The sequence below is a fragment of the Mytilus edulis genome, chromosome 11 (assembly GCF_963676685.1).
Source record: "Mytilus edulis chromosome 11, xbMytEdul2.2, whole genome shotgun sequence".
Lineage (NCBI taxonomy): Eukaryota > Metazoa > Mollusca > Bivalvia > Mytilida > Mytilidae > Mytilus > Mytilus edulis.
In genome coordinates, this window is record NC_092354.1 from 39,660,086 (window position 1) to 39,732,174 (window position 72,089).

Consider the following 72,089-nt stretch of genomic DNA (forward strand, 5'->3'; position numbering starts at 1 on the left):
TATTAAATAAAACAGTAATAAAATTCGTGTTTTCATGATCATTGCTAAAAACATGTAATTATAAATATTTAATGCTTCTTTTTGTAACTTCATAGCGTTGTAAAAGCGTTGACCGTGCGCACATTTTTAGTATGAAGCGCTTCTGCGCTTCATACAAAATGTACTAGGTCAACGCTTTTACACCTCAATGAAGTTACAAAAAGAAGCATTCAATTCTTAATTGGTAAAATTTGTACATCCATCATTCACAAATCATATGTTAAAGAATGACGACTACATCCGCTATTACAAAGATAACTTTTTAAAACGATATTTTAGCCTGGTCACTAACCAGGCAGGACTCAACTGGAAACCTTGTCACTCTGTACGGACATTATAGTATACAATTTTAGATATATACAAATGAAATTATTTGTGTGAAGTAAAACATAACAAAATGAATGATTATCGAGTATGTGATAAGTTTATGTCAAGTATATACTCCCTAAAGTGTCGATCGAAAAAGCAAGAACTTTTCCTTTCATATATCATTTATATTATTTTTTCCAATGAATAAACATGTAATATCCTTCGATTTCAAATCATATTGATGCATTGAGATGAAAGAGAACTTAACTAAATTATTTATAATTTAAAAGGACAGAAAAGGCAAATCATCACCAAAGCGAATTGAGATATCGACAAAACCTATATTTGCTAACTTTATACAATATGGAAATACAAGTTCATATATTATTAATTTTTTTTTTCATGAAATTCTCTTTTATTTTGGATTTTTCCGTTTATAGTTAAAAACAACTGTTCTGAATATTTCTAGTTTTGAAGCTATTGCAATATAGTCGAGTAATTTATGTGACGTATTACACTGTAGCGTGATGCACCCAAAGAAATAGATAGATATGAAGGAAGTGACGTCATTGTTGCTTTTACAAAGTGTGATGTTAACATGTTCTTGGTCGTTATATGATGTTTGTGACGCAGATGATAGCAAATGTCAAAATCCGCAAATCCTAACACCAGGGGAGATAACTTATGGACAATGTTATCACCACGCTGCACTTCGTAGATTACTGAAAGTTAGTTTTCTAGCTTGTCTCAAAGAATGTATGAAAACGTCGACTTGTTCTAACGTTAGTTACAGGCGTGACTGGAAAATGTGCGATATCAATGGAAATATAAACTCGGAAGTGGAACTTGTTCAAAAACATGGATGCTTTTCGTCCAACATATCTTCGTGGTCAAAGGTAAGTCTGTTCACTGATTATGTAATATTATTAAAAAGTAACATCATGAATTTAATAAAACCCCGCGGGAAATTTAAAACGGAAAGTCCCTTGTCAAATGGCAAAATTAAACGTTCAAACACATCAAACGAATATATAACAACCGTTAAGTTCCTGACATGGTTGAGATATTTTCTGAAGAAAATGGTGGATTATATATACCTGGTTTTATAGCTAGCTAAACCTCTTTTTTTTTTCTTTTTTTAACAACAAATATATTCTTTAATCTAACGATTGTTTGTTACAACTATACTTCACTGTCCCAGAGCCAGGGGAATTTTCCTGGAAATAATCAGAATATAATATACAAAATTGCATAAACTTTGACTATATATCAAGTATTCTTTTAAATCAATTTATTCAAATGTATGAAAATACATTTTGAGAAATTATTTTGCTTTCGTTCATAGCCCTTCTTACTTCCTTTATAAACAATTCATACACATCTAATCATTTCAGTTTTTGCTTTGAAACATAGTACACATGTATGACATAAAAATGCTAAAACCTAAAACTGTCAAAAAAATTTTAAAACCATAAAAACTCTGATCTGATATTTTGTATCAAAATACAATATGTTCACCATGTTTACCTGACATCTTATTTTTAAAATAGAGTTGTACAAGAATTTGTTCCATTTCATCCGAAAAATCTTTTAAAAAGAACATGTATGAATGGTTTTACGCTAGTTATGTTTTGGGGCCCTTTTCTTCCTTTGTTATAGAAAAATGTAAGTAATAGTCTTCTTCTAGATCTGTTTTGCATTGCAAATGACATTTACTTTTATTATAAATGTTTCTTTTAAATAACAACTGCTATGTTGGAATTACATAGTTAAACAGTTTCAATCTAAACATTTTCACCTTTTTCTCTCTAAATTGAGGTATAACTGTTTAGCTATACAGTAAATTTTGGTGTCAATTAACATATAGAATCTTACTTATAGTCAGTATGAATTTTCGGCCTAATTTCTACATTTTCAAAACGTTTTTTGATAGTTGTTATTCAAAGTTATAACATTTCAAAAACATTTAAAAGGATTTATGTTATTCAGAACTTAGTTGGCAAATGTTCTACGCATACTTGTGCAGAGGGATACAAATGTGTTTTGAAAGGAGAAGTAATAACATGTGTAATAGCGTGTAAGTATCAGGTAGAAGAGATACATTTCATGGGTTAGAACCCAAATATTTTGTTGTTAGGCCTTATTTAGAGTATTTTTTAATTGTTTTATTTACTCGGCTATATATGGATGTATTTTGGTGAGGTTTTGTGTCAGATGTTCCTGCTCCATGTGTTTTTACCATACGATACAAGGACAAATTTTCTGCCACATAAAAGACTAAAATGCTCATAAAAGGTCATTTTCCAAATTATTAAGCAGATTTTTTTTTTTTTTATTTAATTTGAGAACCAAATAATACCAATGCAAATATAAGGGAAAAGTCCGAGTCAGCCTTTTCCCGCCATATTTAAAAATAAAATATCTCGAAAAGAAGCTCCATGACCTATCAGTATTTAAAGCTTGTTTTGTTCCGTAACTAATGCTCTTCTAAAAATTGTGTATTATTGATTTTTTTTAATTTCTTGAATAAGTACATCCTTACGCGTATTTACAGTTTACAGAAACAACTTTTTCTTTGTATATGTTGTAACCTACTATTAGGAAACTAATATAATGTAGATGCTTAACAAACTGTTAAATGAGTCATGGTAATGAAACATATTTAATTGTATATTAAAAGTTGTAATGTTTAAATAGGAACGCACAATCCATAGTTTTTATTGAGGATGTTCAAAAAATAGGAAATAAATTTATCATTTAAGATCAATATAACGCCTTAATGAAATAATTGAATACCAAAAAAAAAAAAATACGTTGTAAAACATTGTAATTTTTTTTAGATTGTACTGGAAGACCATTTGCTGTAAATGCTGAACTGGACGAACCATTTGGACTTTCGAGAGACGTAGGACACGGCATGAAGTATATGTGTACAAAAAGGATAAAAATGATTGGAACACCTTTTGCTGTCTGTCTCAAAACTGGACAATGGAAATCTATGTTTATTTGTGGTAAGGCATATCCTACAGACGTGTACATTTTATCTTTCTTCCAACTGAGCCATAGCAACACCTGCATTAATTGATAACAATTATTTTTCACTGTCCGATATTTGTTAATGTGTCATATCTTTCTTTAAAGTTTTTTGTTTGTGCCGTAAATGTTATAAAATCAAAAGCTTTTTATACCACTTTGCATACACGTACTGTTACTGATATTGGACAATCTTGCTATGGATGCGACATTCATACAAGTGAGAGGTTTATTCAGCTATAAAACCAGGCTCAATCAACTATTTTCAGCATTAAAAAATGCCTGTACTATGTCAGGAATATGACAGTTTTTATTCATTCGTTTAATGTGTTTGAGCTTTTAATTTTGATTTTTTCCCTTTTGGTGCCTATAAAGTGCGAAACGAAGTAGAGAAGAAACGAAACGAAACGAAACGAAACGAAACGAAACGAAACGAAAAGAAAAGAAACGAAACGAAATCAAATTACGGATCATTTGAATTCTTTTGTTTTATCTTTCTAAATATTATCCTCTTTTTAACCAATACTAAAATTAAAGGTTAATAACTGTAACTAAACTGCGCAATGATAATATAACAGGAGATAGTATGATTGCGACTGAGGCAGCTATATCCAACATTGATCAAAACGACGCGGATGTGAGCAGCCATGTCACCGTACGGTCTTCAACAATGTGAAGCTATAGGTAGTCAAGTATAGAGAAGTACAGGGGTAATATATCCGATACTCCGAAAGATGTAGAGAACACACAGGGGTAATATATCCGATACTCCGAAAGATATAGAGAACACACAGGGGTTATATATCCGATACTCCGAAAGATATAGAGAACACACAGGGGTAATATATCCGATACTCCGAAAGATATAGAGAAGACACAGGGGTAATATATCCGATATTTCGAAAGATATAAAGAAGCCACAGGGGTAATATATCCGATACTCCGAAAGACATAGAGAACACATATATAAAACAATATAACAATGTATAGATCAATCTGAATTCGATATGAAAACAAAACAACCAACAAATAAATTTCATAAAGTATCGATTAAAGCTTAATATGTAAATTTCTGAAAGCTATTTCAAAGAGAATTACAACTACAATATGCAGTTTTCAGCTGATTTATACACGTCCAACAGATTATTCTACAGTCAGACAAATAGAGAAAGCTTTACCTGTTTATGCAAAAAAGTATTAGTATCGAAGATATTTAGAGGTTTCTGATTAATATTATCATTTATTATTTTACAGCGCGGCATAGTTCATAGGTAGAACTATGATATCATCGAATACCAAATTTATCTTGAGCACTTTAATTGCACTGCATTCTTCTATATCTTGAAAAGATAACAGAAATGAGAAGGGGGGGGGGGGGGGTCTGGTCTTTTCATGTTGACCGGGTGTCTTTTTTTAACGCTACGCGGACAGATTATTGTGTTCATGTACAATGTAGACAAATTATTTTAGATTTTTTTAATTTTTTTTATTTGAAAAATGTTGGCAAGATTTTTATTTCTTTTAATCCAAGTGCTGGATATTTTTTTCTAAAAAAGACCCCCCCCCCCCCCCTTATAAAGTCAAATGGTCCGTGCCTAATCGTGTCTGTCTAGTAAAACATATAGAGTTCATAATCAAATATTATATATTGTGTTTAAGCCGTTCCTAAACCACAGCTTGTTAACGTTTACGCTGAATTTCACGGGTTATTTTCTCAACTTTACAAGAATTTGTATCAAACTAGACAATAAATAATATTTACAATTATAATCGGCTTAATATTCAATTTGATTTCAATTTTATTCCTATTTCGTTTCATTTCGCTTCGTTTCGTTTCTTTTCGTTTTGTTTCTTTTCGCTTCGTTTCGTTTCTATTTCGTTTCGTTCCCTTTCTTTTCGTTTCTATTTTGGTTCGCACTTTATATGCACCTTCTCGTTTTAAATATTCACATGGATAAAACCAAAATCCAAGATAAAAAAAGCTGACAAAAATCCAAAAACATGACAAGTGAACTTCCTTGAGTAAAGATTCATTAAGTACAAAAAGTAATAAGATTAAGATTATTCTAATTGCAGTTTTATTATATGTATTTTATATCAATAAAGAAGAAGGATCTCTAGTTTCTCATCACAAGCCAACTGGTCAGAGCTCTATTTTCTGTGCTGAGGGATACCTATGCGAACCAGAAGCAGGGGTGGACGGAATTAAACAGCTCACCAACATCTTCCATACAAAACGGGAACTGGAACCTTTTTGGTGGGTCAATCTCGGACAGGTGTATACGGTACTAAAGGTGGTCAGTACGAATCGGATGCATAGCTGTTGTGGTAAGTAATATACTATGTTATAAGACAGGTTTATGTATATTGATTATACTTTGATCCACCAGGAGCGCATAGAACGATCAATCCACCAGGAGCGCATACAGCGCATAACCACATAGAACCAATACAAAGTAGCAAAGTCAATGCAATATGAAGTTGTCATCTTAAATTTATCAGCGGTGTATAAAAGGAACGTAAAACGTTAATTATATGCTGAAAATCCTTCTAGGATCGAATTCTGACTATGAAGCGGATAGACGTTGTTACCTAAGGTATTTCAAATTTCTAAATTTAGCATCTGTGTATGCTTAAAAAGCGCATCAAGATCGAATCACCGACTATTAAGATAGTTTACTTAGCAATTTACCAGCATTTTTATCATTAGAAATGAGAATCGAAATAGGAAATGTGTCAAAGAGACAACAACCCGACCATAGAACAGACAACAGCAGAAGGTCACCAACAGGTCTTCAATACAGTGAGAAATTCCCGCACTCGAATGCGTCCTTCAGCTGGCCCCTAATCAAATATTTATACTAATTTAGAGATATTCGCGCCATACTCAAGTCCAAATTGTACACAAGAAACTGAAATTTAAAATAATACAAGACTAACAAAGGTTATAGGCTCCTGACTTGGGACAGGCGCAAAATGCGGCGGGGTTAACATGTTTATAAGATCTCAACCCTCCCCCTATACATATAGCCAATGTAGAAAAGAAAACGCATAACAATACGCAAATTTAAATTCAGTTCAAGAGAAGTCCGAGTCTGATGTCAAAGAAAATAAACAAATTGAAAATAATACATAAATGACAACAGACTACTATAAAACTATTTAAAAACTTAATGTTTATTATATCTGTAAGATCATGACATATGCTATACATAGTTTAATAGATAGACTTTATTGAATACTTCCTTTAGGTATTCAAGAACTAATTTAAGGGATACTTAATAAAAGATGTAGGTTGAATACATTGTTAACAGCAAATGTGCATTAAAAGTTGATTGATTAAAAAACATCGGAATGTTGTTGTTGTTGTGTTTTGTTTCGTTATCATATTTGACACTTTCTTTAACTCTGTATGTAATATATCTAAAATATTCATTCTTCAAAGATATTTTATTCTCTTATTTTAAAAGTTAAGTTTGATATTGGGACTCGAGAGGGTTAACAAATGTAGTTTCATTACAAATTGTGCCTGAAACCCCTTCTTTTCTTTTCACAATGTTCATATACTTTCAGATTATATCAGTGTTATTTTGAACCTGCATTAACATTTTTAACCAAGTCTCTTATTGTAGTCCTCTTCAATGTAGTATGTGCTCTCTCTCCATCAATTCATTTAAAATCCCACGGTGTATGTCAAGATGAAATGCAAATTGAATTTAAGCATACTTTATATTAGGGATGTTAACGAGTACTCGAGTATTCGAGTGACACTCGATGGTACCGAGTAAATTTTACCAAAACGATACTCAACTAATCGGTTTCCTGTTAGAATAAATCAGAACGAACATAGGTTATGAACAAGAGCATCTTTCCAAGATTTGCACTTTAGCCTAAAAATTTTAGTCAGTTTACCACCTCTGTATCGTTAGAGCATATATTTTCCTAGCACCTAAGGCTATAAGTTACCTTTGAAAGTTGAGAAATCGCCTCGTTCCTACAAAGCGGAAAATTATATATTTTAGAATAAGAACAAAGCAGTTGCATCATTTATCGACCCTCAGAAATTGATTAAATTTGAGTCAACAGTAAAACTCTAATCAACACTCCTTTCATGATTATTTAATTTGAATTTTGAAGGTTCCATAATACTGTTGTTTGAGTAAACCTTTTTTCTAAAACTACAATTTTTAATTACTTGATTAGATTATTGCTAGTTTACACAATTAGCACAAATGGTAAATATTTAAATGAGATATCAATTATGGTGTAACATTCCTTTTACTATTATCTAGTCATACGTAAAACTGTTGAAGGTTTAAAACCAAAGACACCCGCCCCCAATAAATTAAATGGATAATAATGTTTTTTTGGGGCCTTTACAGCTTGCTGTTCGGTGTGAGCCAAGGCTTTGTTTTGAGACTGTACCTTGATTTTTAATAGTATACCTTTAAAATCTGTGCCTTGGATAGAACGTTGTCCTATTGGCACTTATACCACATCTTCCTTTATCTATAAAATTGTGTGTTCCATTTTGTAAATGTTTCACCGAGCGAGTACTCACGAATCGCCCGTAAAATCCGACGAGTACTCGATTAGCAAATCTTCAATGAGTTGACATCCCTTCTTTATGGAGATAATTGAGATAAATGGCAGTAGAAACTTTATAAACATATTATGTTAAATCAATACCATTTAAGTTTCTTTATTGTAGGTAGTCGTCTCAGAAAAATGTTGATTCATGTCGGAGAAAACTTAGACACCTCTAACATGGAGCTATGTGGTCAGTTCATTGGTCCAGCCGTAAGTGGACAGGTCATAGTTACACAGTGTAACACATTACCAAAAGGACAAAAAGTAAAATTAACGAGTGTAAATACCGAACCAAAGGCATTTCATCTTACTGAAGTTGAAGTGTATGGTGTTGATGGATATTCTTCATATTAATCGATATACATGTATATATTTTTTTGTTCAATTAAAGATATTCATGATATATATTAGAATTATCAATCGTGTAGTAATGTTAAAAAGTACAGTTGTGTTCATCTTTAAGGATTTTCGCTTGTTATGTTTTGGAATTTTTGTCAGATTTTCGGAATCCTCTGGTTTGCAGCATTTGACACCTTTTACATGTATAATTATCAGCCATCTGTAAAAGTCTTATAGAATCTTTGTTATCTTTATATAGTTTTTTTTAGAACTTTGACCTCTCATTGGAAAAGCTATACAAAATCAAGAGAGAACATTTTCCCGCCAACATTTCAATGGCTAATATCTCGAAAACAAGCACATTGATTTATATATACCAACGGCATTTCACCTCACAGAAGTTTAAGTGTATGGTGTGGAGTGAATTCTTTATGATCATAATATATTGTATTTTAGTTTAATTAAAGATAATCATGATAATGCATTAGACCTTATAGTGATGGTAACAAGGAGTAAAATTGAGACTGGGAATGGGCAATGAGACAAAGAGCAGACAACAGCCGAAGGCCACCAATGGGTCGTTAAAATGAACTTAGCAACATAACAATGATGTAAAAAATTAACAAAGGACTAATATCAGTTACTGACATACTAGCTCAATGTATCAATTAAACTGATAGAAATATTATGTTTTCGTCATATAAAAATCAAGTACAATCCCTCCCTTTAGGGGTAGTATCATACCATCATACAATATATAAGAAGACTAATATCCCGTATCTAACCCGTATCTAGTATACAGCTGTGTTCTTCGTTAAAGCGAAAACAACACCATAAACAATTAAAAAAAAGGCCATAGTAAATAATGTGATAAACCTCCTATCACTCCTCCTTTTCGATAAAAGAATGATCTGTGTTTTCTAAAAAAAATCAGAATGTCCGATGATCTTGATTTCACTTCGATATTCATATACAATTTAATAAGAACAATTTAGAGTAAAAAGCAGTGGAATTACCAGATTTTAAAATAATAACTAAAATGTTGCACGAAATGATTAAGGGGTTAGGTTGAATATCATATAGAAATCAATTAAATTCAGTATTTCAAGATATAAGTTTTGAGGCAAGTACAAATGAAATACAAACGGCAAAACTGATGCCATCCATTTTTGTCACAGCCGAGATATAGGTAGAAAGATTTTGATTTAGATGTTTTGCAGACATATTTTCTACCTCACCTTTACAATTTTCACCTGTAAAAGAGGGACGAAAGATACCAAAGGGACAGTCAAACTCATAAATCTAAAACAAAATGACAACGCCATGGCTTAAAATGAAAAAGACAAACAGACAAACAATAGAACACATGACACAACATAAAAAACCAAAGAATAAACAACACGAACCCCACCAAAAACTAGGGGCGATCTCAGGTGCTCCAGAGGGGTAAGCAGATCCTGCTCTACATGTTGCACCCGTCGTGTTGCTCATATAATATTAAATACGGTAAATAGTCTAATCTGGTAAGTCACATTCATGAACGGGAAGGGAATCTTAGTTACGACGTAAGGAAATATATCCGATATCAAAATGTATCATTTGTGAAACAGTGATTCCATAACGGTCAACCAACTCGTGATGGCGTCCGTAATAAAATTAACGGTACCAATTTTCTTGCACCAGATGCACATTTCGAAAATACATGTCTCTTCAGTGATGCTCGTAGCCGAAATATTTGAAATCCAAAGCGTATATAAAAGATGAAGAGCTATAATCCAAAAGGTCCAAAAAGTATAGCCAAATCCGTGAAAGGAATCAGAGCTTTGCATGAGGGAGATACATTCCTTAATTTATAATAATTTCTAATATTTTGTAACAGCAAATTTTAATAACACAAACAATCCGTATTTTCATGCCAGTACCGAAGTACTGGCTACTGGGCTGGTGATACCCTCGGGGACTAATAGTCCACCAGCAGAGGCATCGACCCAGTGGTAGTTATAAAATTAACGGTACCAATTGTCTTGCACCAGATGCGCATTTCGACAATACATGTCTCTTCAGTGATGCTCGTGGCCAAAATATTTGAAATCCAAAGCTTATATAAAAGATGAAGAGCTATAATCCAAAAGGTCCAAAAAGTATAGCCAAATCCGTGAAAGGAATCAGAGCTTTGCATGAGGGAGATACATTCCTTAATTTATAATAATATACAATTACTGTCTTTTGATGAGGTAAATGTGTAGTTTTATTGACTTTTGAAAAACTGATATTCACTGAGGCCAACGGCCGAAGTGAATATCAGTTTTTCAAAAGTCAATTAAACCACATATTTACCGAAACAAAAGACAGTAATTGTTTTATTCCATATTCCGAGAGAAATGTATATAATGGCAATTATTAACCAAAACCAATTGTACATCAATCGTTTTTTACCAAAATAGTGCAGGTAAAAGCACGCGACGTTATGCGCGGTGAATATCCTTTTTTCGCAGGTGAATATGCTTATTTATTCAAAATCCCATTCATATAGAAAAACCTACTAAAGTTTTATCAATATGGAATAATTTCTAATATTTTGTAACAGCAAATTTTAATAACACAAACAATCCGTATTTTTAAAATATACGAAGGGATGATTCCAACTTCACCATTTGAAACTCTTGATTACAATAGCTTCCTTGTGAGCAGCCACCCTCTATCAAGAAAATCATGATAGGAAATGCAAGCACGTTGCTACTTAGAAACGGAAAATTTACATTGGAAAGACTGTTTTTGAGGACTCTCGGCTGTAAAAAAAAGGATAGCAACAAATATGAACCGTAAACACTGAAAAGCTTCATGTGAAGTGTAAATAGGTACATGCACCTTCGCCAGAAAATTTTACATCACGTATAACAAAAACTCTTACTTTGACTAATTTGTTATATTTAATATAAAAAAGAAGATGTGGTATGATTGCCAATGAGACAACTATCCACAAAAGACTAAAATGACACAGACATTAACAACTATAGGTCACCGTACGGCCTTCAACAATAAGCAAACCCATACCGCATAGTCAGCTATAAAAGGCCCCGATTAGACAATGTAAAACAATTCAAACGAGAAAACTAACGGCCTTATTTATGTAAAAGAAATGAACGAAAAACAAATATGTAACACATAAACAAACGACAACCATTGAATTACAGGTTTCTGACTTGGGACAGGCACATACATAAATAATGTGGCGGGGTCTAACAGGTTACCGGGATCCCAACCCTCCCCCTAACCTGGGACAGTGGTATAACAGTACAAAATAAAAACGAACTATAAAAAATAGTTGAAAAAGGTTTAACTCGTCAGATGGACAAAAATACAAGTGGACGTGGCCGGGGACTTATACATTCCGACACAAAAAGACACAATGAACAGATCTGAGAGTACTCGCAGTTATCTGACAGCTAGTTCAAAGCCACTAACAACTAATAATAAAATCATGCACCTAAGACCAAACTATCAATCCGTACACATCAAAAATCCAATGGATTTAGTGTAAAGACGTAATGAACATGATAAACAGCCAGAGAAAGACACGATCTTGTGCAATGTCAAGTTACAGGTATCGACAGATTGTAGATAACATACTAGTAATATTTAGTAAGCTTTTAATCTACTGATAACAAAAACAATATGTTTACCAATAAAAACAATATTCAATGATCTTATAACAGTGTTAAATACGTAACCTTTTAGAATAAGTTTATTTAAAGGAGCGACAAGTAAACATGGATCATTTCTAAATTTCCGGGCACGGTTAACAACATTTACGTAAAAATGAGGATGTGATATTCCGTTTGAAATAAGTTTTCTACATGCACAACCAAACTTCAAAACCAAATCTTTATATCTATGGAAAAAATTAGTAAAGGTTGAGAGTAATTTATGGTAATGATATCCCTGGTTTAATAATTTAGCAGTAATACATATGTTACGTTCGTTAAAATCAAAAACATCACAACAGACACGGACATAGCGAACAAGTTGTAAAATATAAACACCGTAAGATGGTGCCAAAGGAACATCGGCATCTAAAAATGGAAAATTAACAATAGGGAACGAAAAATCGTCTCTTTTGTCGTAAATTTTAGTGTGAAGTTTTCCGTTTAAAACTGAAATATCTAAATCCAGGAAAGTACAGTTATTACCGAATAAATTTGATGTATTTAAAGTAAGTTCCTTAGGGTAAATTTCAGCAGTATATTGAGAATACTCCTGATCATTTAATGAAAAAGAAAATGATAACGGTAAGTGTTGTTGAATTTATCAATAAAATGCAATTTCGACGGGTCTTTACTGAGTTTAATCATAAACTGTGACTCGTAACAGTACAAAAATAAGTCTGCCATTAAAGGGGCACAAATAGTGCCCATGGGGATACCTACAACATGTCGATAAACTTTGTTGCCGAAACGTACATAAATATTATCCAGGAGAAAATTAACAGCTTCAGTCATCTCATCACACCTCCAGTAAGTATATCTAGCATATTTAACTTTTTCATTAGAGAAGAAGGCTTTAAATGAGTTACAGCAAATATATTTACATTCAGCTTTACCAAACGACCATTCATTTAGATAGGAAAACTTTTGTTTAATATGATAGTGGGGAAGTGTAGTGTAAGGAGTAGAAAAACCTAAACTATTAACAGAATCAAAAGGACCATCAAAAGCCCGTAATTTACCTAAAACATCTAAAGAATTTTTCACACTCCAAAAATGGTTTATACCACTATGTTCATATATTTTATTACAATAGTTAACTCTTGTTCTTTAGATGAAAAGTGGCAAAGGGCTCTTAAATTTATAGATATATGTATGCGAGTAGACTCCCAAGGTTAGGAATATCCCTGTCCATGCACTGAACCTTAAGCCAAGACTAGAGGAAAAAATAAACTTAAATACACGACGTAAATCACAACAAAAGCTTGAACCCGTCCTTACAAAACCTACTGCCCTGTAAATGCATTCTGCCTTTTCCAAAGTAAAAGACAAACAAAATTAACCAAAGGTGGATCACCTTATTTTCTTGCTCGTGTGCATGTCGTCAATATTATCATGCTTGGTTTAAGGAATCGCCGATTGGAAGTAACAATATGTATAGCCTTCCTTCTAAAATGGTGATTGTTTGTCCCACAAAAATATGTGAGATGAAACTAACTAATCATAGTGCCCTCGCACATCTTATTAAGTGACTCTTTGTAAATGCTTAAAATATGCGCATAAGTGGTCAAACGTCTTATCTAATAACTACAAACTAATTACAAAGGGGTTTAAATGCCCCAATTATGCACTGAAGTCATCATACAAACGTTGTAAGTGTCAAAAATTATTCGAGATTGAATGAGGACAATTAAAGAATTAAAGAAAAATTTAGATGTTATAAATGATACTTCTGAAGTAAGAAAACCTCAATACAAGCCAGCAATGTATACAACATGTGATAGCAATACTCTGGAGCACCAAATGCTGTTTTAAGTACAGAATTGTATATCTAGTGGTCAAACATTTTTACCAGTCTCCATTCAGATAAACTCCGATAATAGAATGTCATGTTACTTCCGAGGAAATAAATACATTCATTGTGTAATACTCAACATTTTTGGATTCTCAGAAAATTAGAAAATTAGAAAAGACAGCATGAAATTAAGTATCCTCCAAAACTGGCACCATATATGAAATTTAATAGAATTCTTCTTCAACCTTTAGTGAGTCTGACTCTGATTAATGCTTTACATCCTGTTTATGGATTTCTTAACTAAATGTCAATAGTCAATACAATGTTATACGCCACTTTGAACAATAACATATTGTGCATTGAAATAGTTACCAAAGGTACCAGGATTATAAGTCAGTACGCCAGACGCGCGTTTTGTCTAAATAAGACTCATCATTGACGCTCATATCAAAATATTTATAAAGCCAAACAAGTACAAAGTTAAACAGAAACTGAGGGTCCAAAATTCCAAAAAGTTGTGCCAAATACGGTTAAGGTGATCTAACAGTTTATACCATTAGAAAACAAATTTCATTTTTATAGGGAATATGTGAGTGTCAAGGTAGCAATCAGATGACATAAATAACCAGCAGGAATTTAGAGGGTAACATCATACATATACACATGGAAAAAAGTATTGCAACACCAAATTGAAATTCAAATTATAAAAAAACTTTTGATGTTTTTGGTAAAAAATTTGTTGAAATAGAACTGGTTAAACATTATTTAAACATCAACTGAGTTTAAACAATAAATATCGACTCTATCAGTTCTTAGCTGCACATGCAGCTACTGTACTCGTAAACACTAAAACAGATGTTTTTATCCCTTTTGTTTTCAACACTTAAAATAACCAAGTTTATAAATGTATGTTATTGAGACCTTGTAATTGGTCATCTACAACTTATAACTGCAGCAAGATGGCAGATATCCAGCATCAGGGAAGCATGTATGTCGCTGTGATTATTGCACGTATTGTTGGTCATCACCATTCCACTATAAGTCATTTTGGATAAAAAAAAATCAGGCAATAAACGATGTTAAAGACCTTCCGAGGTCAACAAGACTCCTATAACATCTGCTAGGGAAAATAAAATGTTATGAAGGTTGGTCAGAAGGAAACCCATTGCAAACAATACAATCCTAAAAACAGAATGATGGCCATACAGGAGCCTTTAAACAAGAACTGTTCGAGATCTGCTCGTCGCTTCTGGTTATCGTGCGATAATACCATTTCGGGGACCCTTGCCTACGAACAGTCGACTTATGGCAGGATCAGAAGACGTTAAGATGCGGTCATCCGTTTGAATGGCGGCTGCGCACAAAGTACTAATTCTTTGGCGTATAACGATCAACCATGTGGTGAACAATCATCTAAAAATTAATTTTGAAACATCTGACATTGTAAAGTTCGACTACAGTCAAAGTTGTAAAATGCATTATTTGTACCAAAAAATACTGTTTTTTGTTATAAAGCTCAAAGCCGAATTTTTGCGCACCAAGAATGTATATTAACTAAACAGATGAGGACTTATATATGTTTGTTTTGTTCATACGTTTAACGACAAAATTATTTTTATGTCTACCTGTACGAATTTCAAACGCGCATTTTTACACCAGCAATGAAAACCTTCTTTCCTTGACGGGTAGACTTTATATACATAAATTAAGTGGTACAAGAAAAGCAAAATAAGTATGTTAATTTTGATGTATGCCTTTTTGTGATTCTTCGTTACATTTGTTGTTTTTATAGTGATATTAAGATGATAACACAATAATGACTGCTGTACCCCTATTTTTGACATTTTTACTCTTTGAGTATGTTTGTTTTGTTCATACATCGTTGACAATGTAATGGAATTTGATGCGACTGTCATACAAGTGAGAGGTTTAGCTAGCTATAAAACCAGGTTCAATCCACCATTTTCTACATTAGAAAATGCCTGTACCACGTCAGGAATATGACAGTTGTTATCCATTCGTTTGATGTGTTTGGACTTTTGATTTTGCCTTTTGATTTTGGATTTTCCTTTTGAATTTTCCTCGGAGTTCGGTATTTTTGTGTTTTTACTTTTTTTTATATAACCACAATGAAACTAAAAATATTTTTATATAAAATCTAATTACTGTGGATTCATTTATTTTCGTGGGTACCAATTTTCGTGGATTAAAGAAAACTTGCATGTTCGTGGATATTTAATTTCGTTGTTTTGCCGAAGTCTGCATACAAGCCTTCAGAAAATTTGTTATTCGTTGAACATTTAATTTCGTGGTTAGACTCTACCCACGAAAGCCACGAAAATTGGTATCCAACGAATAATTATGAATCCACAGTATACTTTAATTTAAGCGCTAGCAAGACAACTGTATTCCGATGAAGAAGATGACAGTGTTTGGCTGTTTGAAATACTTGAAAGTATTGGGGCAAATGATGATTATAGAAAAACTATTCAACGTGAAAGCATAAAACAGGAGATTCTTCGAACTTTTGGAGAAATATTTACCTGTTATTACATGGGAGGAGCAGCTGAAGGTACAATAACACCAGGTACTTATATATTTTGTTAGATATTCTTCAGCTTTGTATCGATCTGATGAATAAAGCAACTTTATAACCGATTGTATAGTATGTTCCAATTTTGAACTGTTAAACCATTGTCCAAGATTATAGGGAAGATAGGCCCCCAAAACTAGTTTCAACCCCCCCTAATTTGCATGTGCTTTTCCAAGGTCTGGAGCAGCAATGCAGTGATTGTCTAGTGTTGTCGTGTATCGTATTTGCTATTCGTTCATTTTTTTGTACATTAATCAAGCATTTAGTTTTCTCGTTTGAATTGTTTTCCATTTGTCTTTTCGGAAAATATATAAGTACCTGGTGTTACTGTCCTTTATATCAGGATACATGTTCGGTGTTGCAGACAGTACGTTGACCTAAATTTTCTAATTTCGCAGTTTCATGGTATCTTGTTGAGAGTTGTTTCTTCGGCTATTATCTTTTTTGTTTTACCAACATGATATCATTCTCTTACTTTTTGAATAAATGCAGTACATGTGATGAAATATCCCATTTATAATGTTTCAGATATCCTTAGAATTTGACAATAAGGTGATCTGCATAGAAATTCTTTATTTTCTCTTTCGGATAAAAATTAGACAGAATGTAATCATATCGGCACCTTAACATCATACCAGCTCTTGTTTTATTTCCGGCAAACATCATCCTACAAAACTTATAAAAGTAGTGTTTTATAGCCCAACACACTGCATTTGGGTTTGTGACGTGAACTGTTTATCATTATCTTATAATTCTACATTACAATATGTGGACAGATCACGACTTGACAGACGAATACGGGAATACCTGCATAAAATGGTTTGCTTTTATAGATTGTTATTTGGATGGAGAGTTGTCTCATTGGCACTCACACCATATCTTCCTTTATCTATAATATCACTTCATAAAAATAAGAACGTTTATCTCGCTAACATGTCTTGTATTTATTACGTTCTTAGCATACACTTATGCAAAAAGAAAGTTCTGTGTGCCTTGATTGTTTCATATCCTCCACTGATAAGATGGCATTTCCATTGTCTAGTGGTCATGTTACGAACTTGAACTAACATGACATATCAATTTGGAAATGGCGGCACCAATTTTGGCAAATTTATATATAGTATATATATAAGGGCTTGACAAACGAATTAGTGAAATACTAAATAATATCATGTCATACAAATAGGTACGATTATCTGGCTAACCCTTGGAAACATTCCAGATGCCCTTCTTTAAGTAAACAATTTAATTTAATTGCAGTTAGAAAAGAGTATGTTTTTATTTTGATTATTATGTGAAAGGTTCATCTATCATGCTATAACATGTAAAACATCTAATTCTTAAATTTACAGATGAACCAAATGACATTCATATCATGAAATGTGACAAAAGAATTCCTGTTATCGAAGACATATCAAAATCTGAAGGTTTTACGTTATTGATCGTACGAGAACTGGATACGCCTGCTGGGTACGTTAAACTCCAACTCGTATATAACACTGTACCGTGTACGTCTACAGACTGGCTTCTATTAAGTTCTATTGGTATACACAAATGTTTCAAAATTGATAAATTTGAAAGGATTGTTTTATTTGATTTTCTAATGGAACCAAGTACACGTCACTTATTTTCAAGACCAAACAACAAGCCTGCTGTTAAATATGAGAAGTATTATGGTGTTAACATGGATACTGTTATATCTTATCAGCGCAAAATGTGGCCGACAATTGCGAATAAATGGCTTTCTCGTCAAAGACGTCACGGCTGGCCTTCATCAGATATGATTCAAGAGCTGAACTCACTGGGATTCTTTGCTGTTAGAAAAGGTCATCCTTTTTCATCAGACATAGATTTGGAATGGAGAATATGTCTTTCATTACAAGAGCGAAAGCTTATGTTTAATTTGAAAGATGTGCAACATAAATGTTACATTGTTCTTAAAATGCTGAATCGAGATGTTATAAACTTGGACTGCATTACTACATACCATTGGAAGACTTGTTTATTCTATGTAATAGAGGAGAGTAAAAGCAATGTTTGGGAAAAAATAAACCTATTTCATTGCATTAAGCTTTGTATTAAGCAAATGTTAAGGTGGATTCAATGCGGGGTTTGTCCTAACTATTTTATTCCCAGAGATAATTTATTTGATGGAAAGTTAAAGGAGAGTTGGAGACTTCTATCAGAAAACATACTTGAGGAACTTTTAAATATAGGAATTGAATGCTTGTTGCTAGTAAAAAGAAACAATATATGTGACTTTGTCAGATCACGAGGATCATCAAAATGGTATCAAGTGCTTCAGGCAAACAGTAAACAAGTGCTCAATGAAGCCTTATACAACGTAAACGCAATTACTATTCAAATTACTTCACATGTTTTTAATACCGTAATACTAGAACAACCGTTTTACCTGGCCAATGGAAATGTTGCAATTTTCATAAAATTTCTTTGGTATACCCTAGGTCGCATTCAGAATGCGTGTAGTAGCACTATTACTGAACATACACACTACGAAACCAAACAATCTTTTTCGTTACTGTTACCATACGTCTACACATGTTTGGCTAGTAATGTATCTGCAATGGCTATTCACCATCAAAATCCTCAAGTCCGAGTTTTCCTTTTATTTGGATCTTTTATATACTTCAAAAAAGGTTATTTACCTGGACGTTTGAAGTTTATTTCATTATTATATGCTCTTGGGTTGTATAAAGATTGTGAATGGTGGTTAGATCAACTAGACGAGGAATTTATAAAATTCAGTCCATGTTTCTGTTATTGTAGATACATTAAAAATGATTTAACAATGACATATGCGTATATTATCCAAACTTCAAATTTAACGGTGTTGACATGCATTTCGTTTCTTCCAAGCGAAATTCAAATTATTCCTGATACATTGACATTTGAAATGTTCAGATATTTTGGTATCTCTTTAACAAAAACTGACAAAACGTTCGAGTATTGTCTTTGGCATTACAGAGCAGTTGTTGACTGCAATATATACTTTTACCTACTAAAATATGTAACGAAAAAGAAACTCGGAAATATTTCTGATTATAAAGACGATATTGATAATATATATACCTTGCTACATGTATTTGGGAGAAATATCAGACATCGTGATGTAGCCAACAATGTGTTGGCTTGGATATTTTGCTCTGAACAATTACTTCCTTTAGCGATAATCTGCTTAAGCTTCTCTTGAAAAGTGATGAATTCCTCGGACTTATGTTTCATGATATTCACAAAAGAAAGGCAACGGAAACAATACCATTTTAATGCAGGAAAAATACACATGTTAGTTATTGTATACCACATATGGTTTGCAAGGAGGCCAACCGCTATTGATTTCTGCTTTCAATGCTTTACTTTTAGCGAAAATAAACTACTTAAATGTAGCAAATGCAAAATATCAACATACTGTTCAAAAAAATGTCAAAAAATAAACTGAAAGATTCATAAGGCTATTTGTAAAATTGTAAGACAGTATCATAAAATTCGATATTTTACTGTCCAATAACTATATACACAAGTTTAAAGATGTTGTTTAAACTTTATTGTTAAAATTGATAGAATAAAAAAGTATCATGATAACACATTCCCGATTTCATGTATAACAGTTAGTTTGAGACAAATACTGGTTAACTAATATTAATATTCCATAAAACTATTTAGAAATAAGGAATACATATTTTTCCCATAAACATGATAAAGGAAACTCAAGTAGTAAATATAATGAGTGCTTGGCAGTTTGCATTTGTACTTTAAGGTGAATAGAGAATCCTAATTAAAATTCATAGAATGTTTTGAAAATTTTTCAAAATGTAGTTTATGTCATGCTTTTTTCCATTGTAAAATAAAAAGTATGGGTCACCGAACATTTTCACGATACAGGTTCTGCAAAATTGTCAGATTGATTATAGATTACGCATGGCTAATCGAATTTTGTGTGATAAAAAGAAAACGACACCATTAATTTTTTTTTTATAAAATGTTAGAAGATAGCTCATAGAACATGCTTTCAAATAATAAAAAAGAAAAACAATTAGTCAACGATCTTGTTTTCTAGCAACATATGAAAAAAAGGTAAATTATCACCTCATTATTTTTTAAGTTTATTTGTCCGAATGATCTCCACTACTATCTGATAAAGCTCCCCGTAGGTTGCAAAATTCAGAAAAAATAGAAAATACTGACGTAACGATGATAAAACACATAATTTCTATATCAATATGAAACGTCTTGCTAATTAATTACATCCTACTCTGAAAATTTGCAATTTTCATTGAAGATCTAGACAAATTGTCATCGGCTACTTCACAATCCAAGATGAAGAAAGACACCATAGCTACCTTTAAATTTATAGTCCATCATGCAAGTCTACACACGTTTAAAAGTGCTTTGGGAATAGAGCATTTCAGCTTTACTGCAATCTAAATATAGTGTTAACCTGAACTGTCTTATTGATGTATATTCTATTAACTTGATAAATTGTTTTACCATTTTGAAAAGAGGCAAAATATATCAGAGGGACTGTCAAACTCATAGATCGAAAATACATTGTCAACGCCATAGCTAAAAACTAAAAAGGCAAACATGTATGCGTCTGTCTCAAGTCAGGAGTCTGTAATTCCATTGTTTTATATAAATAATGCCGTTAGTTTTCTCGTTTGAATTATTTTACATTGTCTTTCGGGGCCTTTTATAACTGACATAAACACAAACAGTTACCGTTATTTTTTTCTAAATTGACATTTTGGGTATATGACATTTTAAAGATATTAAGTTGATTATAATGGTTGAAACTGGGTTTTTTTCTCATTCGATTCAACCCAATTTTACAGTTTTCGAAAGCCCAACTATAATATGTGTTTCACATTATTGGCATTTGTTAACAAAACAATCATAATGGTGTGTTAATAAAAACTATTGTAAAGAAACCATAGGGTTCGATCAACAGTGAACCAATGCAAATTATCGTGATAAAATTTGAAGGTAAAATATAGTATAGATTGATAACACATATTATTAGATACACATATTAATCGTTGCTTTAATGAGTTGTAAACTATATTAAAAAAATGACACAAACAACAGTATAGTAAAGCAATATTTCGGATTACAGGCTTAGTTCAGAAATAAATCAGTGTGAAATGTACCAATTATTTAAACAGAAAAATATTGAAACGAAACATGTGAACAAAGGTAACCATAGATTAAAAGTGGAAACATTGGGGATTGTTTCCCTTCGTAATAACTGAACTCTCATACTTGAAAACAGAACGTTTCTGTATTTTTTCACAAGTGACAGATTAATGAAATTCTAAACTTGACTTGATCATTATCTGTTTCATTTAAATTTTTGAAATGGGTTAAGCCAGTGTAATTAATAGAGGGTTTGAACATGTCAAATGAAATAAAGAAAGTCGTATCATATAAAAAGTATCGTTTTAAAAAAAAGAAGTAAATACTGTTTATATTTTTAAGACATAATTTATACACGAGCATAGTCAAACCATGTAATCAAATGGGCATACCATTTCAAATGACTATTGGTAACATTTGAAAATCTATTGTTTTTTTTTAAAGAATAACATGCATAATTTTGTAGCATATTCATCAAAAAAACGGCCATATAATCAACTTGTCTCTGTTTTCTTTATGTTTTAACATGTTTGCATCCTTCTGTTTTAGTAGATATTTTAATCGTAAAAAGAAAAATCATAAAAATACTGAGCTCTGAGGAAAATGGTGGATTAAACCTGGTTAATTCGATTGATAAACAAACTAGTTGTAAATTTGTTATACATTTTAACATATAAAAAGCTCGCATACTTGTTTGACTTCATGTTAAGTTCACTCATTCTTTACTTACTTACTCTACTTACCTGCAAGACATTCCTTCTGCATGCGACAATACATTATCTTTTTTTGTAGTTCCTGAATATCATTTGATCCCTAAAATAATGTTCACTCAATATTGATGGACTGTCCTTTTTGCTGTAGACGTTGATCCAGAATGACGTCATGTCTTCAATAAACATTCATGAAGTAGGGACCGCAGATAAAAGATTTTGCACGAAATACATCTTTTAGGGTAACGGAAAATAGACATTGATTGTATACACTTATCAAGACGCGTTTCTGCAAGATTTTGAAATTAAAATTGATGTATCTACTTCCCAGTAATGCATTGAGGTTTTGAATCATGTTGAATAACTGTTTCAGTAATATTCAAAAGGGGTACCAACAACACCATTCGAAGAAAAACAGAAGAAATTACCAAAAAGGGAAAACATTTAAAAAACCATAAAACTAGACACCACTTACAAAATAGAAATAAAAAATGATACAGCAAAAAGATTGTTTTCACAAAATAACAAAGATGATAGTTTATGTGGTCAGATATTGTGTCACTGGTGGAAAGTAGAATATTGTCTTCTTGATTATGTTAATTGTTATACGGTGGCTTTGAATGTATTTTTCAATCAAATATAATTAATGTTATCAAAATATTTTTTAAATAAAATAATTTGAGTGTTTCGTTTTAATTATTGATATTTGATATAAGACCTCTACTTTGTCTCATTTTCAATCATACCACATCTCCTGGATTTAGGTGTGGTGACATAAATTGAACATAAGGCAAAAAAAAGGTTATAATTATTATATCAGTATGCTATAAGGTCACACAAAACAAATCAGACCAAGTTAAATAAACATATGTGTTGAATTAATAACATCCGTTATATAAGCAAACTGCTGAAACATATTTAGGAACGTGTTAATGATAATCCAGCGACTCGTCTGATTTTGATCAATAAGAACTGAATTGGCAAAAAACTGACTCAAAACTAAAACTACTTACAAGCCTTTGCTAGACATTAAGTAATGAACATTAACCAACATCACAGTAATTTCAAATTGAAGTACATATATTGCCGACATAAAGACTTAAACCCGATATCTTCAATTAGAGAATATTAGTCAATACATTTACCATGTTTAAACATATTCTTTATGTCATGCATAGTCCGTAGTGATTTCGTAAAGCAGATGATAATCATCATGCTTTGTTTCCCGGTACCACATATAAACAGTAAACGAGAAGAATGATGAATGATAAAAAGGACTTCGTCAATTTGCCAATATTGATTCTTAATGTCATTTCAATCATTACACCATATCAAATGAATTAAAAATGAATAAAGAACTGCAGATAAGACAAGCAACATATATATTGTTAAACATATCAGCAATTTATAATTTCACAAATCAAAAACTTATTGGAATTAGCGACAGACACAATTGGAAAAAAAAACAACCAAAACAAACAACTCTTTATTCCTTCTACTACCAATCAAAGATAGTTAACGAATCTCAACATAAAAGATGTACGTGCGCGGAATGCTCGTTCTGGACTAGTAATTGCTGTTCGCTCCCTGTTATAAGATTAATAAGAGATATTTATAAGAGATATTTTTGATTGTTATCATACTTTTGTTTTTGTACTATAAAATGCAGTATTAGATAAGGTAGGGTGAGAATAAACATATTCTCCAGCAAGGGTCATTACATGACTGTAGTTTTGGATATTCAAGTTTGATAAGCGAATAAAGCACACCTTGTTATACTTTATCATAATGATGTTCACTACGTTATAACTACAATAAAGCAACGTAGAGATCATAAACTATCAACCATTTAATCTATCATTCTTATTGTTCAATGATTATATTTAAGTATATTCGAAAAAAGGTTTAAATTACATATATAAAGTGAATTTACTTCAAAATTACTGAGACGAAACCTATAATGAATGAGATAATTCTGTTGTTAATTGTCGACCCACAAAGCTTTTTAAATGTATAATTTAAATGTACTAAATATTTGTCTTAGTTACCTGTACAATCTGATCGTATCCTTGTTTTTCATATGTTTACATTGGAAATAATGGAATAATGTTAACTAACATAGTATCCGGCTAAATGCATATTTAGAGCTTTTGTGGAATGGAGAAGTGTAAAACTTTAATGTGTCGTGGATTACTACCTAAAAGACAAACACAGAAGAAGTCATGCAAAGATAAACGGCATGTGCCCAGAAGTAACCAAGAAGGTAAATCATAATATTATAGATACCAAAGTGAAGTTTGAAGTCTACAGAAACCATTAGAATTCTCAATGTTTTGTTCATTACAGCATACAAATAAATATGACATTTTATTCACATATGTTCAATATGTGATGCGTGTTTCATGTAGTGTCTATGCTTAGACTGGCATAAATTCTGCAACATGCTCAATAGTTATATAGGAAAAGAGATTTATTAAACAAGGTCAAAATTTTATTGAAATGATTATTGTTTATAAATGTTGTTTTAACAGACTATGTTTAGTTGTAAACTCTGCTTTATACTTACAAATTGACCACACAGCAGGATAGTTTGACAGCAACTCGAACGAGTTTAAATTACATTATAAACTTTTAAAAGAACCTTTTGGAAGCCAAGAGGCCTTTATCTATCCTTAATCTGCTATTCGGTTGAACTTGTTTTACATTTTGTCATGTTGCGGCCTTTTATAGCTGACTAAATGGGTTGCAGTTAATGATGACGTCTGTTTGGCACTGGGTCATTGGTCGATAGTTACCATGGTAATGATATGCCAGCTCATTGTTTAATATTAATTGCCACAAGAAACTTTCAATGACGTTGTATATACACTGTTTTTCAAACCAGATAATCTGGAAATAAATCACAATATCCAATTGCACATACAATAATTAATCATAAGTTACCCAAAGCACAACAATATAATTCTCTTACAATACGTCCCTTCTAAATCAGATTGGCGCCCGTTATAATATTTGTCGACAATACTTCATGTAATCGTAGACTTATATTTATGTTTAAACAAATCAATCATTCATTGGTCAGGAATCGAAAAACTGAACTAAAATGCTGGAACATTTTATTGTAGATTAATAGTTAAGATTGGTGTCTTTATAAATGACGATAAAGAATGTACCAAAGTAGTAGGTCCAGTAACACCGCTTTTTGGCCCCAAAATATAGAAGTTTTACAAAATTGTTAAAATGTAAACTTTTAGTTATTTATTGGAAAGTAGAATGCTTCTGCTACACAGATATGGGCTGTATTAGACAATACAATGCACATATATTTGGTGATACATGTAGCATCAATAAGTCATTCTAAATTACGGAAATCATCACAATTTTAGCATTTTAAATTTCAGACGGTTTTCGTCTTATATTAAAGTGGCCACATTTGTGTTCATTCTTAATATTAAAATGTAAGTTGTATTTGATGATAATACATAACATATATAAAGGTTGAGGATGAACACTTTCATTTTTTACCAAAAAACATCTGAAAAGAGACATTTTTTGGATATTTGATAGATTTTTCATATTTAAGCTTGAATCGGAGCGTTTTCATTGACTAAATCAGTTAAAATCTTTTACATAACTAATTGATTTAACTGAAATAGACATTTAAGTGTTAAACAAATCTTTCGTTAGATGAACCTGAAAAAGAACCTACTCCTTTACTTCTATTGTATGTTAAACAAAATATAAATCTTAAGAATAGAATTATTATGCCAGTGTCTGATTGTACTTGTTCGGCATTATAACTATTTTGATCTGAGCGTCACTGATGAGTGTTATGTAGTCGAAACGTGCGTCTGGCGTACTAAATAATCCTGGTTTTTAAGAAAACTAATTTTTGCTGTTTGTATCAATACCTGATTATAATCCGATTTTAGCTCCAGCAAACCAATTGTGTTATGATGAAGAAGATGACAGTGTTTGGCTGTTTGAAATACTTGATAGTATTGGGGCAAATGACGATTATAGAAAGACTATTCAACGTGAAAGCATAAAACAGGAGATTCTTGAAACTTTTGGTGGATATTTAACATGTTATTACATGGGAGGTACATTTGAAGGTGCAGTTACACCAGGTAAATATATAAATGGATAATGCTTACATACCATGTTTTTTTTCTGATACTTGCCAAATATCAATAGAACTGGTTTGTTAAAAAGAGAATATCAAATGGCCTTTACAATATCACATCCGTACCAATTTAATCTCAAGAGATCGACTTGTTATTTTGGTTGTGGGTTGATAAAGTGTGTGCTTTTGAAAAGGCCATATCATAACACTGTTGTATATACCTCACATATATATTTTTGTGACATGACGTCTCACATATAGGGGTTCAGTAAATCTGACTGGTATTGATACCTTCACCACGGATGGCTGATATAGCACGATTGCAGTTAACTGTGTTACACATACAATGCATTTGTATTTACTACTAGGTATATGTTAATCAGTGTGTTTAAAAAAAAATTCTTAAAAAATTTAGCACATGTCCATTAAAACAAAAAGGACATGCATACGTATAGTTACTAAAGGGTTATATGGTACCAACGGCAAATTTCACATTTTTGAAAGATATTGCCCACTCAAAAGAATTGATGTGTAACTGCAATAAAATCAGACTGAGTCATGAACATCAATTAAGTTTTGGTTAATCTGTAACGTCTACTTTATTAATCATAATGTATTCATGATTTGCTTTGTTTAAATTTGAGGCACCTTTTACGTGATTTCATGATATAATGTTACACCATCGAAATAGATCAACATAAAATGGTATTCGCTTTATTGTAGTAAAACTAATTAGGGTGTTATAACATCGTATCTATACATTTACAGATGAACCGAATGACATCGATTTCATGAAATGTGACGAAATGTTCCCGGTCATCCAGGACATATCAGAAGCTAAAATGAACTGTTGTTCGTTGTTGATAGTACAAGAATTAGATACACCTGATGGATACGTAAAACTACAACTAGTATATAACGGCATACCATGTACATCTACAGACTGGCATCGTTTTATTGGCATGCACAAATATTTAAAAATTGATAGATTTGAAAGGATTGTTTTATTTGATTTTTTAATGGAGCCATATAAAGATGATTTATTTTCAAGACCTAAAAACAAGCCTGCTGTGAAGTCGGAAAAGTATTATGATCTTAACATGGATACTGTTATATCTTACCGATGCAAAACGTGGCCAAAAGAGGCACAGGAATGGCTTTCCCGTAAAAGACATCACTGCTGGCCCTCAACAGATATGATCCAAGAGCTTCAAACACTTGGATTTTTTGTTGTTAGAAAAGGTCATCCTTTTTCACCAGAAATAGATGTGGAGTGGAGAATATCTCTTTCGTTACAAGAGCGAAAACTAATGTTCAATTTGACAGATGTCCAACATAAATGTTACATTGTTCTCAAAATGCTTAATCGAGATGTTATAAATTTGGAGTGCATAACTACATACCATTGGAAGACGTGTTTATTCTATGTTATAGAAGAGAGTAGCAGCAATGATTGGGAGAAAAACAAACTATGGCATTGCATTATACGATGTATTAAGCTTATGTTAAGGTGGGTTAAACGTGGGTTTTGTCCTAACTATTTCATTCCAAGAGAAAACTTATTTGATGGCAGGATGAATGCGAGTTGGAGACTTATATCAATAAACGTACTAGAGGAAATTTTAAATGTAAGATTTGAATGCTTGTTGTTTGTGAAACGAAACAATATAGGTGACTATGTCAGATCACGGGGATCTTCAGACTGGTATAAATGGCTTCAGTTAAACAGTAAAAAGGTGTACAACGAAGCCTTATACTACAAAAACACTGCTACTATTGAAAAGACACTACATGTGTTTAACACAGCAATACTTGAACAACTATTCAACTTGGCCAATGGAAACGTTGTACATTTCGTAAAATGTATTTGGAATGTTCTAGGATGTATTTAGCATGCATGCAGTAGCCCTATTACGGGACATACACACTACGAAACCAAACAGTCATTATCATTACTTTTACCCTATATGTACACTTGTTTGGCTAGTAATGTATCTGCAATGGCTATTCATAATCAAAATTGTCAAGTCCGTGATTTCCTTTTATTCGGGTCTTTTATATACTTCAGGGGTGGTAAATTATCTGGACACCTGAAGTTTATTTCAGTGTTATATGCAATTGGAATGTATAAAGATTGTGAATGGTGGTTACATCAACTAGACGAGGAATCTTTAAAATACAGTCCATCGTTCTGTAATTGTAGATACATCAAAAGTGATTCAACAACGGCATATGAGTATATTATCAATAATTCAAATTTGAAGGTGTTTACATGCGTTTCGTTTCTTCCAACCGAAATTGCTATCATTCCGAATGCGTTGATCTATGAAATGTTCAGACATTTTGGTATCTCTTTAACACACGAAGACAAAACATACGCGTATTGTTGTTGGCAATACAGGGCTGTTGTTGACTGCAATATTTTCTTTTTCTTACTAAAATACATTACAAAAGAGAAACTTAGATGTTTTCAAGAGCGTGAAGACGCTAGATACTGCATTGCAATTTTACTTTTTGGTAACAATGTAAGACATCGTGATGTAGCTAACAACTTTTTGGCTTGGACTTTTTGTTCGAATTATGAAACACCATTAGGGCTAATGTTTTTAGCCACGTCGTGGAAAATATCTAACTCTTGGGATTTATGTTTTATGATCTTCACGGATGAAATGAAACAAAAACAATACCAATTCAATTCAGCTAAATTACATATGTTAGTTATTCTGTATAGTATATGGTATGCTCGAAAGCCGTCTATCATTCACTTTTGTTTTCAGTGTTTCTCAATGAGTGAAGAAAAGATTCCTAAATGTAGTAGATGTAAAATATCTACGTATTGTTCAAAACGATGTCAAATAGCAAACTGGAAAAAACACAAACGCGTTTGCAAAATTGTAAGAAACTATCATACTGTATAGTTTTTGAAACACGAATATACTTCGAACTGATTTTATAGCCATAGCAATGCATTAAAATGATTCAAAACTATTGTTAATTATAAAGTAGATTTCAATATTAAAACAAACAACATCGTGTGAAAACAAAACGCTTTGAATTCATTATTGCATTTTACAAGAATTGATAATGCTCAATTGACAATCGACTTAAAATGTCTCATAAAGCTTTTTACTAAACATTGGATAATGTAGACACAATGTCCAGGTTAAGATCTAGGCTAATTATAATTTGTGAATAGTAAAATTTAACAACTATAGGTCACCGTACGGTGTGTCTTTTTATCGGTTAACATTTGGTGATAGTGACTGTAACACATGTGTCGGGTCAATCTCATTTGTTCATTTTTATGACTAAGTTGCATTAGTATTTGAGTACGGAGCACACGCCTGACATTAACATGCGTATAGTGTTAGTGTAAACATGCACAAATGTAACGATTTTAATGAGATCTATAAAAGCCAAACGACTGATCAGAGGGTATGAAACTGCTGTAATATATGCCGTTTAAAAAATTATAATCAACACGAGAGTCATAGATTCTAGTTTTTAATTGTTTATCGAAGTCCATATTGAGGATTGTATCATGAAGGAGATTGTTTTCTTATATGTAGTATCTTTAATCTGAAGTTCACTGGAATATATGCACGTCCGAGGGTATTCACAGCCAAGTAGTCATCGATGTTATGTGGAGAATAAATATCATTGATATATTTATTGTTTATTGCTTTACTATGATTACTGTGTATGAAATGTTAAATCATAAGATTAAACTTGCACATTGCCTAAGTCGTTAGCTTTGCTGATTGTTGACACACATACAATGACTTATAGTTGTTCATTTCTGTGTCACTTGGTCTCATGTGGAGAGTTGTCTTATTGGCAATCAATCCATATCTTCTTATTTTTTATATTTAGCGCAATTTTTCAGAATTGTTGTTATCTAAATAAAGCCAAAAGTCGTATACCACTGTTGAAGCTCTCCAACTTCGTATTTAATTAAAGTTTATTGTTTACGAAACACGCTTCTTGTTTACTGTTGTTTCTCATTTGATCTTTTTTTCTTTTTTATCCATGACATTGTCAGTTTATTTTTGATTTAAAATAATCTTTCGCTTCTCATTCTCTACCCAAGGAATAGATTAAGTTATCTATATTTGGCAAAATCTTTCTGAATTCAGGGTCCTCAATGCTCTTCAACTTCATGTTTTGTTTGACCTTTTAATTTTGTTTTATTCAACCGTCATTGGTGACTTTTTTGTAGACAACGTACGACCTTCAACAATAAGTTATACCCATATAAAGCAATCAGCTCTATAAGGCACTTGTATTCAAAATGGAGAACAATTTTAACCTAAAAAAAAGCACCTGATTACAGGAAAAATCTTTAATAGACAGCTACAAACGATAACCACTAAATAACAGGACAGGTCAAGGACTCCTGACTTCTAATGGGTTCATTTTGAAGTCTGCTTTGCAAATTGGTCATGTCTCATTCACTCGTAAACACATGACTTAATACTTTGTTGGTAAATGAAACGCAGAATTAACAACTCAATACATTCTATAAAATCAATCTTCATTATTCATATTTCAAAGAAAATGTTGTCCTTATAAAAAAATTCCATGTATTCTTTAATAAAAAAAAAAGCCAGAAATAGAATTTGACCCCGATTATAAAGTTTACTGTTACAAGATGAAAATGTTTTAAGTTGATTTAAAAACATGTGCGAAAGTTAAATAGATCTATCTGTGTCAAAGTTTTATTCTAAAGCGTTGATTTTAACATACCAAATAAGACAAGATAAGGTACGTAAATTTTCAAGAAAAGGCCTTTTCCCTTATCTAGTCACTGTATTGGTTTTTATTCATCGTGATATTGGTCAATAAACCCTAATTTGAAATATAAGCCAAAAAAGGGGTACAGCAGTCAACAATGTGTTATAATCTTAATCGCTTTTAAGACAAACAAATATGTAACAAAAACACCAAAAAAAATAAGTAAAAATGAAAGACAAGAATACAAAAATCATCATAGAACATTTTAATCTGATTAATTGCTGTTTGTTTTTACAGCTGATAACTTTAATTTCTATAATCCTTTTGTGTAAAATAACAAAATTATTGTGTACATTGATTTAAAATTCTAAATGAACTGTCTAAAGAAATATTTGCACATTTGTTTAACCATACATACATGTTTTGATGGTATGTATATATATACTATATACATGTTTTCAATATATTTAGATAAAGATCTTTCTTAAAAACTGAACAACACCAGTATATGATTCTCACATTTTTTAAAGTTATAAGACTATTAAGCAAACATTTCTTTATGTCAAATAAATAATATGTATATTGTACACCACAATTTCTTATCATTAACACCATACAAGTACTGGTATGTAATTGAAATGCAATACAAAAGTAATAGATCATTACATGTTTTTTTTCATTGTAATTAATTAAATTACAATTACATGTAATTTAAAAATGCTCAATTACACATTACATTCAATTACATGGAAAATTGTAATGCATTTCACGTACTTACCATTACATATTCAATTACCCAATCCCTGCTTGCAAATTTAGAAAATTCAAACAAGGCAGTAATAAAATCATTTGAAATTTAATTGATGGGATGTCAGTACTCATTTTGTGGTGGAAGCAGCAGCACTAAAATTACCAATATCTCCTCAAGAAAGAAGCAGAAATCTATTAATACAATATTTCATAATTATTTTAAAATTCTGAATGACTTACAGCTAATTTGATTGGTTGTTTAATATTCAAGATTCCGAAGTTTACTATGATGTAGAATATTGAAAATAAAATAATGGTGTATTGCCTCTACGGAAACCTTCGATTATGGAATATATTCATGATTTTAATTTTCGACATAACGAAATGTTGTATAACTCAAACATCAATAACTCAGTTCTTGAACATGATTATATATTCTTTCATCAAACATATGATGACTGAATTCGGATCATTATTTTAGGTATATTCTCAAAATAAAAAGTGTTGAAATATAAATTAAGAAAGGGCACAACTATAATTATTTTACACTATTGTTTCAGGCGGATTGCAAGAGAAGGGGTTCTTTCCTGGTTAAAATAGATGATGAATCGGAAAATCAATGGCTGCAATCTGTAATGCTTGGTGAGTTTATTCGAGATTATTTCTTCGAAAATGCCTTTATTAAGGTAGGAATATTATTTTTCACTTGATCCGTTTTATGTTAATGAGGCTGTTAGGTTACTCTTTTCAATGTGTTAACAGTTTGTAATTCCAGTGTCTTTAACTGTTACTTAATAGTCTCATCTTTGCTAATTTTTGAAGGTCGTGTGCTTAGCTGACGACAGATGATCCGAGTACATAGTTATCATTCATTGATTTTAGTTGTCCATGAATATAGTCTTTAATTAGGACAGTGTGTTACATGCCATTTTTTTTATACCTCTGCCAAATTTATTTCTCCCTGTTTTATGCCTCACATAGCAAAGTAGAGGGTGAAATGACACTGAAAAAAACAATTGTGTCATGCATTTTAAAGTAAAGAAGTGATTTGGTCTGCTGAAAAAGGTTAAAATTAGCACTTTAAAGATGTAAAAAGATTTTAAGAGTTAAAGCTGATGACGTTTTCTATAATGTAGATAAATTGTCTCAAGAGTAGTACAACACACTGTAAAAATAAAATTGAAAAAGCGCAGGTGGGATTTTTTTAATTTTCATTTCTTGTCTAAAGTACTACGAAATAACGTTGTACTCGGACCTAATATTCTCGCTATAAAAACAACACAGATTTATATACAAACTAGTTGAACACGCAGTTCTTGTTATAATGTTTGAAAGTTTTTTTAGTATATGAATCATTGTAGAGCATTATTCAAAAAGTCCATTTTATGTTATTTTTCAGATAACAACATAAACATCACGTGGATTGGTGCAAATGATATTGATCAAGAAGGAACTTGGCGATGGATTTATGATAAGACAACTGTAGAATTCACGAACTGGAGTAAAGAAGAGCCTAATAATCATAATGGAAACGAGAATTGTGCAGACATGGCGAAACGTCTTTCGTACAAATGGAATGATCGTTCTTGCACATCGTTGTTGCGATACATATGTGAGAGATAGATAGGAAGTTTACATATTTTAACGATATGCAGACATAATTTGTCTTGCTTTATAACTTAATCAATTATCTGCATTTATTTAATAATTCATATTGCTAATTCTCTAAGTCGGTAATCTAACGTATTCATGTATTTATACATTATTGACCTTCAAATGTGGGGGTTTGAGCGTCCAGAGAATAGTAAAAAAAGAAACAATATCTATTTCGGTATTTTCTTGAATTTTGTATATTCAATCATAACACTTCGGATTCGACATGGTTTATACCATCTTTGTTTCAAGTTCGAGAGAAATGATTTCAACGGATTCAATACGAGTTACAACACTGGGGTCTTCAGTTGGAGACAAAAAATCTTGTCAGTACGGAGAATCATAGTTTTAAGCTGTATTTGTGTTCTTACATGCTAGTAAAGTGCAATGTTTGGTACACTGTTGTTTGTCCTTCTGTTTCATTTTGCTTATGTTATGTTATGTTATCTATTCTATCTATTTGTTTCTTGATGCTGCATACAGGTAGTCTGAGTATTTATTATAGACCATATGTGTACATGTTTATACCATTTAAGTAAACTTACATGTGTCTTGTTTGTTTGATAAATCCTACCTGTTATAACTGCTAAATCTATCCAGATATTATGTATCGTCAATATGAATAAAAAGAGACAATTCTTAACATAGGACAAATTCTTTCCACAAGATAACTGATGCAAATAGGAAGACTCAATCATTGTTATGTCGCGCAAAATACACAATGCTTGTACTGCTTTCTTTGTATTGGCAATGGTGGATAATGATGACAGTTGACACGACGGGTGCCACATGTTGTGCAGGATCTGCTCATCCGAGATCACCACTAGTCTTTGGTGGGGTTCGTGTTGCTTATTCTTTAGTTTTCTATGTTGTGTCATGTGTACTTTTGTTTGTCTGTTTGTCTTTTTTATTTTTAGCCATGACGTTGTCAGTTTATTTTCGATTGATGAGTTTGACTGTCCCTCTGGTATCTTTCGTTCCTCTTTTGAAAGTTTCTTACACATTTGAATAGGCAGCGGTAAACAAGAGGCTTCTCGAAAAACTCACCTGTCTTGTATCGCTGATAGTTTTGTCATGTTCATACTTTGTATCTATCTACAGTTGGATGTGAGTTCAACTTATCCCGATAAGAGTAGATCTAGGCCCAATTCATTATCAGGAAATAACGAAAATTAAAAAATACTTTGATATGACAGTTAAATTGGAGCTTTTAAATCAAAAATAAATTTTCTTGGGGAAACAATTGAAATCCATTTAATAAAATATTTCGAAATAATTGTATAATAGCCCAAGATTTGAAGCAGAAAAAGAAAGATTTCAATACTTTTGAATGAAGATTTTTATTTAAATCTTGAATTAAAAATTGGAAAGTTTTGAAAGAAGCTAATAGTTATATCCATACTAACATCAATACATTTAGCAAGGATAATTTTCAACCAAAAATTGTAATGAAACACTATATCAGGGCGACTGGAAAGAACCTGTAAATACAACAGATATAAAGGAGATGTAAAATGTTCTATAGTATATGAATAATTACCAAAATATCGATATAACCAATGAACATATAACAATAACAGAAGTAAAACAAGTTATTAAGTCTCTGAAAGTTGGCAAATCATGTGGTCCTGATCTCGTATTAAATGAATAAATAAAAAAAGTTGTCCTGTTATTGTTTAGTCTTTAAGTACACCTTTAATTTAACATTTTTAGCAGGATTTTATTCTTAAACTTTGCTTAACTCATATATAGTTCCTTAAATTAATTGTGGTGATCCACTTCACCGACATAATTTTTGAGGTTTTTCACTTTTAGATGGTGTAGTAAAAAGATTTAGTTATAGGGTAATGCTTTATATGGAAGATAAATTGAGTGAATTTCATTTTGCTTTTGATCTAAAATGAGGACATCTGACAGTTTGTTTGTTCAAATTCAATAAATAAATCCATACATCTTGGTAAGCGACACTTTATCATGTTCATTGACCTGTGTATAGCGTTTGATGCTGTATGGCGTAAAGATTTATCTTTGAAGCTTCTGTCATCAAACGTCGATATTTGTCTTTATTGTAAGGTTAGTCATACCCATATAGTAGATATAAGAAGGTGTGGTATGGCATGACTGCCAATTAGACAACTCTCCATCCCAATCAAAATATATATGAGTAAACCTTTATAGGTCAAAGTACGGTCTTCAAAACAGAGCCTTGGCTTACACCGAACAGTTAGCTATAAAGCGTTCCAAAACGAGTAGTGTAAAATCATTCAAACGGATATTGCATGTAATGCCGTTATCCAATATCGGACTCTATCGTAAATTGCCTGAGGCCAACCATTCTGACCTTTGGCTCATAAACATCTGTGTCTATGTCTTCAAACTAAGGTAACTTTTTTTGCCGTTGGCAATTTCAGTTTATCCAGAACGCATGCTGATGGTAATGTTTTGTATATTACACTTTTTGTAAGGTACATTGAAAAGTAAATAAGTTTGTTGTTGATATTGTGAATGAACATATCTTGAATCTTGAATTAATACTTTATATGGCGTGTATTAGCTTATAAGAAGAAATAAGTCATATTTTGTGTTACCACCAAAAAGCGTTGGGTGCCGCCATTACCGGAAGTATATATATCTCAAAAAGTTTTACGCTGAAACTTATGTATTCGTATTGATTGACATGTCTTTCGTTTTCTTTGTGCCTTATCGTGTTAAAATACCTTATCAACAAGTATCCTGTCAATAACACCAGTTGTTTTTGTTCTTTTACAAATAAGGTTTGGTTAATGTTTCTGATTAACAAAATAACAGCCACTTGACACTTAACGTCTATAAAACCGTCTTCAAATTCATTTGACAGATACGTTTTGCCGATATGTTCTTATGCTTTAGTCACGATTTGACAATTTGCTATTATAGTTAAATGTCGATACATATTTTCAATAATTTAGTTATGATATGTTTTATCTGAACGAATCAATATACTTTTGTAAAGGAAGAATATGACATGTTTTTTAATAGAAAATATATCTATGAAATAAATGCATAAATGAATTACATTTACATCAAAGATAGGGAAAGTTCATTTCCAATCGAAATTTCACTTTGGGGACTCTGTCCTTTAAATAAACTGAATACAATATCAATAGGCATGCATACAGTTATGTTTTACCTTACATAAGTAATAATGTATTGTTTTATTTTTTCATTCGTATATATATATATATATATAGTATTAGGTTCTGACTAATGCATCCGTATGGAGTGACATGTCTTCCGGTAGAGTGCTCATTATAAACTACGGTGCTATAATTTCATCTCAACATGGATGTACTCAAGGTTTATATCACATGCGTATGAACTCGATCTTAAAATCCAAATCCAAAATCATAGTTGAAGTCATGCACGATATTGAAATTAAGATAGCTAATGCAAATACAAGATACAATGAACGACACAAGAAACCCGCCCCCCCCCCCCCCCAAACAAAAGAGAACCACGACATCTTGGTGTCAATATACGGCTTTCATAATACATTAAAACGATACAAAAAGATTTGACATGATATCAATATTCTACATTCATTGCTAAATACGTAATGCAACGTAGCAATTATATGTAAATTTACAACAACACAACAAATAAGATATGTCTTTACAAAAACAATTAGATGTGAAAAAGAAGATGTGGTATGATTTAAAATGAGACAACTCTCCACAAGACACAGAAATTAACAACTATAGGTCACCGTATGGTGTGTCTTTTTATCGGTTAACCAATTAGTGATAGTGACTGTAAAACATGTGTCGGGTCGATCTCATTTGTTCATCTTTATGACTATGTTGCATTAGTATTTGAGTATGGAGCACACGCCTGACATTGACGTTCGTATAGTGTTAGTGTAAACATGCACAAACGGAACGATTTTAGTGAGATCTATAAAAGCCAAACGACTGATCAGAGGGTATGTAACTGCTGTGATATATGCCGTTTAAAAATTATAATCAACACAAGAGTCATGGATTCTAGTTTTGAATTGCTTATCGAAGTCCATATTTAGGATTGTATCATGAAGCAGATTGTTTTCTTATATGTTGTATCTTTAATCTCAAGTTCACTGGGATATATGCACATCCGAGGGTATTACCAGCCAAGTAGTCATCGATGTTATGTGGAGAATAAATATCATTGCTTTACTATGTAAAAAAGAAGATGTGGTATGATTGCCTTTGAGACAACTATCCACAAACGACCAAAATGACACAGACATTATTTATGTAAAAATATGAACGAAAAACAAATATGTAACACATAAACAAACGACAACCACTGAATATACAGGTTCCTGACTTGAGACAGTCACATACATAAATAATGTGACGGGGTTTAACATGTTAGCGGGATCCCAACCCTCCCCCTAACCTGGGACAGTGGTATAACAGTACAACATAAGAACGAACTATAAAAATCAGTTGAAAAAGGCTAAACTCAATAGATGGACAAAAATATAAGTGGACGTGGCCGGGTACTTATATATCCCGACACAAAAAGACACAGATCTGAGAGTACTCGCAGTTATCTGACAGCTAGTTCAAAGCCACTAACAACTAATAAAAAAATCATGCATCTACGACAAATATGTTTACTGTGTATGAAATGATGAATCATAAGAGTAAACTTGCACATTGCCTAAGTCGTTAGCTTTGCTGATTGTTGACGGACATACAATGACTTATAGTTCTTCATTTCTGTGTAACTTGGTCTTACGTAGAGAGTTGTCTCATTGCAAATTACTTTTATATTTAGAATTGCTGTTATCTAAATAAAGGCAAAAGTCGTATACCACTGTTGAAGCTCTCCAACTTCGTATTTGATTATAGTTTTTTGTTAACGAAACACGCTTCTTGTTTACTGTTGTTTGTCATTTGATTTTTTTTCCTTTTTTATACATGACCTTGTCAGTTTATTTTTGACTTTTAAAATAATATTTTGCCTCTCATTCTCTACCCAAGGAATAGATTAACTTAGCTATATTTGGCAAAATCTTTCGGAATTTAGGGTCCTCAATGCACTTCACCTTCGTGCTTTGTTTGACCTTTTAATTTTGTTTTATTCGACCGTCATTTGTGACTTTTTTTTGTAGACAACGTGCGACCTCCAGCAATAAGTTATACCCATATAAAGCAATCAACTATATTACATGTAGGCACCTGCATGCAAAATGGGGAACAATTTTAACCTTAAAAAAAAGCACCTGATTACAGGAAAAAATCTTTAATAGACGGCTTCAAACGATAACCACTAAATAATAGGAAAGGTCACGGACTCCTGACTTCTGTTGGTTTCATTTTGAAGTATGCTTTGCAAATTGGTCATGTCTCATTCACTCGCAAACTACATGACTGAGTACTTTGTAATTTACATCTCAATACATTCTATAAAATCAATCTTTATTATTCATATTTCAAAAAAAATTCCATGTATTCTTTAATTTCTTTTTAGTAAGAAATAGAATTTCACCCCGATTATAAAGTTTATTGTTACAAGATAACATTATTTTAAGTTGATTTAAAAACATGTGGGAAAGTTAAATAGATCTATCTGTGTCAAAGTTTTATTCTAAAGCGTTGATTTTTACATACCAAATAAGTCAAGATAAGAGATTTTGGCAAAATTTGACATTGTCCAATAATCAATGTAAAGTTGCCCATTTTCATTGATTTTTTCGTGGAAACCAAAATGAGTACTATTATAGACATCAGGAAATAAACGTAGGTACGTAAATTTTCAAGAAAAGGCTTTTCCTCTATCTAGTCACTGTATTAGTTTTGATTCATCGTGATATTGGTCAATAAAAACTAATTTGAAATTTAAGCCAAAAAAGGGGAAATGTTAGGGCCTTTTCTAACCTACTTTGTGAACAAATCAAACAGACATAATAGGTAAAAATATTTTTTTTTTAAAATAGGGGTACAGCAGTCAACAATGTGTTATAATCTTAATCACTATTAAGACAAACAAATATGTAACAAAAAACACAAAAAAATTTATCGTATCACAATAACACAATAACGGTATTTATAAGTACAGAGTCACGAAACACAAAAAGGCAAATAGACAAAGCACACTAGCAAAAATGAAAGACAAGAATTCAAAAATCATCATAGAACAATAACACAATAACGGGATGCATAAATACAGAGCCACATCAAATGAATACCACCATACATATACTAAACAGTAGAATTAATATTTATAAGTAGTAGTTTCTTCTACTCTTCTAGAGTAACGGAGAAATAAGTAAAAAGGCAAGTCAAAATGAAGAAAAAAGTGTACTTTGCCTATTGTGTTTCATTCTCATTAAATTGTGCACATTGTACAAAAATAAATGTATGGAAAGAAGATATCAACATTGAAATTGCGAAACAAGTCATTTAAAGCGTCTCAATGTTTGTATATATTTGAATGGAACGAAAAAATAGACTTAGTCAAAATAGAAGGACCCCGTTTTCTCTGACAAAACCGGATCATGCTTTGATAGATTTTTGGAAGAAACCGGGTCATACACTTTGACGGGTTCTTTTTATGTTGACATGACCCGTTATTTCGTACCCTGAACATAATTACAAATATTGAGATGCACAAAAAGATAAGTCTTGCAATTTTCCGTCTTAGAATTTTTCTGTCTTTAACTTTCTAGCTAAAGTACAGTTTTCATTTTGGGACACTCAACCGGTTAAAAATGAAAGCTAATGATGTATTAAAACCTTAATACGTTCTTAATAATGTGACTTTGATAGTCAAGATATTATCTATATTATGGATTGAAAATGTAGGTAGTGTCCTAAGCAAGAACAAGATAACATACATCTGATTATGTTAATTAATGTCAAGCTTCAATCTACTTCTCACATACATATTGCAACAACGATGTGCAAGAACCATCGTTCCATCGGTACGAATCAGATTTGAACAATTCTGCACAATCCTGATTTTTATAATTATTAGGCTGGTTATAGCCCCAGTTCGTGAAATCTACAATTGTGTCATCATAAATCCATCGCCATGTTCCTTCTTGGATAATATCATGTGCACCAATTCTCAGTTTATCAATGTTTTTCTCTGAAAAAGATAACATATATTGATTTTTCTAAAAACAATGAGCTGCAAAGATTTGATGCATTAGAAATCACATAGTTCCGTAATAAAAACTGTCTGTACTACTTCTTGTGATTATTAGTTAAATCATGGTGTTTATTAACTGGATTTGCACCAGTGTATCACTATTTGTTCCGATGATATAAGGTTTGACCAAAGTCAGCCAGTATTAAACATGCATACATTATATAACAAGGCTCCGTGTTGAAGACCGTACTTTGACCTTTAATGGTTTACTTTTACAAATTGTGACTTGGATGGAGGTTTTTCTCATTGGCACTTATACCACATCTTCTTATATCTATATCGTGCGCCCACAATTCAGACGTTGACGTTTGGTGTTGTAAATCATGCTTGTTTTATTTGTTTCTTTGTATTTTCCTATTATCTTGAAAATTATAATTGAACCCGTAACCAGCAAAATTGATCAGCAACACTATGTCTCCAACTAATGTACAAGACTGAATCTGCCAATCGTCTGATTATTGCGGTTCCTCTAATTGAAATAAATAAATATATGAATAAACATTATTCTTGTTATGTTCTCGAGATCGCTTCATCCGAAGCATGGGCAATTAAGTAAACCAACATGTATTTTCATGATTTCCAGAGAGTATGAATTACTTGTTGATCTATTATCCTTATTAACCGCCATGATTGAAAATATAACAAAGGACTACGGTAAATAATAAAGAAATATAAACAGTCACGATCAATTGTAATATGAATTAAAGAATGCAACAGCAGTTCAAGGAATAAAATATCCAAAAGTTATCCAGACGTTTACACACACTCTTCTAAAACAGACATACAATATACAAAGTTATACATCGATCGTTACGGGTGTATACTCACCAATCATAACATGTTGCAGCCAGAGATTTTCAGATGCATCCACTATTTTAACCAAGTGAGAACCTTTCCTCTGGCAATCATTCTGAAACGATAAAGTCCAATCAATATGTCTGTCATTTATTTATCAATATTGCCACATCAAAGTTTACACTTGCACTATATTTTACGTATTACACAAGAGATCGTCCAAAATCATTTAAGTAAATGTGTATGCATAACTAAAGGTACATGCACAGCACATCATGATGAAGGACGTTTTCAGTCTTAAAATTATGATTTTTTTTTTATAATATTGTATAATTCTTTTAATAAAAGCACTATATCATGTATATGTTATACACAGATGAATCATTGTAATAAAAAAAATAGAAATCAACGAAAGACGCGTTATTAAAATATTACGATAGTGGTATCATATTTGGTAAGAATTGTAAAGATACCCGTAAATGTATGAATAGGCTAGTAATTTAAGCATGTACATATTCAATTTAAGATAAATTAACAATTGATCAGTTGCTCTAATCGAAAATATCAATTGGCCTGGAGAACGGTGCATTGCTATAAGAAAAAACGTAGTGGAAATGTGTACGGTAAATGTGTTTGGTAACGTTCAAAATAGATTATGAAATGTGCTAATACCTTCATTGAGACAAAATACAAAATTACTTTTCATGTAGAAGGATGCATCAACACTTTCTTAAAAACAATGGGAAGATCTCTGTAATATGGGGACGAAGTCCCCAATAACAGTAGAAAAATCAATAAATAAATTTTTTTAAAATGTGGAAAATTTACCCGAAATTTTCATTGTACTAATTAACTCAAAATCGTTCAATTTTTTGGATGTCATGTTTTGAATTCCCGATTCTGCACAGATATCTACAATGTACTTCCTTTTTCCGGTCTCGTTTGTATGAAACTTTGAGTAATCTATATTTATGTATATCAGTCTAGTATAAAATAGGAAGGAACGCAATACCAATTTCATTTTTAATAATTCCTTGATATGAAAAAACGTTACCTGATGATAGCGTTAAATAACTTAAATAACGTCACAACTAAAATCCATAACAACAGAACCAAAATCGAAAACGTTACAGTATTTCCGTTTCTAATTTTTAACAAATATTTACAGGTTACAAAAAAAATTATTCATACAGACTTCGTCCCCATTTACAGGTAATACCTGCCTCATATTAATGATTATCTCCAAAGGTCAGTTTTGAATTCAATTATATATGTTGGTTACAGATATACTAATATATTCTCTTTTCTGGCATATTTATGAATTAAGTTATTTTGATATCGTTGGAATCATACAAATTATTTTTAGTAAAAATTCTGCTTTGAAAAATTTGAAATCATGACCAAAGCATAAAACAGTAATTGTATTCTCTAATATGAGGCAGGAAATACCTGTGAATAGGGACGAAGTATGATTTTTTTTTAAATCAACCATTTTAAAAGAGAAACGAAAATACCGTAACGTTTCCGATTTTGGTTCTGTTGATAGGGATTTTAGTTGTGACGTTATTTAAGTTATTACGTCATATTCAATGTAAACAAAGAAACGCTGTCATCAGGTAACGTTTTTTTTAATAACAAACATTTTTTTTTAAATGAATTAGTACTAGTTCCTTTCTTAGACTGATAAATATACTTTGTATTCAAAGTCTCATGTAAACAAGACCGGAAACGGAAGTAGATTTCTGGACCGATCCGGAAATTCAAAAACACGACAAAAAAAATTGAACGATTTTGAGTTCATTAGTACAATGAAAAATTCGGGAAATTTTCCCAATTTTTTTTTTTTTTTTTTTTATTGAATTTTCTACTGTAATAGGGGACTTCGTCCCCATAATATGAGGCAGGAATAACCTGTGGATGGGGACGAAGTCTATGATTTTTTTTTTAAATCAACAATGTTAAAAAGAGAAACAGAAACACTGTAACGTTTCCGATTTTGGTTCTGTTGTTAGGGATTTTAGTTGTGACGTTATTTAAGTTATGACGTCATATTCAATGTAAACAAAGAAACGTTGTCATCAGGTAACGTTTTTTTTTTAATAACAAACATTTTTTTTAAATGAATTAGTATTAGTTCCTTTCTTAGACTGATACAAATACATTTTAATCAAAGTCTCATGTAAACAAGACCGGAAACGGAAGTAGATTTCTGCGCCGAACCGGAAATTCAAAAACACGACAAAAAAAAATTGAACGATTTTGAGTTCATTAGTACAATGAAAAATTCTGGAAATTTTCCCGATTTTTGTTTTTTTATTGAATTTTCTACTGTAATAGGGGACCTCGTCCCCATATGATTCGGCTACAGTAGAAAAATAAAAACAAATATTCCTACATTTTTCATCTTAAGACTTTAGTTATGTGTAGCCTCTTTCAGCAGTGCACGTCAAGTTTCAATTAAAAAGCATAATATAATATGCTGTTGCTGTAAGGATTTGATGTGTTCATCATTGTTCAAGGTAACCTTTGTGTTGTAGTAAATGTTAGGATAAGGAAATGTAAAGCCATTTCAAGGCCATTTTTAAAATTGAAAATGGAAATGGGGAATGTGTCAAAGAGACAACAACCCGACCAAAGAGCAGAAAACAGGCGAAGACCACCAATGGGCATTCAACACAGCGAGATATGCACGCACCAGTAGACGTGAACACATCAGCGTACAGTAACGACCATCTCCAAAACTTTAGTACGCCTTATATCCCTAAGAAATCAGAAGCATGATACAAAAAGGCAACGGTAGTATACCGGTGTTCAAAAGTTATAAATCATTTGAGAAAAAAACAAATCTGGGTTACAAACTAAAATCCAGGTTACATGTCAGTTACCGGAATCAAAACATGTTTAATAATTGAGGGTTTTCGTAGACACAACAGCCCTTTTTGTTATATGGAATATATATCTTGAAATCTTGATCATTAAACAAAGAATTATATATGGATCAGAGCCGTACGGAACCTTTTTCTAGTTGATGATGATAACCTTAAAAACCTACACATTCCTGATCGAACGAGTTCACTACAAATGGGTCAAAACATGTATATATGTGTAAAGTCATTATAAATCAATAGTTTATTATGCCATTCCCTAGCTGACCCTGCCTGTAATAAGATATTATTTTGTACATGTTGTATCCCCAAGCAGGAATACAAATTCCATTAACGATTCAGAAGTAGCGAAAAGAGCAAATGTATTAGTATGTATTTGGTGTACTGTTTTGAAAATCTTTTTATTATATTTTAAAAAGTTTTATATCAATAGTTATTATTCATAACAAATACTGAAACGCCTGCTAAACACGTTAAACGTATTATGATTTTCATAGGCAGCACATGTATTCGATTGAGAAAAGAAAAAAAAAACGCATTTCTAATTTGCCAATGATTGAATAAAAATCAGATAATTTCATATAAAACTATCTTCACTTGTTACAAAAACGTAAAAAGAGTACATACACAACAATAGTATCATTAAAAATAATGCACGATTGTCACCTCCTTAAATAATTACAAATGTTATGAGACCTGTTTCAAAGTATTTTGGCCTTGAAGGTAGCACGGTAGTATTTACCCTCCAAAAATGTGTTGGTTTTTATGTACATTAGTTAGGTCAATGTATCAGAGCACTCTGAAAAACAGGTTCTAATGAGCGATAGTTTGCCCAAGCTATGGGGTGAACCAGGTGTATATGTTTTTTTTATGTTTTTATGTTGTATTCAGTGCATGATAAAATACATAGAAACACTACTGGGGCTAATACAGATACATATTCAAATTCGTTTTTGAATATCATAATAAAAGTATTTCAGTTAACTGTGTAAATAAGTGCTGCTCATTGAAAGAACGTGGTGGACATTTTTTATAGGCTATGATTATCCCTATGACCCAATAAGTACTACCATGCCACCTTGAAATAATCAGTTTCGTAGAGAAAATTATTAAACCGACCATTTAATGTTGGTGTATGTGTGTGGCGGTGGTGGGTGGTATCATTTGGTTCCAAATTTCTTGAAAACAGACAGTTGTCCATCTTTGGACTAAGAAACACTTGTTTCAAATTTATTAACTGTAATAAATGCAAGGATTGTCAGTTTTTCAGATTTTTTCCAGGCAATTCGGCTTCTTTCACCAATAAAAATTGAGCACAAAGAAGTAGCCAAAAGTTCTTCAAGTGTAGTATAAACACAAGTCAATGAATCAATCAACCAATTAATACGTTAATAAGCGTGTTGTAGGTATGACAAATGTGAAGAACACAAAGGTGATCAAAATCGGAATTAATTTACACCTTGCTGAAATTTCATTTAGTTTCGCCGATTAATACAACTTGCATAGCTTGAAATCTAATTCCTCAACGTAATTTTTACAGTAGGGCTATTTATTGTTCATATTATCGTTGCTCAAATTAGTGTAAAATTTTCTACCATAAGCCACTTACCTCAGAATCGTCCCACGTTTTTTTTATCAGGTCCGATGTTATAACAATGGCCAGCAAATTCTATCCATCCGTTCTCACATTGTATTTCTGAGAAGAAAAAAAAATATAATACAATACCTTAACTGAATTTTCATTCTGGCATAATACATATAACAAGTTCATTTAATGTTTTGCCCTGAATATATTTACTATATTTTACACATTACAGGTATCTACTTTTTTGATAGTTATCAGTATACCAGACAAATCCATATAATTTAATTTTGGATGTAACGCGTCTTCTGATTGGCTTACAATGTTTTGTCTATCAGCTCATATACATTATTTTGGTCATGTGACCGTGACGTCATCAACATTTTTCATAATTTAATCCGGCTTAAAATAAAATTGAAAATTAAATTATAGGAATGACTGTAATATTTTTTCTGTCTATTCGAAATAACATCAATAATGTGGTGCACACTTTAAAACAACCTTAAAATAAAATAAGTATTACAGTCATTTCTTAAATAACAAAAGCAATTACAGAATAAGCTCTGCAGGATTAGATTGACCTCCTTGAACCTGCATTTCTATCACCTTTGGTATCGTAACTCCATTTCTGTCGACGACCAAACGATGACATCTGATTTTGTCAGGTGTTATGGACCTCCCCCTTTTTGGATTAAATTGTAGTTTGGTATTTTCGTTCATACATTTTCACAGATATTTGGTGACAGAACAATTTGTTTGCCCTCCCTCCTTATCCAAAATACATTATGTCAATGTTGTTGGTGTCATGCTATTTTTGTTTGCTACTTATAATTGTCTTTTCTGGATCAGTTGTTTAGACTGAAATATTGGTAAAATAATATCAGCTTAATTTACAGAGTATACATTTACACTGTGTAAATGCCTTACCACAGATAAACATAGATTTCCATTGTCCTGTTTCTCGACAGACAGCAAAAGGTTTCCCAGATATTTTCATTCCCTTCTTACACTTATACATCATGCCGTGGCCCAGGTCTCTTGAAAGTCCAAATGGTTCATTCAATAGAGCATTCGGGACATTAGGATTTCCGATACAATCTAAAATTCATTTTTTAAAATTAATTTACCAACTTTATTGTCACAAATAGACTAGCACAACATGTATGAACAAAGGTATACAGAGTGCCATATTCACAGCAAGGAAGTATCAATATAAGGATATATAATGGTAAAAATAAGGTTAAACATGCATACATATATCATAAAGAGGGAATCTTGATTCGATTTTGAATATCTAACTGTGGTGTTTAGATTGATCGACCAAAACATACATTTATTAGTAAGCCTATAATCGGAATCAAGGGAATCAGTATTTGTTAAATTCTTCTTACGAGAGGTTTTTGAATGAAATGTACTTCTTTAAGTTCATGTGTTCCTATAAATATTTTTTAAAAGCATATACATTTTGCAATATTTCTTGTCATTTTGTTAGATAAATATAGTATTTTGAAAGCAAAAAAATCTAACTGGTAACCAAATTAAAGTTGATATTTTCGAAGTTACTAAGTAGAATAATCTTAATATTCACAAAGGTAGTTTAATATTTGTCAGTTTAAAAATGCAGTTGTTTAGTTCATGCCAGGTACAGGAGACAATATGATGTGCTATAGTCTCTTGGTCTTCTTTGCAAAATTGACATATATTGCTACTATTTATTTTCATCTTGTAAAGTGGTGTATTAGTCCACAAGTATATATGTATAATTCTATATTGGAAGCAGCAACCTTTGTGCTTTTAGTATATTTGTACTTGATATTTGTATTTTCCCCTCCAGGTAATACCAGTCATATCAAGGTGAAACATATTAGATATCATTCACCTTAGAAAACAAATAAACATCACATAATGAACATCACACATTGACTGTCCCTCTGGTATCTTTCGCCCCTCTTTCATAATGCACAGAAACCATGCATTTGTGTATAATTATATAGATCTCTGTCTTCCTTATTTTTTTAACTGTTTTTAAACTTACATGCCAGTTCACATGTTGTTCTATCTTCTATCAAAACACATTTGTGGCCTTCTGCACAATTGTGTCTTGCACATTTGCCTATTAGTGCCTGAAATGAATAAATAATTAAAAGTGTCAAAACAAGCCCTTCTTCTTATTTCGTGTTCTTCCCAATTTGTTTTTTCTTAAAGGCACTTGCAATGCCAAAATCCTGACAGGAACGTTAGTTTACTGACGCCAATGAATTGCATTTTGTCTTACTAGGTCTGAATTTGCATGTATGAGAGTTGATGCACATGTAGGAGGAATCGCTTTATCAAAAAATGTCTTGTGGATTTATTCGTTAGTTTCGTGGGCACAGACGAACCATGGATTCAAATGTACAACAACTTAAAATCTTTTTTTATATAGGCTTTGTATGCAGAGATTTGCAAAACAACGAAATCAAAAATCCAAAGAAATGCACGTTTTCCTCAATCCACGAAAATTGGTACCCACGAAAATAAACGAATCCACAGTTGATTAACTTGATTGCAAATTAAAAAAAATATTTTTTACCATTGGCGCCCTTTTAATATATCATGTTTATTAATTCAAAATTAGGAATAATAAAGCTAGTAATTTTGCCCGTTTTTTTTTAGATGTAATCAAGTTCAAATTGGGAATGATTGAAAATGACAAATAATGAAGATGCCCCTTGATTTCTGATACAAAATTAATTGGAAGAAATGATGTTTGTCTGTGAGACAAATATAATAGTAATGCATGTAGCGAATTGTACAATTTTGTTTCAAAGTATGAATAAAAATATGGATAGACAAAGGTATTTTGCTGGAAATGTTATTACAGACAAATTCAGATTCGTAAAGGAGCAAGACATATTCATGTCCAGCTTGTGCAAGTGAACATAAAAATTTACACTTCCGTGTATTCAAATATCGTTATCAATGTGGTTTGAAGTTTCATTGTTATAATTGTTTTTCCAATGGATTAAGCATAAACTTCTTCTTTAAAAAAATCAGTATTTCCAAGTTGTTTTTATTGGGCCATGACACTGTTGCGCCCAAAGGTAGCATTAAAACTCCCGTATATTGCACTTGCCGGACTCAAATCAGTCTTCAGCCAATATTGTATATCAGTTGCTCGACAAACATAAAGAAAATGTGAAACAATAGGCTAAAGAGGTTACTTAGTATTAACAGCAGGTCAAGTTTCCATAATATACCATGTTTACGCGATACTCCATAGGAAAAAACCAACCTATTGTTCAAAGTAAATTGATTCGATACTCTTTACCTTTTGTTTGTAAGTTTGCAGTCATGTTAATTGATTTATATTAACGTCTTGTTTTTTTTATACATGCATTTCAGACAATAGGAACTCTTTTAACATTATCTTTGTTGATCGGATGAATGGCTGTTGCAGTGACAAACTAAATTATCTTCAAGCCAGATGCTGCAGGTGCAATGTTGACCGTTGTTATCTTTAAACAGAAACTATAGTTTTCAAAGGTGTACTGTATTGATTTGAGTTACCTGGTTGCTTGTAATCAGAAAGATAAAAAAAAATATTTATCTTTTTTTCTGTTGTGTGGACTAATCAGTGAAATGCTTTGTAAATATTTACCGTAGGCCATGAATTTATGTTCGATGAAAAACATCCGTGTTCCTGTACCAGTTTTACATCCGAGTTTAGATTTCCATTTATATCACACATTTTCCAGCCACGTCTATAACTGACATTAAAGCAAGTAGATGTTTTCATACATTCTTTAAGACATGTAAGAAAACTGACTTTCAGTAATCTACGAAGTGCAGCGTTGCGGTAACATTGTCCGTAAATTATCTCCCCTGGTTTAGATATTTGTGAATTTTGACAGTCAATGGCATCATTGTTACAAACATTATTCAATGACCAAGACGACATTGACATCACATTGAGTAAAACATGCAATAACGTCTCTTTTTTCATTTCAGAGAATCATTTCTATATTTTATCCAATTACACTACATATATTTTCTTGTAACATTAGAAATTTGTAGTGAAAAATGTAAAATGCAAAACGGGATTACATTATCAATACTATAGAACTAAATATATTATGAGCCTATGCAGTCAACCAACACAAGGAAATAAACATGACAGAGAAAATGCTGATGAACATTTAAAAGTAGATGACGTTATAAATGCCATTATCCTTCAAAGCTCGTTGCTATGATTTAATAATTTGTCGATATGTCCTTTTGTTTTTGTCACGATTAAACATTCTAAATACGAAACAAAATGATTTATTCATACTGATGATAACAAGTGAAATTCATCATTTAAATCGCCATTCAATGTGAAAAACCTTATTTCTAATTTACAGTACGAGCTGCCAAATCATTCGTGCAGAAATTTTTCAGAGTTGAAGGATAAAATTTTCACATCTTTGAGATCTAAATACACTTTGACGCGTTAAAATTACTAAAACAACCTTTCACTTGTTTCACAATAATTATAAAAGGTGTAATGTAACCTTTTATTTGAAAAGGCAAATCAACACTTGTAAATACAATATGGACAAACAGACAAATACAATTGTTCAATGTGGTTATTGTACAAGACATACAACTATTAAACTTTAAGGGCCAAATTGCTTCCTACTTTTCTGGAACCAACAAGTTACTTCACTATCTACACAACCTTATAAAATAGATAAAGTATTATAGGTTTCAAGAATTCAAATTATTGTTCATGTGGATAAAAAGTACAAATTCTAATACGGATACTTTAAGTAAAAAAAGGCAACGAACATAACCAAAGTAAAATGTTAGACTGTTATTTTTTTATTTTTAAAATATAAAATTACGTCTTAAGAATTACTCATTCAGGTAATTGATGATGACCTCAATAAAATACATTCATCGAAAAAATTTCCTTCGTTTACTACTATTTACTAATCAGGTAATTCGTGTTTTAAACATGTAATCTGTGTAGTTTTCTAGTTATATGCTTACAGAAACAACATTTTTGTTTATATAAATCAGAAACATATATACACAGAGATTGGCAACTCCGTGAAATCCCGTAAAAGATCGCGGCCCGGGATGAGATTCTCGTCGATAAATATTAGAACATGTAATCAAGTCAGGGATGAATAACCTCGATAGATAATCAAGAAAAGCAATGGGAAAATTATTTCAGATCATATTATAATTTCTTTTCTAAAAAAAAAACTACTTGAAATCGTTATATTCATTTTTATGTATTTATTGAGAAAAATATTTTTTTCTGCATTTCATATAATTTAAAAATTCAAATCTGGTAATGATCAATTGTTATTACAAGAAACTTTTCTTAACCGCATATCTTTGCAATAGTTTGCTCCTTAATTACACAGTGAAATTATGTGTGTCCGATTTTCCGGTAATTAGTCCCTTAGAGTTGTGACTGTTGATTCACAGGTGTGCGATTACGCAATTTATTGCCCTCCGATCACCTGAATTTTGCCGGAGGTGAAGTTCTATATGGATTACAACTTGGTAATTGTTTTTAAAACTAAACAAATTCTGACATATTATTTTAACCATGACCAGAACTTTATTTTAACAGAAGCACTGGCCAATACTATAGTATTCAATCAGGAAAACAAAAAGTCTTTTAACATGTTTAACATGTCAAAAAAAGAAATGAAGCAACTTTTTCATATATAAAAAATATGTAGCCAGTAGAACTTTGTATCCTGAGAAACTGATTTTATATCTGTTTTAATTTAATTTTAATTTTTAATTGTCGATTTGACTAGAATAAATTTATTTTTGGAACCTTTGCATAAATTTGATTTCCCTAAATGCACGTACATTATAGTGTTGTCGAAATCACTATTTTTGCTGCCATGAAATGTTGAATATGAATCTGTCATTATTTGTAGTTTTTTTTAAGACTTAATATCACAGACTCTGATTAAAAACAATTTGTATCATAAGTACATAAAAATGCCCTGCTGAACTGTCAAATGACTGTAGAATTTTAATGTTTTCAATTTGTTTCATAGATCACCGGAGTACTACAACATTCTTAACTTTACTCTTTCCTATCGGGTAGTGAAACTTGAGTTTGAAATTAGAAAGATTTAAAATTGTGCACAAGTTTTATCTGACCTTTTGTGGGTTTATGTTGTTCAAGGTAATTTTCGGTGCAGTTATTTTCTTTTCATTTGTTATTTTTTCCTCTGTGTTACACGACCTTGTACTTTTTGTATTGCCCCTTGACATCTCCTGCTTCTGTTTCAACCTTTTCCACCAATATCTTTTATTCAAAACAGATGCCATCTGTTTTAAATAAAATAGTCTCATTCCCGGAATGTGTTATACAGTAATTCATTTTAATATCACCTTTTTATAAACATATAAACTGCTTGGTCTCTCCACACAACTTATGTTTAGGACGGAATGCATTAATATGTACATACATGTACCAGGTTATGGATATATAAGTACATGTTATGTGCTTTTGACCTTCACAAGAATTCTTAAACATTCATAGATGTGCAAAGAATATTGTTGTCGTTGGGTTGTTGTCTCAATGACATATACCTCACATTTCTGTTTAGTCATAGCATCTGTGCCTTTTCAATTTATTGCAGAAAATATTAGCATAAACATTTTTTCAAAACAGGAGAGGTGAAATAGTGATCACAGAATGAGGACATGTAAAACTGAAACAGATAAATATAAATAAGCACCATTGACAATTTGTTAAAGGACTGAAACAAACATAGATGGTGACCAATGTGAGCGACTAGTGTACAGTAGTAGAGTGAACATTTCTTGCTTCTTTTTCTACACATTTTGTCATTTCATGTTAACAATTAAATATGTTACTTTCCATGGAGAGGAAGGAATTTGTGAAACGAAATATTTTGCTATTTAGTACTGTCAAGATATATCACAGGGGTGTTGTAAGATAAATGAACAGTTTCTCTTTTTTTACATTATGCTACCTTTATGCTACAAGGGTAGCATTGTCCATTCTCATGATGTACAAAGATATTATAGAGTGGCCTTCCAATGATAGTCATACATTTTAATCATTGTCTCATTAGCAATCATACTACATCACCATATTGTTATACATGTACATGCATGTAAAAACTATGTACATGTATACTTTGTAAACATAAAGAAGACAAATGAAGTTGAACACAAGATATTTATTTGCTTTTTTATCCATCTGCACAACTGCCACTGTATTACTTCTGCTTCAAATTCAATAGATTGAATGCAGAGTCTTGAATTTGTTTTTAGTTCAATGGTCTCGCCATCAATTGCAAAAAAATCGCATACACATGTACATCAAGTTTGGCATATGAACTACAATAGTATGGTGTTTTTACAGTCAGGATAACCACATGTAATTTTCTCTCTTACAAAACCATTGTTAAGTATCACATTGATAGTAGTAATCAGTCTACTACATGATAGTGCCGTCACATTTGGATAAAGTCATCACTAATAGTTGTTCCTGTTTGCCAGGGAGTCTTATTTTCAATAAGAAAGACTTGGGAGTCCTACATTCCTGTATGATATTATATCTCTTGTATGCTGCACTGTTAGGTAAATTTGATCAACATCTTTGTTCTTTTATAACATGCAGGATCCTGTTAAAAAAAAGCGGTCAGATACTGAATGTAAATATATATATATAATTGTAAATGTCATCAAAGTGGTGGAAATAATGAAAAAAACTATTTTTATACACAAATCCAGTGTCTTGTGAAATTAAATCATGTGATGGGTACAATTTTTCACTAAAGATGGACAAGTTTATAAACTGTAGCCATGGACAGGGGTCTGTCTTTATATTGAAGAAAATTAACATGGCCGACAACCAGAATACTGATTTTTAATTGTAAATTGCATCAAAGTGGTTGAAAATATGAAAAAAAAAACAACCGCTATATCCCAATTCAGTTTGTCATAGGAAAGTAATGCATGTGCTGGGTACAATATTTCTCTAAAGATGGAAAAGTTTATAAAGTGTAAACAGACAGGGGTCTATCTTGATATTGAAGCCAAAAAAAAACATGGCCGACAACCAGAATACTGATTTTTAATTGTAAATTGCATCAAAGTGGTTGAAAATATGAAAAAAAACAACCGCTATATCCCAATCCAGTTTGTCATAGGAAAGTAATGCATGTGCTGGGTACAATATTTCTCTGAAGGTGGAAAAGTTTATAAAGTGTAAACAGACAGGGGTCTGTCTTGATATTGAAGCAAAAAAAACATGGCCCACAACCAGAATACTGATTTTTAATTGTAAATTGCATCAAAGTGGTTGAAAATATGAAAAAACAACCCCTATATCCCAATCCAGTTTGTCATAGGAAAGTAATGCATATGCTGGGTACAATGTTTCTCTGAAGACGGAAAAGTTTATAATAGTTATCAAAAGTACCAGGATTATAATTTTATACGCCAGACGCGCGTTTCGTCTACATAAGACTCATCAGTGACGCTCATATCAAAATAGTTAAAAAAGCCAAATAAATACAAAGTTGAAGAGCATTGAGGACCTAAAATTCCAAAAAGTTGTGCCAAATACGGCTAAGGTAATCTACTCCTGGGGTTATAAAGTGTAAACAGACAGGGGTCTTTTCCCTTATTATATACTGCAATAAAACGTTAATCGTCGCAGTATTTTAACTAATAACTACTACAAACTGACTAAAACAAGGTAATTCATATACGAAATTGAAATATATACTTACATTATGCTGTTTTGAAATGCTTGATGTAAAATAAAAATTGAAGCGAGGTGGTGTACTTGTCGTGATAGAATACAAATGGCGATCTCGTTAAAGTCTCGGTGAGATGCGCGAATTGGATTAGATTTCGCTGACCACTGTTACAGTTGCCAATCTCAGGGTATATATGTCCCTGTATAAATTGTACAAGTTACAATGTAAATAAAAAATATATATAACGCCAAAAATTCACAAGGTGATATCTACTACGAGAGAAGCGAAAGATACCAAACGGACGTTCATACTCATAATTCGAAAATAAACTGACAACGTCAAGGCTAGAAAGAAAAAGACCAACAGACAAACATGGGTGAACAAAACGGTAACAAGTTATTTCGTCCCTTGACCATTTCGTACCTCTGTCATTTCGTACCCAAAATTGCCATTTCGTACCCAACATTTACCATTTCGTATCCACGATAAAAACCATTTCGTACCCAATGGGCCAAATACATCTACCATTCGTACCTCACGGACATAATGCATGTTTACTATTTCGTATCATTTATTTTTAAAAGTTCACATTTCTCAAGATAAAAACCATTTTGAGGTGATCTTAATCTAAATGGTAAGTCCACTTCTATAAAAAGTTATTGCCCTTGAATAATAATTATTCTGAAAATAAGATGTGGTATGATAAATGAGAAAACTATCCATCAGAGTTCAATTAAGTGATGTAAGCAATGCAATTACTTATAAGGGGCCAATGATGACCTGTAAATAATGAGAAAACCCATACCTTATACATGATATAGGCATCTATGAAAGACACCACAAACAAAATTTGGAACAAAACCATAATTCAAACTTCGAATATACCAGACTAATTTAATATAAAAAAAAAACAAGTTATGAAAAAACAAATATGACGACCGTGAACCAACATCAACCACTGAATTATGTACAGGCTCCTGATTTTGGACGGGCAAAATATGGAAGGGTTGATATAAAGATAAGAATCGGTATAATTGCCAATGAAACTTTTTTCCAATAGAGACAATGAGCAAACCCTATAATGCATAGTAATATATAACAAGCCATGAAATAACAAATGTAAAACAATTCAAAAGGGACATGGCGTCATTTAAAAAGGGCATGGTGTCTATCCATACTAAACATGCTTGGGGGGAAACACCACAAAGGCGAAAGCTAAGTGCCTGATTTTTGCACAAAACAAAAAACAAATATGATATATAGAAACAATTGACAACCACTGAATAACAGGCCCCTGACTTGGGACAGCCACTTACAAAATTTGGCATGGTTTAACGTGTTTGCTGGCGCCTAATCCTTCTCTAATTAAGAACAGTGGTGTAAGTGTCAGTTCAATATAAAAATATAAAAACTATAAAATCAGTTTCTGCTCTTTGGTCAGGTATTTTTGATACATTCCCGTTTTCATTCTCAATTTTATTAATTAACTCATTAGAATGCAACAAAGCCGAAAAACAGCTACAAAAACACAGAACGGATGTGTCTGGACGAAATTCATTCTTTAACTTTAACAAAAAAGACTCAACATTCAGATCTATTAGTAATCACAGTTACTGACAGCTAATTCAAAGCAAATATCAACTAATAAAATAAACATTTTGTGAGCACCCAACCCACCCTAACCTGGAACACTGGTTTTAATAACAGCACAACATTTGTGTTAACATTTGTTGCAATTGGCTTAACTCGAAAGACTGCAACAAGGCACACAAAACAACTAATATGAAAATCATAGACACAAAGCACTGAAATAAGAGTTCTTACAAATTTAAATATTGAAATGAAAGTTTTATCAAAATGTACATAAACATGCTAAAATAACCATTGTATTGCTGTATTTCTCTTTTTTTATAATTTTTGAGTTTTGTGTATTTGTAGGTCAGACATCTTAGTTTTCGTGATCATCATTCAACAGTTCATTACTGACAGAAAACTTAAAGTTGATTTTTTTCTACATAGTGTGACTTGTTTCTTAATTTGACATGTAATGTGTTTTTTTCCTACATAAGAAAGAGAAAATTTCAACATAATGACTATAAACAAAAAGGAGTCATATCACCATGATCATACGTAATTATCAATTGAAAGAAGAGATGAATGAAAAAATATATTAGTATTTTGTTATCCAAATAAACTTGCTTTGTCCACTCATTTAAATCGCTCCATCCAATAAAGATGTACGGAAAAAGATTTTTGAAGAACAGATTGCAAAAATGTTTTGTCTAAGAATTGTAGGATTATTCTAGTGAATGAAATAATTTATTTACTTGACTCTTATAAACTGGACTGAATTATTGTACATAGCAAGCTGAAACAAGAAAAGTAACAGGAAAAGTGTTTATTTTATAAATTTGCAAATATAAACGTAATATTATGAACACCACAATAGTATAAGATTCAAATCGTTTGCATATTCATGTATTGCAATGGAACTATAACAAAGAAAACGTTACTTCATGAAAAGTGTAAACTATTAAATGTGCTTTGTCAATTTATTCAGTCAGAATATGAAATATTTTTTTCAGTTCTATTTTCCATAATAAAACAAACAAGACAAAGATTTCAAATCAATATGTCTTTCTTTTATTAAGACATGTCATCATTTTATTTCAGTTAAAGGATTTTATTTTTTTTTTCTTTACATAGTATTATACTTTCCAAAATAATAATAATCTTTATTGTCATATAAACAAATTAAAAACATGTTTGTGACAAAATAAAAAAAAAATACACTCATACATATATTATAAACGTTTTACTACCAAACTTAATTCATTGTAACATACACATTACTGTATATATATAATTTGAATCCCATAGGATTTTTTTTTTGTCTCATAGGATAATTATAGTCCCATGGGATTTTTTTTGTCTCATGGGACTACAAATATTCCATGGGACCCAAAAAAATCCTATGGGATTTTAACCAAGGGATAATGGTCGATCCCATGGGATATTGAAAATCCCCTGTTTTTCTAAATCAAATTACAAAATATATATAATCAAATTACAAAATATATATAAATATATATAATAATAACAACAGAAAAGCAATGAAATTATTGAATCCCATGTAAATCCGCACATTTTGGTTATATACACGACACTGTAGGTGTAAGGAGAGGCGGCGGCGGATTTGCAAATGAGTGTTTTGCAAATTAAAAGTGTCAAGTGTTCTATCTATAATAATATAATATTCAAGATATATTTATTCTGATTATAAGTTAACCAAAAACTGCAAAATTTCCTTAAAATTACCAATTCAGGGGCACCTAACAATGGGTTGTCAATTTGTCTGAAAATATCAGGCCTGATAAACAAATTTACACCATGTCAGATTTGCTCTAAATGCTTTGGTTTTAGAGATATAAGCCAAAACATTTTACCTCAATGTTCTATTTTTAGCCATGGCGGCCATCTTGGTTGGTTGGCCGGGTCATCGGACACATTTTTTTAAACTAGATACCCCAATGATGATTGTGGCCAAGTTTGGTTAATTTTGGCCCAGTAGTTTCAGAGGAGAAGATTTTTGTAAAAGTTAACGGACGACGGACGCTAAATGATGAGAAAAGCAGGGTGGGGGTGAATTTTCCATACATGGTATGGTTTTCAACACAGAGAGAAAATCTCGCATTATACAAATAATATACTTACCATTGCTGAATTGTACTTAAAACATTTACCAGACATCTTCCCTTGCCCTTTTCTTCACCATTTGTTGAATTTTCGAACATCCATGTACCTTCCTGACTTAGGGGAGGTCAAATTCGCTTAATTACCTATAGTATAACAAGAAATCCATTTCATAATTACAGTAACTATTTTCATATACAATTACAGACACAGTATGTGTTCATGAGAAATTCAAAATAAAGACAATAGATATTAGAATATGTGATATGAGTGCCAATGAGACAACTCTCCATCAAAGTCTCAATTTATAAAAGTAAACCATTATAGGTCAAAGTACGGTCTTCAACACAGAGCCTTGGCTCACACCACACAGCAAGCTATAAACATCCCCAAAAAATACAAGTGTAAAACCCTTCAAACTGGAAAACCAACGGTCTAATCTATATAAAAAACGAGAAACGAGAAACACTTATGAAACACATCAACAAACGACAACTACTGAACATGAGATTCCTGACTTAGGACAGGTGCAAACAATTGCAACGGGTTTAAACGTTTAAATGGTACCAAACCTTCACCCTTATCTGTAAAGTTAAAACAAAACAACAAATTGGGAAGATCATGGTACATGCAATGACTTTTAGCGATCTTAACCAAGTTTTTCAATCTCGATCAATGATAAAGCAAAGAGTACCAAAAGAATGTACAAGAAGCTCCGTAGGCAGCTAATTTTTATTATTGATATAACATATAAGTCATCACTTAAAAATGTTTTTGTTCGAGGAGCATCAGATCAATTTATTATGGAGAATCTGAAAACCGTTTTGTATGTGTCAGTCAGGTTAACGTTTTTTTTGTGTAATAATTTCAAAGTCGATCTGTTGTTTGAAGATATTTATTCTAAGTGAAAACAAGACATCCACTCCTCGCAGAAAGACTGCTATGCATCACAGCAATCCCGTACGTTTTTAAAAGCTTGCAAAGATGACAAAAATCTTCACTGAAAAACTCAGTACAAGTATTTCGAAAAAAAAATTCTGACATATAACGTATCATTTACTCCTTTTAAATAAAAACTTTACATGACTTAATAGTTTATGTACAGTAAATCACTATTACAATGTATGTAATGCCAACGTTATTTTGAAAGGAGTGATTACTTAACATTTGTGCCCCATAAACTATAGGGCTATGTGATTTCATTTTGTCATGTTTCTGCATTGAACTGCAATTGTCAATCAAATTGTCGTGTATTGAGTTTGTAATAAATAACGAGATACACATTTAAACATAATCACTCATAATAAGGTAAATGTTGTGTTACTCAGGTATTGTTATGTTATCTTCTAATAATTTAATTTTGGATGTAAAGCGTCTTCTGATTGGCTGACGTTATTTTGTTATGAGCCCATATTACAAATCTAGTAGAGGGTCTGGTTTATGTTTTATGATTTGAAAAGTATGGGAAATACATTTTAAGATGAAATAATTACATTAGATGTATGTTTCATTATGATACTTTATTCTGATTGGCTAACTGCACATCACGTGTTATTCCGTAAGCAATTGCATTGCTCAATAAAACTTTTCATTCATGATAACACGTGGTCCCACAATAAAGTGCACAGGTGTATTAAATAAAACAGTAATAAAATTCGTGTTTTCATGATCATTGCTAAAAACATGTAATTATAAATATTTAATGCTTCTTTTTGTAACTTCATAGCGTTGTAAAAGCGTTGACCGTGCGCACATTTTTAGTATGAAGCGCTTCTGCGCTTCATACAAAATGTACTAGGTCAACGCTTTTACACCTCAATGAAGTTACAAAAAGAAGCATTCAATTCTTAATTGGTAAAATTTGTACATCCATCATTCACAAATCATATGTTAAAGAATGACGACTACATCCGCTATTACAAAGATAACTTTTTAAAACGATATTTTAGCCTGGTCACTAACCAGGCAGGACTCAACCGGAAACCTTGTCACTCTGTACGGACATTATAGTATACAATTTTAGATATATACAAATGAAATTATTTGTGTGAAGTAAAACATAACAAAATGAATGATTATCGAGTATGTGATAAGTTTATGTCAAGTATATACTCCCTAAAGTGTCGATCGAAAAAGCAAGAACTTTTCCTTTCATATATCATTTATATTATTTTTTCCAATGAATAAACATGTAATATCCTTCGATTTCAAATCATATTGATGCATTGAGATGAAAGAGAACTTAACTAAATTATTTATAATTTAAAAGGACAGAAAAGGCAAATCATCACCAAAGCGAATTGAGATATCGACAAAACCTATATTTGCTAACTTTATACAATATGGAAATACAAGTTCATATATTATTAATTTTTTTTTTCATGAAATTCTCTTTTATTTTGGATTTTTCCGTTTATAGTTAAAAACAACTGTTCTGAATATTTCTAGTTTTGAAGCTATTGCAATATAGTCGAGTAATTTATGTGACGTATTACACTGTAGCGTGATGCACCCAAAGAAATAGATAGATATGAAGGAAGTGACGTCATTGTTGCTTTTACAAAGTGTGATGTTAACATGTTCTTGGTCGTTATATGATGTTTGTGACGCAGATGATAACAAATGTCAAAATCCGCAAATCCTAACACCAGGGGAGATAACTTATGGACAATGTTATCACCACGCTGCACTTCGTAGATTACTGAAAGTTAGTTTTCTAGCTTGTCTCAAAGAATGTATGAAAACGTCGACTTGTTCTAACGTTAGTTACAGGCGTGACTGGAAAATGTGCGATATCAATGGAAATATAAACTCGGAAGTGGAACTTGTTCAAAAACATGGATGCTTTTCGTCCAACATATCTTCGTGGTCAAAGGTAAGTCTGTTCACTGATTATGTAATATTATTAAAAAGTAACATCATGAATTTAATAAAACCCCGCGGGAAATTTAAAACGGAAAGTCCCTTGTCAAATGGCAAAATCAAACGTTCAAACACATCAAACGAATATATAACAACCGTTAAGTTCCTGACATGGTTGAGATATTTTCTGAAGAAAATGGTGGATTATATATACCTGGTTTTATAGCTAGCTAAACCTCTTTTTTTTTTCTTTTTTTAACAACAAATATATTCTTTAATCTAACGATTGTTTGTTACAACTATACTTCACTGTCCCAGAGCCAGGGGAATTTTCCTGGAAATAATCAGAATATAATATACAAAATTGCATAAACTTTGACTATATATCAAGTATTCTTTTAAATCAATTTATTCAAATGTATGAAAATACATTTTGAGAAATTATTTTGCTTTCGTTCATAGCCCTTCTTACTTCCTTTATAAACAATTCATACACATCTAATCATTTCAGTTTTTGCTTTGAAACATAGTACACATGTATGACATAAAAATGCTAAAACCTAAAACTGTCAAAAAAATTTTAAAACCATAAAAACTCTGATCTGATATTTTGTATCAAAATACAATATGTTCACCATGTTTACCTGACATCTTATTTTTAAAATAGAGTTGTACAAGAATTTGTTCCATTTCATCCGAAAAATCTTTTAAAAAGAACATGTATGAATGGTTTTACGCTAGTTATGTTTTGGGGCCCTTTTCTTCCTTTGTTATAGAAAAATGTAAGTAATAGTCTTCTTCTAGATCTGTTTTGCATTGCAAATGACATTTACTTTTATTATAAATGTTTCTTTTAAATAACAACTGCTATGTTGGAATTACATAGTTAAACAGTTTCAATCTAAACATTTTCACCTTTTTCTCTCTAAATTGAGGTATAACTGTTTAGCTATACAGTAAATTTTGGTGTCAATTAACATATAGAATCTTACTTATAGTCAGTATGAATTTTCGGCCTAATTTCTACATTTTCAAAACGTTTTTTGATAGCTGTTATTCAAAGTTATAACATTTCAAAAACATTTAAAAGGATTTATGTTATTCAGAACTTAGTTGGCAAATGTTCTACGCATACTTGTGCAGAGGGATACAAATGTGTTTTGAAAGGAGAAGTAATAACATGTGTAATAGCGTGTAAGTATCAGGTAGAAGAGATACATTTCATGGGTTAGAACCCAAATATTTTGTTGTTAGGCCTTATTTAGAGTATTTTTTAATTGTTTTATTTACTCGGCTATATATGGATGTATTTTGGTGAGGTTTTGTGTCAGATGTTCCTGCTCCATGTGTTTTTACCATACGATACAAGGACAAATTTTCTGCCACATAAAAGACTAAAATGCTCATAAAAGGTCATTTTCCAAATTATTAAGCAGATTTTTTTTTTTTTTATTTAATTTGAGAACCAAATAATACCAATGCAAATATAAGGGAAAAGTCCGAGTCAGCCTTTTCCCGCCATATTTAAAAATAAAAAATCTCGAAAAGAAGCTCCATGACCATGTTCCGTAACTAATGCTCTTCTAAAAATTGTGTATTATTGATTTTTTTTTAATTTCTTGAATAAGTACATCCTTACGCGTATTTACAGTTTACAGAAACAACTTTTTCTTTGTATATGTTGTAACCTACTATTAGGAAACTAATATAATGTAGATGCTTAACAAAGAGTTAAATGAGTCATGGTAATGAAACATATTTCATTGTATATTAAAAGTTGTAATGTTTAAATAGGAACGCACAATCCATAGTTTTTATTGAGGATGTTCAAAAAATAGGAAATAAATTTATCATTTAAGATCAATATAACGCCTTAATGAAATAATTGAATACCAAAAAAAAAAAAATACGTTGTAAAACATTGTAATTTTTTTTAGATTGTACTGGAAGACCATTTGCTGTAAATGCTGAACTGGACGAACCATTTGGACTTTCGAGAGACGTAGGACACGGCATGAAGCATATGTGTACAAAAAGGATAAAAATGATTGGAACACCTTTTGCTGTCTGTCTCAAAACTGGACAATGGAAATCTATGTTTATTTGTGGTAAGGCATATCCTACAGACGTGTACATTTTATCTTTCTTCCAACTGAGCCATAGCAACACCTGCATTAATTGATAACAATTATTTTTCACTGTCCGATATTTGTTAATGTGTCATATCTTTCTTTAAAGTTTTTTGTTTGTGCCGTAAATGTTATAAAATCAAAAGCTTTTTATACCACTTTGCATACACGTACTGTTACTGATATTGGACAATCTTGCTATGGATGCGACATTCATACAAGTGAGAGGTTTATTCAGCTATAAAACCAGGCTCAATCAACTATTTTCAGCATTAAAAAATGCCTGTACTATGTCAGGAATATGACAGTTTTTATTCATTCGTTTAATGTGTTTGAGCTTTTAATTTTGATTTTTTCCCTTTTGGTGCCTATAAAGTGCGAAACGAAGTAGAGAAGAAACGAAACGAAACGAAACGAAACGAAAAGAAAAGAAACGAAACGAAATCAAATTACGGATCATTTGAATTCTTTTGTTTTATCTTTCTAAATATTATCCTCTTTTTAACCAATACTAAAATTAAAGGTTAATAACTGTAACTAAACTGCGCAATGATAATATAACAGGAGATAGTATGATTGCGACTGAGGCAGCTATATCCAACATTGATCAAAACGACGCGGATGTGAGCAGCCATGTCACCGTACGGTCTTCAACAATGTGAAGCTATAGGTAGTCAAGTATAGAGAAGTACAGGGGTAATATATCCGATACTCCGAAAGATGTAGAGAACACACAGGGGTAATATATCCGATACTCCGAAAGATATAGAGAACACACAGGGGTTATATATCCGATACTCCGAAAGATATAGAGAACACACAGGGGTAATATATCCGATACTCCGAAAGATATAGAGAAGACACAGGGGTAATATATCCGATATTCCGAAAGATATAAAGAAGCCACAGGGGTAATATATCCGATACTCCGAAAGATATAGAGAACACATATATAAAACAATATAGCAATGTATAGATCAATCTGAATTCGATATGAAAACAAAACAACCAACAAATAAATTTCATAAAGTATCGATTAAAGCTTAATATGTAAATTTCTGAAAGCTATTTCAAAGAGAATTACAACTACAATATGCAGTTTTCAGCTGATTTATACACGTCCAACAGATTATTCTACAGTCAGACAAATAGAGAAAGCTTTACCTGTTTATGCAAAAAAGTATTAGTATCGAAGATATTTAGAGGTTTCTGATTAATATTATCATTTATTATTTTACAGCGCGGCATAGTTCATAGGTAGAACTATGATATCATCGAATACCAAATTTATCTTGAGCACTTTAATTGCACTGCATTCTTCTATATCTTGAAAAGATAACAGAAATGAGAGGGGGGGGGGTCTGGTCTTTTCATGTTGACCGGGTGTCTTTTTTTAACGCTACGCGGACAGATTATTGTGTTCATGTACAATGTAGACAAATTATTTTAGATTTTTTTAATTTTTTTTATTTGAAAAATGTTGGCAAGATTTTTATTTCTTTTAATCCAAGTGCTGGATATTTTTTTCTAAAAAAGACCCCCCCCCCCCCTTATAAAGTCAAATGGTCCGTGCCTAATCGTGTCTGTCTAGTAAAACATATAGAGTTCATAATCAAATATTATATATTGTGTTTAAGCCGTTCCTAAACCACAGCTTGTTAACGTTTACGCTGAATTTCACGGGTTATTTTCTCAACTTTACAAGAATTTGTATCAAACTAGACAATAAATAATATTTACAATTATAATCGGCTTAATATTCAATTTGATTTCAATTTTATTCCTATTTCGTTTCATTTCGCTTCGTTTCGTTTCTTTTCGTTTTGTTTCTTTTCGCTTCGTTTCGTTTCTATTTCGTTTCGTTCCTTTTCTTTTCGTTTCTATTTTGTTTCGCACTTTATATGCACCTTCTCGTTTTGAATATTCACATGGATAAAACCAAAATCCAAGATAAAAAAAAGCTGACAAAAATCCAAAAACATGACAAGTGAACTTCCTTGAGTAAAGATTCATTAAGTACAAAAAGTAATAAGATTAAGATTATTCTAATTGCAGTTTTATTATATGTATTTTATATCAATAAAGAAGAAGGATCTCTAGTTTCTCATCACAAGCCAACTGGTCAGAGCTCTATTTTCTGTGCTGAGGGATACCTATGCGAACCAGAAGCAGGGGTGGACGGAATTAAACAGCTCACCAACATCTTCCATACAAAACGGGAACTGGAACCTTTTTGGTGGGTCAATCTCGGACAGGTGTATACGGTACTAAAGGTGGTCAGTACGAATCGGATGCATAGCTGTTGTGGTAAGTAATATACTATGTTATAAGACAGGTTTATGTATATTGATAATACTTTGATCCACCAGGAGCGCATAGAACGATCAATCCACCAGGAGCGCATACAGCGCATAACCACATAGAACCAATACAAAGTAGCAAAGTCAATGCAATATGAAGTTGTCATCTTAAATTTATCAGCGGTGTATAAAAGGAACGTAAAACGTTAATTATATGCTGAAAATCCTTCTAGGATCGAATTCTGACTATGAAGCGGATAGACGTTGTTACCTAAGGTATTTCAAATTTCTAAATTTAGCATCTGTGTATGCTTAAAAAGCGCATCAAGATCGAATCACCGACTATTAAGATAGTTTACTTAGCAATTTACCAGCATTTTTATCATTAGAAATGAGAATCGAAATAGGAAATGTGTCAAAGAGACAACAACCCGACCATAGAACAGACAACAGCAGAAGGTCACCAACAGGTCTTCAATACAGTGAGAAATTCCCGCACTCGAATGCGTCCTTCAGCTGGCCCCTAATCAAATATTTATACTAATTTAGAGATATTCGCGCCATACTCAAGTCCAAATTGTACACAAGAAACTGAAATTTAAAATAATACATGACTAACAAAGGTTATAGGCTCCTGACTTGGGACAGGCGCAAAATGCGGCGGGGTTAACATGTTTATAAGATCTCAACCCTCCCCCTATACATATAGCCAATGTAGAAAAGAAAACGCATAACAATACGCAAATTTAAATTCAGTTCAAGAGAAGTCCGAGTCTGATGTCAAAGAAAATAAACAAATTGACAATAATACATAAATGACAACAGACTACTATAAAACTATTTAAAAACTTAATGTTTATTATATCTGTAAGATCATGACATATGCTATACATAGTTTAATAGATAGACTTTATTGAATACTTCCTTTAGGTATTCAAGAACTAATTTAAGGGATACTTAATAAAAGATGTAGGTTGAATACATTGTTAACAGCAAATGTGCATTAAAAGTTGATTGATTAAAAAACATCGGAATGTTGTTGTTGTTGTGTTTTGTTTCGTTATCATATTTGACACTTTCTTTAACTCTGTATGTAATATTTCTAAAATATTCATTCTTCAAAGATATTTTATTCTCTTATTTTAAAAGTTAAGTTTGATATTGGGACTCGAGAGGGTTAACAAATGTAGTTTCATTACAAATTGTGCCTGAAACCCCTTCTTTTCTTTTCACAATGTTCATATACTTTCAGATTATATCAGTGTTATTTTGAACCTGCATTAACATTTTTAACCAAGTCTCTTATTGTAGTCCTCTTCAATGTAGTATGTGCTCTCTCTCCATCAATTCATTTAAAATCCCACGGTGTATGTCAAGATGAAATGCAAATTGAATTTAAGCATACTTTATATAAGGGATGTTAACGAGTACTCGAGTATTCGAGTGACACTCGATGGTACCGAGTAAATTTTACCAAAACGATACTCAACTAATCGGTTTCCTGTTAGAATAAATCAGAACGAACATAGGTTATGAACAAGAGCATCTTTCCAAGATTTGCACTTTAGCCTAAAAATTTTAGTCAGTTTACCACCTCTGTATCGTTAGAGCATATATTTTCCTAGCACCTAAGGCTATAAGTTACCTTTGAAAGTTGAGAAATCGCCTCGTTCCTACAAAGCGGAAAATTATATATTTTAGAATAAGAACAAAGCAGTTGCATCATTTATCGACCCTCAGAAATTGATTAAATTTGAGTCAACAGTAAAACTCTAATCAACACTCCTTTCATGATTATTTAATTTGAATTTTGAAGGTTCCATAATACTGTTGTTTGAGTAAACCTTTTTTCTAAAACTACAATTTTTAATTACTTGATTAGATTATTGCTAGTTTACACAATTAGCACAAATGGTAAATATTTAAATGAGATATCAATTATGGTGTAACATTCCTTTTACTATTATCTAGTCATACGTAAAACTGTTGAAGGTTTAAAACCAAAGACACCCGCCCCCAATAAATTAAATGGATAATAATGTTTTTTTGGGGCCTTTACAGCTTGCTGTTCGGTGTGAGCCAAGGCTTTGTTTTGAGACTGTACCTTGATTTTTAATAGTATACCTTTAAAATCTGTGCCTTGGATAGAACGTTGTCCTATTGGCACTTATACCACATCTTCCTTTATCTATAAAATTGTGTGTTCCATTTTGTAAATGTTTCCCCGAGCGAGTACTCACGAATCGCCCGTAAAATCCGACGAGTACTCGATTAGCAAATCTTCAATGAGTTGACATCCCTTCTTTATGGAGATAATTGAGATAAATGGCAGTAGAAACTTTATAAACATATTATGTTAAATCAATACCATTTAAGTTTCTTTATTGTAGGTAGTCGTCTCAGAAAAATGTTGATTCATGTCGGAGAAAACTTAGACACCTCTAACATGGAGCTATGTGGTCAGTTCATTGGTCCAGCCGTAAGTGGACAGGTCATAGTTACACAGTGTAACACATTACCAAAAGGACAAAAAGTAAAATTAACGAGTGTAAATACCGAACCAAAGGCATTTCATCTTACTGAAGTTGAAGTGTATGGTGTTGATGGATATTCTTCATATTAATCGATATACATGTATATATTTTTTTGTTCAATTAAAGATATTCATGATATATATTAGAATTATCAATCGTGTAGTAATGTTAAAAAGTACAGTTGTGTTCATCTTTAAGGATTTTCGCTTGTTATGTTTTGGAATTTTTGTCAGATTTTCGGAATCCTCTGGTTTGCAGCATTTGACACCTTTTACATGTATAATTATCAGCCATCTGTAAAAGTCTTATAGAATCTTTGTTATCTTTATATAGTTTTTTTTAGAACTTTGACCTCTCATTGGAAAAGCTATACAAAATCAAGAGAGAACATTTTCCCGCCAACATTTCAATGGCTAATATCTCGAAAACAAGCACATTGATTTATATATACCAACGGCATTTCACCTCACAGAAGTTTAAGTGTATGGTGTGGAGTGAATTCTTTATGATCATAATATATTGTATTTTAGTTTAATTAAAGATAATCATGATAATGCATTAGACCTTATAGTGATGGTAACAAGGAGTAAAATTGAGACTGGGAATGGGCAATGAGACAAAGAGCAGACAACAGCCGAAGGCCACCAATGGGTCGTTAAAATGAACTTAGCAACATAACAATGATGTAAAAAATTAACAAAGGACTAATATCAGTTACTGACATACTAGCTCAATGTATCAATTAAACTGATAGAAATATTATGTTTTCGTCATATAAAAATCAAGTACAATCCCTCCCTTTAGGGGTAGTATCATACCATCATACAATATATAAGAAGACTAATATCCCGTATCTAACCCGTATCTAGTATACAGCTGTGTTCTTCGTTAAAGCGAAAACAACACCATAAACAATTAAAAAAAAGGCCATAGTAAATAATGTGATAAACCTCCTATCACTCCTCCTTTTCGATAAAAGAATGATCTGTGTTTTCTAAAAAAAATCAGAATGTCCGATGATCTTGATTTCACTTCGATATTCATATACAATTTAATAAGAACAATTTAGAGTAAAAAGCAGTGGAATTACCAGATTTTAAAATAATAACTAAAATGTTGCACGAAATGATTAAGGGGTTAGGTTGAATATCATATAGAAATCAATTAAATTCAGTATTTCAAGATATAAGTTTTGAGGCAAGTACAAATGAAATACAAACGGCAAAACTGATGCCATCCATTTTTGTCACAGCCGAGATATAGGTAGAAAGATTTTGATTTATATGTTTTGCAGACATATTTTCTACCTCACCTTTACAATTTTCACCTGTAAAAGAGGGACGAAAGATACCAAAGGGACAGTCAAACTCATAAATCTAAAACAAAATGACAACGCCATGGCTTAAAATGAAAAAGACAAACAGACAAACAATAGAACACATGACACAACATAAAAAACCAAAGAATAAACAACACGAACCCCACCAAAAACTAGGGGCGATCTCAGGTGCTCCAGAGGGGTAAGCAGATCCTGCTCTACATGTTGCACCCGTCGTGTTGCTCATATAATATTAAATACGGTAGATAGTCTAATCTGGTAAGTCACATTCATGAACGGGAAGGGAATCTTAGTTACGACGTAAGGAAATATATCCGATATCAAAATGTATCATTTGTGAAACAGTGATTCCATAACGGTCAACCAACTCGTGATGGCGTCCGTAATAAAATTAACGGTACCAATTTTCTTGCACCAGATGCACATATCGAAAATACATGTCTCTTCAGTGATGCTCGTAGCCGAAATATTTGAAATCCAAAGCGTATATAAAAGATGAAGAGCTATAATCCAAAAGGTCCAAAAAGTATAGCCAAATCCGTGAAAGGAATCAGAGCTTTGCATGAGGGAGATACATTCCTTAATTTATAATAATTTCTAATATTTTGTAACAGCAAATTTTAATAACACAAACAATCCGTATTTTCATGCCAGTACCGAAGTACTGGCTACTGGGCTGGTGATACCCTCGGGGACTAATAGTCCACCAGCAGAGGCATCGACCCAGTGGTAGTTATAAAATTAACGGTACCAATTGTCTTGCACCAGATGCGCATTTCGACAATACATGTCTCTTCAGTGATGCTCGTGGCCAAAATATTTGAAATCCAAAGCTTATATAAAAGATGAAGAGCTATAATCCAAAAGGTCCAAAAAGTATAGCCAAATCCGTGAAAGGAATCAGAGCTTTGCATGAGGGAGATACATTCCTTAATTTATAATAATATACAATTACTGTCTTTTGATGAGGTAAATGTGTAGTTTTATTGACTTTTGAAAAACTGATATTCACTGAGGCCAACGGCCGAAGTGAATATCAGTTTTTCAAAAGTCAATTAAACCACATATTTACCGAAACAAAAGACAGTAATTGTTTTATTTCATATTCCGAGAGAAATGTATATAATGGCAATTATTAACCAAAACCAATTGTACATCAATCGTTTTTTACCAAAATAGTGCAGGTAAAAGCACGCGACGTTATGCGCGGTGAATATCCTTTTTTCGCAGGTGAATATGCTTATTTATTCAAAATCCCATTCATATAGAAAAACCTACTAAAGTTTTATCAATATGGAATAATTTCTAATATTTTGTAACAGCAAATTTTAATAACACAAACAATCCGTATTTTTAAAATATACGAAGGGATGATTCCAACTTCACCATTTGAAACTCTTGATTACAATAGCTTCCTTGTGAGCAGCCACCCTCTATCAAGAAAATCATGATAGGAAATGCAAGCACGTTGCTACTTAGAAACGGAAAATTTACATTGGAAAGACTGTTTTTGAGGACTCTCGGCTGTAAAAAAAAGGATAGCAACAAATATGAACCGTAAACACTGAAAAGCTTCATGTGAAGTGTAAATAGGTACATGCACCTTCGCCAGAAAATTTTACATCACGTATAACAAAAACTCTTACTTTGACTAATTTGTTATATTTAATATAAAAAAGAAGATGTGGTATGATTGCCAATGAGACAACTATCCACAAAAGACTAAAATGACACAGACATTAACAACTATAGGTCACCGTACGGCCTTCAACAATAAGCAAAGCCCATACCGCATAGTCAGCTATAAAAGGCCCCGATTAGACAATGTAAAACAATTCAAACGAGAAAACTAACGGCCTTATTTATGTAAAAGAAATGAACGAAAAACAAATATGTAACACATAAACAAACGACAACCATTGAATTACAGGTTTCTGACTTGGGACAGGCACATACATAAATAATGTGGCGGGGTCTAACAGGTTACCGGGATCCCAACCCTCCCCCTAACCTGGGACAGTGGTATAACAGTACAAAATAAAAACGAACTATAAAAAATAGTTGAAAAAGGTTTAACTCGTCAGATGGACAAAAATACAAGTGGACGTGGCCGGGGACTTAAACATTCCGACACAAAAAGACACAATGAACAGATCTGAGAGTACTCGCAGTTATCTGACAGCTAGTTCAAAGCCACTAACAACTAATAATAAAATCATGCACCTAAGACCAAACTATCAATCCGTACACATCAAAAATCCAATGGATTTAGTGTAAAGACGTAATGAACATGATAAACAGCCAGAGAAAGACACGATCTTGTGCAATGTCAAGTTACAGGTATCGACAGATTGTAGATAACATACTAGTAATATTTAGTAAGCTTTTAATCTACTGATAACAAAAACAATATGTTTACCAATAAAAACAATATTCAATGATCTTATAACAGTGTTAAATACGTAACCTTTTAGAATAAGTTTATTTAAAGGAGCGACAAGTAAACATGGATCATTTCTAAATT

At 31.9% G+C, this 72,089-nt stretch overlaps 4 protein-coding genes and 1 long non-coding RNA gene across 5 annotated transcripts; 3 read left to right on the plus strand and 2 right to left on the minus strand.

Annotated features, from left to right (window-relative positions):
* The first annotated feature begins 1,154 nt into the window (after positions 1-1,154).
* On the plus strand, positions 1,155-8,325 carry LOC139494249 (uncharacterized). Its single transcript, XM_071282418.1, has 5 exons — positions 1,155-1,244; positions 2,338-2,425; positions 3,189-3,359; positions 5,458-5,709; positions 8,093-8,325. The coding sequence occupies exons 1-5, from the start codon at positions 1,155-1,157 to the stop codon at positions 8,323-8,325; spliced, it is 834 nt and encodes a 277-aa protein (XP_071138519.1).
* Positions 8,326-14,768: 6,443 nt separating this feature from the next.
* Positions 14,769-20,006, plus strand: LOC139494250 (uncharacterized). Its single transcript, XM_071282419.1, has 3 exons — positions 14,769-14,820; positions 16,199-16,396; positions 17,755-20,006. The coding sequence occupies exons 1-3, from the start codon at positions 14,769-14,771 to the stop codon at positions 19,611-19,613; spliced, it is 2,109 nt and encodes a 702-aa protein (XP_071138520.1). The 3' UTR covers positions 19,614-20,006.
* Positions 20,007-24,261: 4,255 nt separating this feature from the next.
* LOC139494835 (cyclic GMP-AMP synthase-like receptor 1) lies at positions 24,262-30,129 on the plus strand. The gene is made up of 3 exons (XM_071283002.1): positions 24,262-24,526; positions 26,196-26,393; positions 27,158-30,129. Exons 1-3 carry the CDS (start codon positions 24,421-24,423, stop codon positions 28,279-28,281), a joined length of 1,428 nt encoding a protein of 475 aa, XP_071139103.1. The 5' UTR covers positions 24,262-24,420; the 3' UTR covers positions 28,282-30,129.
* A 10,295-nt stretch (positions 30,130-40,424) lies between these two features.
* On the minus strand, positions 40,425-49,955 carry LOC139494251 (lectin BRA-3-like). The gene is made up of 3 exons (XM_071282420.1): positions 49,611-49,955; positions 41,537-41,618; positions 40,425-40,645 (listed from the first exon to the last, which is right to left on the minus strand). The coding sequence occupies exons 1-3, from the start codon at positions 49,953-49,955 to the stop codon at positions 40,425-40,427; spliced, it is 648 nt and encodes a 215-aa protein (XP_071138521.1).
* Positions 49,956-52,170: 2,215 nt separating this feature from the next.
* Positions 52,171-54,863, minus strand: LOC139494837 (uncharacterized). Its single transcript, XR_011657176.1, has 2 exons — positions 54,739-54,863; positions 52,171-53,625 (listed from the first exon to the last, which is right to left on the minus strand). It is a non-coding gene; the product is annotated as an uncharacterized lncRNA (long non-coding RNA).
* Between the last annotated feature and the right edge of the window lie 17,226 nt (positions 54,864-72,089).

Excerpts from the sequence above, each read along its gene's own strand:
- LOC139494249 (XM_071282418.1), top strand. The coding sequence starts at position 1,155 with ATGTGCGATATCAATGGAAATATAAACTCGGAAGTGGAACTTGTTCAA. Across the intron at positions 2,426-3,188 it reads AATAACATGTGTAATAGCGT|ATTGTACTGGAAGACCATTT; the intron begins GTAAGTATCAGG and ends AATTTTTTTTAG. Across the intron at positions 5,710-8,092 it reads TCGGATGCATAGCTGTTGTG|GTAGTCGTCTCAGAAAAATG; the intron begins GTAAGTAATATA and ends TCTTTATTGTAG.
- LOC139494250 (XM_071282419.1), top strand. The coding sequence starts at position 14,769 with ATGGCAGATATCCAGCATCAGGGAAGCATGTATGTCGCTGTGATTATT. Across the intron at positions 14,821-16,198 it reads TGTCGCTGTGATTATTGCAC|CGCTAGCAAGACAACTGTAT; the intron begins GTATTGTTGGTC and ends CTTTAATTTAAG. Across the intron at positions 16,397-17,754 it reads TGAAGGTACAATAACACCAG|ATGAACCAAATGACATTCAT; the intron begins GTACTTATATAT and ends TTAAATTTACAG.
- LOC139494835 (XM_071283002.1), top strand. The coding sequence starts at position 24,421 with ATGGAGAAGTGTAAAACTTTAATGTGTCGTGGATTACTACCTAAAAGA. Across the intron at positions 24,527-26,195 it reads GCCCAGAAGTAACCAAGAAG|CTCCAGCAAACCAATTGTGT; the intron begins GTAAATCATAAT and ends ATCCGATTTTAG. Across the intron at positions 26,394-27,157 it reads TGAAGGTGCAGTTACACCAG|ATGAACCGAATGACATCGAT; the intron begins GTAAATATATAA and ends ATACATTTACAG.
- LOC139494251 (XM_071282420.1), bottom strand. The coding sequence starts at position 49,955 with ATGAAAAAAGAGACGTTATTGCATGTTTTACTCAATGTGATGTCAATG. Across the intron at positions 41,619-49,610 it reads ACATAAATTCATGGCCTACG|AATGATTGCCAGAGGAAAGG; the intron begins GTAAATATTTAC and ends TTATCGTTTCAG. Across the intron at positions 40,646-41,536 it reads GCTGCAACATGTTATGATTG|AGAAAAACATTGATAAACTG; the intron begins GTGAGTATACAC and ends TATCTTTTTCAG.